This window comes from Nothobranchius furzeri, chromosome 1 (assembly GCF_043380555.1).
Source record: "Nothobranchius furzeri strain GRZ-AD chromosome 1, NfurGRZ-RIMD1, whole genome shotgun sequence".
NCBI classification, from domain to species: domain Eukaryota; kingdom Metazoa; phylum Chordata; class Actinopteri; order Cyprinodontiformes; family Nothobranchiidae; genus Nothobranchius; species Nothobranchius furzeri.
This window is the reverse complement of record NC_091741.1, coordinates 80554761-80626849: the sequence shown is the minus strand read 5'-3', so window position 1 is coordinate 80626849 and position 72089 is coordinate 80554761. Positions and strand designations below refer to the sequence as shown.

At 42.8% G+C, this 72089-nt stretch overlaps 1 protein-coding gene across 1 annotated transcript; it reads right to left on the bottom strand.

Moving 5' to 3' along the window:
- Nucleotides 1–27005: 27005 nt before the first annotated feature.
- On the bottom strand, nucleotides 27006–67186 carry LOC107379234 (cytokine-dependent hematopoietic cell linker). The gene is given in 15 exon segments (XM_070550495.1): nucleotides 27006–27522; nucleotides 27598–27753; nucleotides 52335–52412; nucleotides 52511–52602; nucleotides 52678–52694; nucleotides 52773–52860; nucleotides 52927–52951; nucleotides 56566–56590; nucleotides 56754–57027; nucleotides 57109–57165; nucleotides 59291–59336; nucleotides 59440–59492; nucleotides 61092–61192; nucleotides 62271–62303; nucleotides 67040–67186. Coding segments are annotated over 13 exon segments (1161 nt in total). The 5' UTR covers nucleotides 61189–61192; nucleotides 62271–62303; nucleotides 67040–67186; the 3' UTR covers nucleotides 27006–27369.
- Between the last annotated feature and the right edge of the window lie 4903 nt (nucleotides 67187–72089).

The following is a 72089-nucleotide window of genomic DNA, read 5'->3' as shown; positions in this document are numbered from 1 at the left end:
ATGACAGTGAGGAATGTGATCAGACACTTCGCTGCCCTTCTCGAGGGCCGTCATGTCGAAGTTCACACAGACAACCGGGTAGCGGCAGCCTACATAAATCGCCAAGGGGGAGTTCGATCCCTCCCACTGTTGCGTGTCGCCACAGATTTACTGTGTTGGACACATGTCCACCTGCTGTCCATCAGAGCCATCTACATTCCGGGGGTACTGAATGTAGCGGCAGACATCCTGTCGAGAGGGGGACCCCGCGACTCCGACTGGCGTCTACATCCTGCACTGATATCACAGATCTGGATCAGGTTCGGGGAACCGTCTGTGGATCTGTTCGCGGCTCGCGAAAACGCTCAGTGTCGCCTGTGGTTTTCCCTGAGTCCCCGGGACGGACCCCCGCTCGGGGCGGACGCCTTCTCACACCAGCCCTGGCCTCGAACGTTCCTTTACGCGTTTCCACCAGTCCCTCTGATTCCCCGTCTCCTGGACCGAATTCGGTCGGAACAGCTCTCGGTGATTCTGGTGGCTCCCAGGCGCGTGTCCGCGTCATGGTTTCCGGACCTGCAAGCGCTAGTGTCCGGCTCCCCGTGGAGGCTCCCGTGGAGGGCGGACGCCCTTCTCCAGGCGGATGGGATAATCAAACATCCTCCGGAAATAGGCCAACGGCTGTGGGTCTGGCCGCTGAGCGGTCACGCTTAGAGGCTTCTGGGCTGCCGCATGATGTGGTGGCCACGATTCAGAGTGCGTGGGCGCCCTCTACCATTGCCTCTTACGCTGCTAAATGGGCAGCTTTCCAGAACTGGTGCGCAGAACGGAATGTTCAAGCGCTCTCCTGCCAGCTGGCGGATGTTCTAACGTTTTTGCAGATACTGATGGACAGGGGCCTCGCATTCAGCACTGTTAAGACATATGCTGCAGCTATCTCATCATGTCATCAGGGTTTTGGAGATAGATCTGTTTTCAATCATCCCCTCACAAAACGTTTTCTAAAAGGTGTCAGAAGGAACAGACCTGTGTCCCGCCCGCTTTTTCCCCAATGGGATCTAACGGTGGTTCTGCACGGCTTATCTGAAGCTCCATTTGAACCCTTGGACCAGGTCTCACTCAAGTTCCTGTCGCTTAAAACTGCATTGCTGCTGGCGCTAGCATCAGTTAAGAGAGTGAGTGACCTAACCGCCCTCTCAGTGGCTCCCGCATGCCTCAGGATCCGGGAGGATGGCGGGTCTGCTGTTTTATGCCCCAACCCAGCCTTTGTGCCCAAAAGCATTAATGCTTCCTTCAAATCCAGGTCAATTTCATTGGCTGGACTTTTTCCTCCTCCCCATAATTCTGAGGAGGAGGTGGCTTCTCACCTTCTCTGCCCGGTGCGCGCGCTTGCACGATATGTGTCACGCACTTCAGGGATTCGTCGCTCACAAAACCTGTTTGTGCACTACAGGGAGTCTTCCCTTGGTCAGGCGCTGTCGGCCCAGCGCCTTTCACGCTGGCTGTGTGACGCCATTTCCCTCGCTTACACATCATCAGGGCGGGATCCCCCTGAGGCACTCAGGGCTCACTCGGCCAGAGGGATTTCCTCTTCGATGGCGCTCCTCAGTGGTGTGTCAATGGAAGACATTTGTCAGGCTGCTTCATGGGCTTCACCCTGTTCCTTTACTCGTTATTATTTACGAGATGTGTCTTCAGGTTCCATCACTCGTTCAGTGCTTGGACCCCAGCAGGCTAAATGAATGCTTATGGCACCTCATTGGCCTTGCTGAGATGGATTTTATCCTCTTGTGGATGATGTTTTTTAGTGGGGGCCCCTCTCTTATCGTGCCTGCCTCAGTCTTCAGCCCTGGTCTGAGGCTGAACGTCCCCCACTAGAGGAGATTTGATTGGGTGTGTCCATTGGTTGTGTTAACCAGTGGGGCATAAACCCATCCAGCTGCGCCTTATTCCAATAGCAGCTAGCTTAAGGGCTAAGACTAGACGAAATAGAACGTTGGTTACGTATTGTAACCCCAGATTCTATGAGTCTAGTCGCAGCCCTTAAGCCACTGGCCCCACTGGTTATGATGGGAATAAGAGCCATTGGAGGTGAGCAGTGGGGTCACTGCGGTTATATACCACGAGGGGGCCCACTATTGGTGGGCGTACATTTAAGCTCTTCATGATTGGCTGATGCGGAGATCATCCTTCCAATAGCAGCTAGCTTAAGGGCTGCGACTAGACTCATAGAATCTGGGGTTACAATACGTAACCAACGTTTTTAACCCCAAATTGAACAAGTTTACCTCGCTCTTAAAAAGCAGCTCAGATGACAAAACTGCAACTATGACTCTGATAACAAGCTAACAAATTGAACTAGCTCCTCTAAGATAACCGGCTAGCAGAGCTTCTGACTGACAGTTTATGTGCAGCAGCAAATCAACTATCCTGATTAACAAGGTTATAAAGGCTCATAAATGAAAAATCACTTTGATGTGTGGGGGAACTTTTCCAGGCCCTCTTTAGCAGCTCAGGGTGGGACTGGGAGGAGAGTGCTGTAGCCTTTTAGCTGGAAGCTAACCGGAGCCTGGGGCTAACATCACCACCCGGTGGAACACTAGCGACATGGAGGTAGGTGGGTTGGTTCACCGGCATGTGTCGGAGTCAGCCCGGTTATTATCAGCTGCTTAACGACACTGAGCGGACTCACATTCACGTTTGAAAGCAGCGCTGATTCCAGAAACCTCAGCACAAAGTGTGTTCGCTAATCTGAGCCAGCATGACGAACAAGGGAACGGCGCCGCTAACTCAGTTCGGGTGTTGCGTTCGACCCATCCTAAAGGTCTACGTGGGGGGGGGGGCGTATTACGTGAACGGACCAACGGACCCATCTGATTAGCCACATATCAGAGGGGCTACATTTGATTTGTCAAATAACACTTCCGCGTAAAACAACAGAGCTGGTTTACAAAAAGTTGATGTATAACACGGATGGAAATGTTTGAACCAAACATTTATCGCCGTTTTTGACGTGCTTTGCGATGGGCCTATCGCACGTCCTGTTATCACGATGACGATAATTTTTAGATATATTGTGCAGCCCTAGTCTGCAACATCTTTAGGAGGCAGAACATACAAAGGCACCAGGCCCAGATGGAGTAACTCCTTCCTGCCTCAGGACCTGTGCTGTCCAACTAGCACCTGTCTTCACAATGATATTCAACAGATCGCTGGAGCTGTGTGAGGTTCCATCATGCTTCAAAAGCTCCACTATCATCCCAGTATCTAAGAAATCCTCCCCTACTGAATTGAATGACTACAGTAAGTCATGAAGTCCTTTGAGAGCTTGGTGCTGTCCCATCTTAAAAGCACCACAGGTCACCAGCTGGATCCCCTGCAGTTTGCCTATAGGGCAAATAGGTCAGTGGATGATGCAATTAACATGGGGCTGCACTTCATCCTGGAACATCTTGATCAACCAAGGACCTACGCAAGGATATTGTTTGTGGATTTTAGCTCTGCTTTTAACACCGTTATACCAGAAATCCTCACCTCAAAGCTCTCTCAGCTCACTGTTTCCCCTGCTATGTGTCAGTGGATTTCCAGCTTCCTGACAAATAGGAGCCAGCACGTGCGGTTGAACAACGTTACATCTGGCACAAGGTTGATCAGCACCGGTACACCACAGGGGTGCGTCCTTTCTCCACTGCTCTTTTCTTTGTACACCAATGACTGCACCTCTAAGGACACAGCTGTTAAAATCCTGAAATTTGCAGATGACACCACTGTCATTGGGCTCATCTGGGATGGTGATGAGTCTGCTTATCAGCGAGAAGTTGAGAGGCTGGTGGTCTGGTGTAGTCAGCACAATCTTGAGCTTAACACCCTTAAAGCCGGGCGTACACCGTGCGACTTTTTCACTCGTAGCACTCGGCTTCAGCTCAAACTGTACGACTTCCTCGCAGGGCAGATCTCACGAGTCATGTGCTCCCACTGTACGACCCAGTTCTCGGATGCGGTCTGACTGCTCACACTGTACGTCTGGTAGCAACACGTCGGCTCTAAAAATATGCTAAAAATAGCAGTTTTTACTCAACACGTCAGACTTTTTTGTCTTGTTTTGCCTGGGAGTGCTGCAGGAGGACACACAGGGATTTATGGGGGTTGGATGAGGAAAACGAAATAATGAAAGTAAATCTGTGTTTTGTGATCAGTTTAATTTGACATGAACACGACAAACACGCTTTCTTGACAATCTTTGTGAGTTAAAAAAACGTGTAGAAACAAAAACGAACAGCGTGTGTTATTAGGGAAATAGCGGGGAGCGGTGTTGATGCAGGATTGCGCATGCGCTGTGAGCGGTTCTGATACTTTTTGGGTCGCAGCCGCTCGCAGCGCCTCTTCAACAGTGCAATACCCTCATGAGGGACGAGCAAAATATTAAACACGCCAGAAGTCCATGCAAGCTCTGATCGGTAGCTGGTCACGTGGTGTTAATCGCCTCTCGTAACCCCCTGTACACTACACGACGCTCGGCGCAAAACTCGCCCCGATCTCGTGGATTCTCGCACGACTGGAAAATCGGCTCAAAACAGTGAAAAAGTCGCACAGTGTACGCCCGGCTTACGACTGTGGAGATGGTCGTGGATTTTAGGAAGCTTCCCACAGTGCTGTCCCCCCTCACAATATCCAACAGTCCTGTGATAATGGTGGCCTCGTTTAAGTTCTTGCACTATCATTTCCAGGAATCTGAAGTGGGAGACAAACATCAACTCCATCCTCAAAAAGGCTCAGCAGGGGATGTATTTCTTACGGCAACTAAGGAAGTACGGCCTACCACAAGAGCTGCTGATCATCTTCTACACTGCTGCAGTCGAATCCATACTTTGCTCATCCATCACTGTCTGGTTTGGGTCAGCCACAAAAATGGACAAATGCAGACTACAGCGTATTATTAAAACAGCAGGAAAAATCATTGGTGCCCAACTGCCCTCTGTCCAGGAACTGTACATCAGCAGGACCAGGAAAATGGCAGTGAATATTGTCCAAGATGCCACACATCCTGCATCTACTCTCTTCCATCTCCTCCCATCTGGCAGACGAGATCGCTGTACACAAAAACTACCAGACACAAGAACAGTTTCTTTCCTTCAGCCATTTCTCTCCTGAATCTGTAGATTCTTTTACCATCCTTTTATTATAGGTTTTAATGCTTATTCAGTATGCTTATGGGTATGTGTGTGTGTGTGTGTGTGTGTGTGTGTGTGTATACATATGTATATGTGTGTGTACGTGTATGCATATATGTATATGTGTGTGTGTGTGTGTGTGTGTGTGTGTGGGTATACATGTTCTTATGTGTTTTTTATGTATTTTTATTCTCATTTATTGTAGTTGTTGTATGTTTTAGAGAGCGAACATCTACCGAAGCTAAATTCCTTGTAAATGTAATTTTACTTGGCCAATAAATCTGAAATCTGAATCTGAGAAAAGAACAAAAATAATGCAAGAAAAGGGAGAGAGAAAATAAATAGGAAAGATGGAAATCAGTAGATCCCAGGAAAGGTGGAATAAGAACAGAATAAGGAGAGGATGATGAAGGTCAAGCATAAGCCATTTTGAACAGGTGAGTTTTCAGCTGCATTTTAAAGGAGACCACTGAGTCCACTGATCTCAGGCTCAGGGGGAGAGAGTTCCAGAGTCTGGGGGCCACAAAAGCAGATGATCTGTCACCTTTGGTCTTTAGCCTGGTGCTGTACAACCAGTAGGCTTTGGTTACTGGACCTCAGGGACCTGCTGGGGGTGCAGGGACTGAGAAGATCACCAATGTGTGTTTAACCGTCTAATCTGTGATCAGAAACAGCAGAAACTGTCATGGCTCGAGGTAAGTGTCTAACCCAAGACATGCAGAATCAGCACACGTAGACCAAAGCAGTAAAGTAAAATGTCTTTATTATAAAAACGGGAACTGAAACCGCACAGGGAAGTCCTGTGGGATGAGCAATACGGCTCGAGTCTCTGAGGTGCTCAGGTTGATCAGTAGAGGAGGGGAAGCCGGGGAGGACGCTGGGCAGAGGATGAGAGATCCAGGAGGGGTGAGGTAGCAAAGGGAAAGCCAAACAGGAACGGCGGAGGAGGATGGGACGTGATGAGTATGTTCCAGAAAACGAAGACAGCGAGGGTGAGTAGATGATGAGATGATCCTGAGCGAGACAAAAACAGGCGTAAGGGATAATCCAATTCCAAATCCAAAATACAATCCAAGGTCATAAATCCACTAGTCGAAGGCGAGTCAAAACACGAATTAACAAGATCAAAGTTCAGAGTCGAGTGGCTGGTGCTACCTAAACTGGTGCAATCATCCGGCAAAGTGATGTGTCTCCATCCTCCTTTTGAACCCGCGTCCCTGATTGGGAAATCTCCTGCAGCTGCCGCTCCCCCTGCTCCTCACCTGTGGAGAATTAGCTCAGAGTCTGGTGAGAGGAGAAGGTGTGACTCACCTCTGCCCAGGAACATGACAGTGCCCCCCCCCCCCCCCTCAACGGACGCCCCCCAGCGTCCTAGCACCGGATCTGGAGGCCTCGAAGTCCGAGATGAGAGAGGGGTCCTCGATGTTGGACCGGGGAATCCAGGAGCGTTCCTCCGGGCCGTACCCCTCCCAGTCCACCAAATATTGAAGACCCCGACCACGGGGGCGAGAGTCGAGGATGCGCCGCACCTTGTATACCAGCCCCCCTTTGTAGAGCTGAGCAGGAGGAGGCGGAGCCGGAACCGGGCACAGAGGGCTGGAAACGACAGGTTTGATCAGGGAGACATGGAACACAGGATGGATCCGAAGAGACGACGGGAGTTCCAACCGCACGGTCGTCGGACCAGGGACCGCCGCGACCTTGAAGGGACCAAGGAACCTAGGAGAGAACTTCCTGGTGGTCGCCCTCAGCGGGACATCCTTGGACGACAACCAGACCATTTGACCGGGAGAGTAGGTGGGAGCAGGATGACGGTGTCGGTCAGCCAGTCGCTGATTCCTTTCCGCGGTCCGCTGAAGAGCCGACCTCGTGGTGATCCAAGTGCGGCGGGCCCGACGAAGGAACTGAGGAGTGGTGATGGTGGCATCTGTATGAAGGGGGAACAGAGAGGGCTGATATCCGAGGGAGGACTCGAAGGGAGACTGACCCGTGGCGGAGGAGACATGGCTATTATGGGCATATTCGACCCAAGCCAAATGCTCACTCCAGGTGGATGGGTTGGTGGCGCAGACGCAGCGAAGCATGGCACCCAACTCTTGGTTCATCCGCTCGCATTGTCCGTTGGTCTGCGGATGAAACCCCGAGGTCAGAGCCACCTGGGCTCCCAAGGCGGTGGCAAACTCCCTCCAGACACGAGACACGAACTGGGGGCCTCGGTCAGAGAGGATCTCTGTTGGGATCCCATGCAGACGAAAGACATGTTTAATTAAAAGCTGGGCCGTGACGGCAGATGTAGGGAGAGCCTTTAACGGCACCAGATGACAGGCTTTGGAGAACCTGTCCACAACAGTTAAAATGACACTAAAACCATGCGAAGGTGGCAACCCACAAACAAAGTCCAAGGCAATATGGGACCAAGGACGGCACGGCACTGGTAGGGAACAGAGTAAGCCTGCTGGAGACTGATTGGTACCTTTTTGTTGGGCACAGACGTGGCAGGCCGACACATACTCCTTCACGTCTCTGTAGAGGGAGGGCCACCAGAAAGATCGCCTGATCAGAGCCACAGTACGTCCTACTCCAGGGTGGATTGAGAACCTCCCGGTGTGAGCCCAGTGAATAACCTTTCCTCGTAGTGCCTGGGGAACAAACAGTCTGTTGGAGGGTCCGTTACCTGGGCCAGGATCCACCTTAAGGCCCTCCAGGACCTGGTCTCTTATGGGCCATGTTACTCCAGCAACGATGCAGGAGGCAGGCAAGATGGTGCTAGGAGCCGTCTCATCTTCAGAGGAGTGCTGGCGAGACAGAGCGTCAGGCTTTGTGTTCTTTGATCCTGGTCTATAGGACAAAACAAAATTAAAGCGGGAGAAGAACAAAGACCACCTATACTGTCGAGGGTTCAGTCTCTTTGCCTCCTTGAGATAGATCAGGTTTTTATGATCAGTCCAAATGATAAATGGTAGTTCAGCCCCCTCCAGCCAATGTCTCCACTCCTCCAAAGCCAGTTTTACTGCCAGTAACTCCCTGTCCCCCACGTCATACCTGCTCTCGGTGGGTGTCAAGCGCCGTGAGAAGAAGGCACACGGATGAAGTTTGTGGTCTTCTGGGGATACCTGAGAGAGGACTGCGCCAACCCCGGTGTCAGAGGCGTCCACCTCCACAGTGAACTGCTGCGTGGGGTCTGTTCTGGAGAGGACTGGGGCCTCGGTGAACCTCCTCTTCAGAGTCCTAAATGCAGCTTCGGCTTCTGGAGACCAGGAAAAGGGCTTAACAACAGAGGTTAGAGCCGTCAGAGGGGCTGCGGTCTGGCTGTAATTGCGGATAAACCGTCTGTAAAAGTTTGCAAAGCCAAGAAACCGCTGCAGTTGTTTCCTGTTGGCAGGGGTAGGCCACTCAGTCACTGCTTGGACCTTGTCTGGGTCCGCCCTCAGCCGTCCACTTTCTAAAACAAAACCAAGAAACTTAACTACTGAAACATGAAATTCACATTTCTCGGCTTTTACAAATAGTCTGTTCTCCAACAGCCGTTGGAGTACCATCCGAACATGTTTCTGGTGTTGATCAATGGACCTAGAAAAAATCAAAATATCATCAAGATATACAGATACAAAGTCATTAATGTAGTCCCCCAACACTGAGTTCACGAGTCTCTGAAACACCGCTGGAGCATTAGTGAGGCCAAAGGGCATCACCAAATATTCAAAGTGCCCCAGGGGTGTCTTAAAAGCTGTCTTCCATTCGTCACCTTGGCGGACTCTGACCAGGTGATATGCATTGCGGAGATCCAACCGCGTAAAAACAGTGGCATCTTGCACAGGTTCAAAGGTTGATGAGAGTAGAGGGAGCGGGTACTTGTCCTTCACCGTTATTTGATTTAAACCCCTGTAATCAATACAAGGGCGAAGCGACCCGTCCTTCTTGGCCACGAAGAAAAACCCAGCTCCCAGAGGCGAGGTGGATGGCCTGATTATGCCATTGGCCAGGGCCTCTGTAATGTATTTCCTCATACTGTCCTGTTCAGGTTTGGACAGACTAGAGGCGGCTGGTTGGGAGCGGAGCTCCTGGCAACAGGTCTATTCCAATGTCAAATGGACGGTGAGGTGGCAACGTGGCTGCTTGATCTCTACTGAACACTTGCTGCAAGTCATGGTACTCACTTGGTACCTGGGTGAGATCGGGCGGCTCCACAAGAGTCTTTTCAGAGTCCTTGGATCCAGAGGAAGCAGAGGTCAGGCAGGTAAGATGACACTCCGGACTCCAGGTCTCCACACGGCTTGATCTCCAGTCCAAACACGGGTTGTGTACCCTAAGCCAGGAATGGCCTAGAACTACTTGGTTATGCGGGGAGGGAAACACAAATAATGAGATCATCTCCGTGTGGTTACCTGAGACCTGGAGCTGGAGTGGTTGGGTCCGGTGGGTGATTGTGGCCAGGGGCCTCCCATCCAGGGAGGACACTGTTAAAGGTTCCGGCAGTGGAACAGTAGACAGTCCCCAATCCCGCACCAGTTGAGGGTCCACCAAAGACTGTTCACATCCTGAGTCTACTAGAGCAGTCGTCCGGTGGCGACGACTGTTAACAGTCAAAGCACAGTCAATAAGAAAACGGGAGGTCTCTTTACCTGAATGACTGCCCACCAGAACTCCCGGAACTACTGGTGGGCACGCCCTTTTGACGCCGCAGGGCAAGTGTGCACCATGTGTCCTGGTTTTCCACAGTAAAGGCACAACCCTTTACTGTAACAATGTTGGCGCTCCTCTGGAGTAAGGTGGGTACGTCCCACCTGCATGGGCTCCTCGGGTGAGTCCAGAGGAGGAGACCTATGGGATGGACGATGTGCTACAGGTGGTGACAGATCCCTGAATGGTGTCTTCTGAAGCTCCCTGTGTCTCTTGTCGATAGAGATGCATAATGAGATCAGTCCGTCCAGGGTTGATGGCTCGGGGCACAGAGCCAGCTGGTTCCTTACCCGATCGTTCAGCGCTTCGATGAATGCTGCTTTAAGGGCATCGTCTCCCCATGATGTCATTGCAGCCAAGGTCCTAAACTCCAGAGACATGTCAGCCACTGACCTTCTTCCCTGCGAGAGGTGCAACAGTCTTTTTCTGATGTCAGTGGTGGTCTCTGAACTGCAAAAAGTCAGTTTAAAATCCTCCAGAAAGTCTGGGTAAGAACCAGACAGGAAATTAGGATTTCTGCTCTTAGCCTCCGCCCATCGAAGCGCCTTGCCTCTAAGTAGTCCAACAATAAACGAGATCTTCATTGAGTCAGTAGGAAAAGACCTCGGGGAGTCTTCAAACGCTAGGCGGCACTGTAGCAGAAACCCAAAGCAATCCTCGAATTCACCGGAGAAGGTCGGACATTGCCGAGGAGGAGCCGAACGGAAGTGGGTGATTACCGGAGAGCCGAGCGCCTCCGGTCCAGGTGAAACCACACCTCCCGAGGCGTGTGCGTGTGGTTCTGTTCCGAACGCCGGAGCGGCGGCTGTCGCTGGAGCGGGGACGGAACCCGAGGCTGTAGAGGAGAGCTGCTCCTGAAGCTGCTGCAGGACGGTCTCCAAACGTTGATAACGTTGGTTGGTGATATTCAGCTGCTCCATGAGGACGGGAAGTGTCTGCTCTTGTTGGGACATCCGGGTAGCCAGATCCGCGAGTGCTGACTCCGCTGGATTAGATGTGTGGCCGGATGATTCTGTCATGGCTCGAGGTAAGTGTCTAACCCAAGACATGCAGAATCAGCACACCTAGTCCAAAGCAGTAAAGTAAAATGTCTTTATTATAAAAACGGGAACTGAAACCGCACAGGGAAGTCCTGTGGGATGAGCAATACGGCTCGAGTCTCTGAGGTGCTCAGGTTGATCAGTAGAGGAGGGGAAGCCGGGGAGGACGCTGGGCAGAGGATGAGAGATCCAGGAGGGGTGAGGTAGCAAAGGGAAAGCCAAACAGGAACGGCGGAGGAGGATGGGACGTGATGAGTATGTTCCAGAAAACGAAGACAGCGAGGGTGAGTAGATGATGAGATGATCCTGAGCGAGACAAAAACAGGCGTAAGGGATAATCCAATTCCAAATCCAAAATACAATCCAAGGTTATAAATCCACTAGTCGAAGGCGAGTCAAAACACAAATTAACAAGATCAAAGTTCAGAGTCGAGTGGCTGGTGCTACCTAAACTGGTGCAATCATCCGGCAAAGTGATGTGTCTCCATCCTCCTTTTGAACCCGCGTCCCTGATTGGGAAATCTCCTGCAGCTGCCGCTCCCCCTGCTCCTCACCTGTGGAGAATTAGCTCAGAGTCTGGTGAGAGGAGAAGGTGTGACTCACCTCTGCCCAGGAACATGACAGAAACGTGCTTTGACTAATGACTATTTTGATTTGCATGATTCGTTTCCACGTAAAATCTAACATCAACAGTCAGCAACACTAGTGAATAGTTAGAGTGCACTTTTATTAAGATTTATACTTTTATAGATGAGTGTTGTTAAAACGTTTCTCTAATATTGATCATATATAGACTCTAATGTGCTGTGTTGTCTGCTACAGACTGACCTGAAGATGGATGCTCTACACAAACACTAACAACTTCCTGTTTAGTTTGTGTCTGATGGCTGAACCAAAGTCAGATCCAGCGTGGCAGCAAGTCATGGAGCCAAACCAAGGAAAGGAGGGTGTGATATTAGCAGGAGGCTGGTGAGCTGGGAGCTGAAAAAGGTAAAAACCCAACCTGAAGGTTCCCCATCTCCAGACTAACACAGAAGCTGCTGCTGAGTCAAGAGCACTAAAGGGCTTCATTTATATTTTACATGATGTTATGAAATTATGAGTTAAAAAAGACTGAACAAACTTTAGATGTTGCTGGTGTGTTTTAGCAGGTTGCTATTGTTTTTTAAAATATATATTATTACATCATTGTTATGCATTTTCTAAATGGAATTTCTTTCTATTCTAAAGTTGCATTTATTTTTACTTACATGTAAATGTGTACACCAAAACATCTGCTTAATAAATACTTTGAAACATTATCAACTGATATCTCTTTTTTTGTTTGTTTTGCATATTTAATACCTGGTCAGTTTATTTGTATTTTTTATTCATCTTGGTAAATGTTTTATTTTACCACTGTGCAGTGCACAAAATTACGATTCAACAGTTGGTTAAATTCAGTGTTGAAAAACAGATAAGGTTTAAAAATCTTGTGCATCCACATTTGTTGTTAGTGGTAATTAAGCATTTAGGTAAGGTGCCAAACATCCAGATATCGGCCATGAAATCGGCCCCAAAAAAACGGCAGTACTTTTTAGGTAACGGCTGTCCACGACCGCCTCATGTATTGGCAATAGAAAAACCAATATCGTTCGACCTCTACTGGGAAACACAGGGGTCGTCGCAGGTCTATATTCCATCCTGTCCACAATCACATTCTTCCTGCTAAGAATAAACATTGTGGATAGGAGAAACTGAATTATTCCTAGGATAAATTCACATTTAAGATAGCTCTTTTTCAGCTGTACTCTTGTTTCAGATAAGTAAAATTAAAACTCTTTTCCTGCTGTCTGTAATTTTATTTTGGGTATCCAAACATACATTTATACTACTAATTAAAATTTAGATAGGCAGAACTACAATCTTCCCAGGAACAAACAACTTCTTGGTATCTGTTTTGATATTGTTGGTGTATTATTTCATTCCTCTTATTCATATTGCTGTTTTAGAGTGCCTGAAATTGTAATCAACAAGTTTCAGTAAGATTTGAGTTTTTCCTATCCACAATGTTAGGAGGAGGCAGTGTAATGCAAAGGTTAAGACACTGTCTACAGAATGCTTCATCAGTGTGCCACAGGTTAACGTCTGGTCTCCAAACCAGAAAACATAGTGCTCGTGACCTTGCCCCTCGGAGGTACAGTCATAACAGGATCTGTGCTTCAAGTCAAGACTCCAGACAAAGGACAGAACTCTTAACCTTAAAAATCAATATTATTATTTCTTGTACAATGATTTCTTCACTTTAAAGGTTAATTACAATTACATTATGAATGTTTTATCTAAAGTGATTTAATAATGTCTTGAAAAGAATCTTATTCTTTCTCATCTCAGCTGTAGACAACTGGAGAGCCTGGTTGGCTGACAGTGGTGGGAGTGTTATTGTCTGAGTGGACCTGTTGATCTCAAACCATGCACAGCTTAGCTGCTACTTACCAAATGGAGAGGTTTATGGTGGTTCTTTCATCCTGGACAAAGGATTCAAAGCTAGCTGAACTTGCAGCCATTTTCCTCTGTTTTTCTCTATTTCTGGTTCAGTGACGTCAATTTGGTGATGCACATTTGCAGTCCAGGGCCCTCATTTATAAAGCTTGCTTACGCACACAATGGGGTTGGAAAACTGTGTAAGCAATTTTCCATGCAAACTTTGGGATTTATAAAAGAAAACTTAGCAGAAAAATGTATGCAACTTTAAGTTGACCTTGCATACGCACATTTTGGACATGGAGAGCACCTGCAGTGCTGCTGCTGAGAAGGATAAAATTATGAATTCCAGCAGCGTTATCACTTGTACTGCTTCGTGGGCACACAGAACAAGCCCCCCCCATACACACACAAGCGCGTGCACACACACACACACACACACACACACACACACACACACACACACACACACACACACACACACACACACACACACACACACACACACACACACACACACACACACACACACAGCCTGAAGCACAGAATACGGAATGCTGAATATCAGCAGGGGGGCAGACTGAGACAGAATGTCACACATCTGTGACAGTGTGAGTGTCCTGTCACTGTGACCCGATTGATCATATGCCCTGGCTACATAGCCAAGGGAGATGTCCCTTTGGTTAACTGGTTAGCGCATGTGACTCTCACCCGGGAGTCTGGGGATTGAATCCAGGTTGGACGTTTTTTTATGTCCACCACAGATCTCTTATAAGAACTCACAGCATTAACGGCTTCAGCAACGCTGTGCCACTCGGTGGATTTTCAATCAATCAATCAATCAATCAATCAATCAATCAATCAATCAATCAATCAATCAATCAATCAATCAATCAATCAATCAATCAAAGCTTTATTTGTATAGCGCCTTCCGCAACCCTATCGGGAAGCCCAAGGCGCTGAACATAGTACATGACAAAGTTAAATATGGTGAATAAATCGAAAATAAAAGCAGTTCAAATTACAAATTACAAAAAAGGTAAAACATTCTAGTAGAAGACAAATGGATAAAACAAGGGATAGAGTGAATCAATGAAAACAGGGAAATAAAATCAACATAAAAGAGGGCCAAATTCAAACACGTTCAGGAAACGCCAAGCGGAGGAGGTGGGTTTTTAGGCGACTCTTAAAGACTGGCAGAGATGGGGACAGCCTAACTGAGGGTGGCAACTGGTTCCATAGTGACAGTGGTAGGACTGAGAAAGCCCGGTCCCCGCGAGTACAACACCTAGAACGAGGGACAGCGAGCAGGCCTTGGTCAGAGGAGCGCAGAGCGCGTGATGGGGAATGTCTGTTCAGGAGTGTGGCCAGATAGGGAGGAGCATTACTCTGGAAGAAATTGTAGACAAAGATGAGGAGTTTGAAGTGTGAAACGATAACAAGCCAGTGCAGGGAGGCCAGAACCGGACTGATGTGGTCCCGTTTCCTGGTCCCAGTCAGGAACCTGGCTGCGCTGTTCTGCACAACCTGTAGGTGACACAGTGATGACTGACACAACCCTGCATATAGAGAGTTGCAGTAATCAAGCCTAGAAATAACAAAGGCATGCAGTACCCGCTCCAGGTGGGCTCTCGACAGCATATGCTTGATTTTTTCAAGGCGTCTCAGGTGAAAGAAACTGGACCAGATCACAGAGTTGATGTGAGCATCAAATTTAAGTCCAGCATCAACTTTCACCCCCAAACTGGTGACGACTGGTTTTGAGTAGGGAGAAAGAGGGCCAAGATCAACATAACGATCCACATTCCTGCTGTTGGGGTGAAAAACAATGAGCTCTGTCTTTCCCTCATTCAGATGCAGAACGCTGGCCATTAGCCAAGACTTCACCTCGTTAATACAGGACACAAAGGACTGGATAGAGTGTCCTTTCTCCTGACACAATGGAGAGTAAATCTGGCAATCGTCAGCATAGAGATGTAATGATAGGCCATGTTTATGAATGATTGACCCCCAGAGGAAGCAGATAAATGGTAAACAAAAGAGGACCAAGGATCAATCCTTGTGGCACCCCCCAGCGGAGCCCCTCCCAAGAAGAAAAAACATCACCCAGTTTAACACCGAATGTCCTGTTGTGGAGATACAATCTAAACCAATCCAGAGCTGACCCTTTGATCCCAACCCATCGTTCCAAGCGATCGAGTAGAATTGCGTGGTCAACTGTGTTGAAGGCAGCTGTAAGGTCTAACAACAGAAGCACCACAGATGTACCCTGATCTAGTGATAGATAGATGTCATTTAAGACCCTCAGTAGAGCCGACTCTGTGCTATGGCCAGATCTGAACCCTGATTGGAAAACCTCAAACAGATCAGAGTCAGCTAAATGTGAGACCAGCTGCTGATAAACGACATTCTCAAGCAGTTTTGATGTAAAAAGCAGGGTAGAGATAGGCCTGTAATTTGTGATCACAGTGACATCTGCACCAGGTTTCTTCAGGGTCGGCCGAACAACTGCTGCTTTCAAAGCAGCTGGGACCAGACCTGTGCTGAGGCTCCCATTGATAATCTGACCAAGTGAAGCGCCAAGACACGGAAAGGCAGCCTTCCAGAGACGAGGCGGCAGAACGTCAAGTGGAGAGCCAGATGGCTTCTGCCTTGCAACAAGCTTACTCAGCTCAGAATATGAAACAGTATTGAGGGAGCTCAGGGTGGGTGGTGATGGAGGAACTGGAACAGGGTCAACAGAGTTACCAGAAATAGCTCTCAGAAAGAACAAAACATGGTGTCAGGAGTGTGATTGTGAAAGTGAAGGCTGACAGAGATACCAGGCAACAGTTCCTGTCAAGATGGAAAGTTTGCCACCAGAAGGACTGAAGCTGGTGGAAAATGTTGACAGCAACTGGAGGTGTTTTAAGCAGCAGTTTGAGCTGTATATGGCTGCCATGGGGCTAGTCTCCAAACCAGATGCAAGAAAGATTGCATTGCTACTCACTGTAGCTGGCCCTCAAGCCATTGATGTCTTCAACACCTTTGAATTTGAAGTAGCAGCAGACAGAACCAAGTATAACAAGGTGACTGAGAAGTTTGATGGACACTGTTCGACAAGGTAATTGATTAGTTTGATGGACACTGTTCGCCACAGAAAAATACTTCCGCTCTTGGATACAGCAACAACAAGAGACATTTGATTGCTTTGTGACTGATTTGAAGCTAAAAGCACAGTCATGTGATTTTGGAGAGTTAAAAGATTCTATGGTTCGGGATCAGATCTTGTATGGAATCTATGATAAACGGACTAGAGAACGACTGCTCAGAGATGCCAAACTAACTCTGGATGAAGCGGAGAGACTGTGTCATGCCATTGAGCTAGCTCTGCAGCATGCAAAGACCTTTGAAACAAGTGTCACAGCAGTATATGACAGTGCTAAAGTGGCTGTGGTAAAGAAAATGAAGAAAAACGTGCCTCAAAATCTCAGCAAAGATGGCATGTACACCTGTAAGCAGTGTGGTGGCAGACATTAACCTCCACAGTGTCCTGCTTATGGCAAAATATGCTTGAAATGTAATGGGAAGAATCATTTTGCCAAACAATGTCTCTCTAAAGTCCAACCAAAATCAGTGAGACTAGTTGAAGAGACTGATTTAAGTGAAACTTTCTTTGTGGACTTGGTGTCATGTGAAGATATAAGGACTGTGCACAGTCAGCCAGATGAGTTACCAGTCCCCAGAAGACATGTGGTGTGTTTCCCTTCCAATAAATTGGGCTTTGGTAACACTAAGGATTGATACAGGTGCACAAGTTAATCTGATCAGCATGACAGAGATTTGAGGCATGAAGAATAAGCCCAAGATACTCCAGAACAAAGTACTATTAAAGGACTATAATGGAAAGGACATTGAAAGCAGAGGTCAGACAGATGCTTGCTGTGTGGACAGTGGACAGGAAGCTTGTGCGTCCTTTTATGGCTCTTCTTGGAGTAACGCTGGGATCCCCCCGATCGCCATTATAGCAAATTCCCAAATGGAAAACCCCTTCTGATCGCCTCTGGACAAGGACGGAGCTTTTGCTGTCTCATCGGCCCGACCTGGCAAACCGGGCCCGGCAGCGCCGAACCCGGCCCAGCCCAGCGGCTCCAAGCCTGACGTGGTTCTACCGGCCCGACCCAGTGGCACCTGGCCTGGCGTGGTTCCATCCACCTGGCATGGCAGCGCCATACCCGGCGTGGTAACGCCAGCCGAGCCCAGCGGCACCGAGCTTGACGTGGTTCTACCGGCCCTACCCAGTGGCACCGGGCCCGGCGTGGTTCGATCCGCCTGGCCCGGCAGCGCCGAACCCAGCGTGGTTACGCCGGCCCAGCCCAGCGCACCGAGCCTGACGTGGTTCTACCGGCCCGGCCCAGCGGTACCGGGCCTGACACGGTTCCATCGGCCCAGCCCAGTTCCGCCGACGGGGCCTAACAACACCGACTCCGGCGGGGTCCTGCTGAGCCAGGCCCAACAACATTCATCGCGTCGCGGTGAGCACGGAACCAGAGGACGACGGTTGCAGGTGAGAGGAAGAGATGCCAGGAGGAAGAGCCGGTGGACGAAGTAAAGAAATGGCCACAGAAGACCTGGAGGAGATCAAACGATCTCTGAACTTTATGTCAGGTGAACTGTCAAAAGTAACATCGCAGCAGGATCGATTATTGAGACTGATAGAGGAGGTGAAGGAGCTTAAAATACTGTTAACTGAAAAAGATAAGAATATTTCAGCCTTGGAGCAAAGAGTTGATGAACTTGAACAATATACAAGACGAGAGGATTTGGTGATAATGGGACTAGAAACCCGACACAGAAGCTACGCAAAAGCAGTAGCAAATCATGACTCAGCAGAAGAGGCTTCAGACAAAGAACTTGAGACACTAGAGCAGCAAGTTGTTACTTTTCTGCACAGCAAGAACATAACTATTCAAAGAGATGCTATTTCAATATGTCATGCACTGCCAAAAAAATTTGAGAAAGCTAAACCAACTATTATTGTAAGGTTCACCAGCAGAAAACAAAGAAACAGCATTCTGTTACAAGCAAACAAGCTTAGAGGCACCAATGTGTACATAAATGAACATTTAACCAAAAAAAAAGGGACAATAGCTAGAGAGGCACGGATGCTAAAAAAAGCAGAAAAAAATTGTAGCTACATGGACAAGGAACGGGAGTGTATGGATCAGAGAACAAGAAGGGTCACAGGCTAAGATAATAAAGGAGCTGGGAGAACTGGAAAAATTTAATAAACAGTAAAAGTTGGAAGAGGGATGTAGAATAAAGGAAAATCTAATATAGCATCACATGATACAAGTAAACCACAACACAAGCATATGGACATAACAACAAATACATATGAGGAACTAGAATACAAGATATCTGACCCTGGAAAGGAACTAGACAATAATTTGTACATACATATGAATAATAAATGTGAATATTATAGTGAACAAGAACTACGTGATTCAGTTTTGACAGAAGGAACACTCTCGATCATTCACTTCAATAGTAGAAGTTTTTATTGCAATTACTCTAAAATATTGGATTATTTAACACAAAATAAAAAACCATTTCAAATCATTGCTATAACAGAAACATGGTTAAAAGAAGGAGATGAGGAGGAGGTACAAATAGAGGGGTATGAAATGTACTTTATGAATCGGAATAATAAAAGAGGAGGTGGTGTTGCACTGTATGTATGTCACAATTTAAAAAGTAAAGTCATTCATAACATGTCAACAGCCATCCAAGATGTCATGGAAATGATCACTATTGAAATAATCTCTGAAAAGACAAAAAACATAATAATAAGTTGTATCTATAGAGCACCTGGATCTTGTGTAGAAACATGTACAAATACAATTACTGAGATGTTGAGTGGAATCTGTAACAAGGATGTATTTCTCTGTGGGGACTTTAATGTTGACCTGGAAAATGTAAACAATTCAAAGACAGCAAACGACTTCATAAATTCAATGTATCTACTGGGTCTGTTTCCACTGATAACCAAACCAACAAGAATTGACGCACATAGCTCAACAATTATAGATAATATATTTACTAATGCTTCAGAGGGGATAGAGAGAAGTGGAATAGTGACGACTGATATCAGTGATCATCTGCCAATTTTCACAGTCTATAAAAATCACCAGATCAAAAATCAACAAAAAATGGAAAAACTTATAAGGGACAGGTCACAAAACGCTATAGACGCACTAAAAAGAGATCTGGAACAACAAAACTGGGAAGAAGTATATGTTGACGATGTAAACATGGCTTACAATTATTTTATAGGAATATTATGTAGTCAATATGACAAAAACTGTAAAACAAAAACTCAAACACAAAGAGGGAGGATGAACAAACCATGGATGACAAAAGGGCTGCTGAACGCCTGTAAGAAAAAAAATACATTATATAGATGTTTTTTAAAACTAAGAACAAGTGAAGCAGAAAGGAAATACAAAAAATATTAGAATAAATTAGTTTCTATAATCAAAAGACAAAAAAAGGAATATTATAGCAATTTATTTGAAGAAAACAAAAATAATATTAGAGCAACTTGGGGAATAATAAATAATGTCATAAAAAGAAATCAAATAGCTTCAACTGTTCCAAATTATTTTGAAAACGGACAGTCTGAAATTAGTGAAACCAGTAAAATAGTAAATGAATTTAACAATTTTTTTACTAATGTGGGACCTGACCTGGCAAAAAACATTCCAAAAAGAACAAATTATAGTATAGGTGAGAATATCAAAAGCAATGAAAACAGTCTATATTTAAGTCCAGTAACTAGTGATGAAATAAGAAATATTATCAATAAATGCATCAATAAAAGAAGTACTGACTGTGACGGTTTAGACATAACATTAATAAAAAATATAATAGAAAGTATTATTCATCCATTGACTTACATATGTAATTTATCTTTTGCAACAGGGACATTTCATAACAGGATGAAAATTGCAAAAGTCATACCACTTCATAAAAGTGGAGACAAACATATCTTTTCCAACTACAGACCAATATCTTTATTGTCACAATTCTCAAAAATATTAGAAAAATTATATATTGCCAGGTTGGACCGATTCCTGATCAATGAAGAGATATTAAATGACAGTCAGTATGGTTTTAGAACAAATCATTCAACATCCATGGCATTAATGGAATTAACAGAAGAAATATCGGAAGCCCTTGACAAAAAAAATCATCTCATAAGTATCTTTATTGATTTAAAAAAAGCATTCGATACAGTGGATCATACAATTCTTATTAAAAAACTTTGTAAATATGGCATCAAAGGGATGGCCCTAAAATGGATAACTAGTTATCTTACCGATAGGCAGCAATATGTTCAAATAAACAACACAAAATCACATATAAATAACATTAATTGTGGTGTACCACAAGGGTCGGTATTGGGCCCTAAACTATTTATCATTTATATAAATGACATTGTTGAGGCATCCAATATATTAAAATGCACCTTATTTGCAGATGATACAACTTTTTACTATTCAGGAGATAATGTTGAGCAGATGATAGAAGTGATACAAGCAGAGATGAAAAAAATTAAACTATGGTTTGATGGAAACAAAATATCATTAAACAGTGATGAATCCTGTTTTATGATATTTAGTAATACAAATTCAAATGATGAAATTTTATTAAATATAGATGAGATTAATATTAAAAGAGTTCAAGAAGTCAAGTATCTGGGAGTCATCATTGATGAAAAACTGTCATGGAAACTACATATAAACAGTGTCAAAACTAAAATATCTAAAACGATTGCACTGTTACATAGAGCAAAAGGGTTGCTTGATAATAATTCATTATATTTGTTATATAACTCACTGATCATACCATACCTGAACTACTGCATTGAAATCTGGGGAACAACATATAAAACTTACATAAATTCCATTTACATCTTACAGAAAAAAGCAATAAGAATAATGACAAGGAGCAACTACAGAGATCCGTCCAATCCATTATTTATTAAATTAAAAACACTAAAATTCTATGATCTGGTGGACTACAATATTTTAAAATTTATGTATAATGCAAACAAAAGGAACGTACCTGCAGGATTAATTAAACGATTTTCAAAAAGACATAGCAAATATGATTTAAAGGGACATGAATTATTTAATATACCTAGACATCGGATACTCGTAAAGGAACATTGTGTCTCCATATATGGAGTTAAATTGTGGAATAAATTGAATACTGAACTCAAGAATGCAAAAACAATATTGACTTTCAAAAAAGAGAAAAAAAAATAAAACGATTAACTTATATAGATCCGTTACATAAATGTGTGAGGGGAGGGGGGTGGGGGGGATTAAAGGAACAAAATATTAACCTAGTATGTGCTTGTATGTGTATATATGTATGTATATAGATCTGTAACTTAATGCTTCTTTCTGTGTAACTTGTTTTCTTTTTCTATTTTTTTCTCAAATTCATGGGTTGAGATTTTGTCGGCCAACAAGTCCAGGAACTATATTGTTCAATTTCCTTAAGAGTCATATGATTATTTCATTTGTATTAATGCTATTTTAGTTAAAAGGGGCAGACAACATAAGTTTTTCTTCTTTCTGTCCCCTTTTTCATTTTGGCTTGCAGCAATTTAGTTCTGATTGTATTTTTATTTTAATGTCAATAAATGAAAATAAAAGATTTAAAAAAAAAAAGCCTGGGGCAGTGCAGACTTGGAGTAACAATGAAATGCAAAGAGTGTGATGTTCTGTTTACTGTTGTTCCAGAAGGACGTGAATCACTGCTAGGTGGTGCTACATCCAAGAAATTGAATCTAGTGAAAAGAGTGTTTCTCATCAACTGTGAAGAAGCAGTGGGGATACACCCAGGGAGTGTTGACTCCATTGTGCAGCATTATGAAGATGTGTTCAAAGGCCTGGGATGCCTACCATACACATACAGCATTCAGTTGAAAGAAGATGCGACACCGGTTATCCATGCACCAAGGAGAGTCCCTGCTCTGCTGAAAGACCATTTAAGAAAGGAATTGGACAGGATGTCACAGTTAAAGGCCATCACCAAGGTGGAGGAACCAACTGAGTGGGTGAACTCAATGGTGTGTGGACAAGAGGAACGTCACTAATGACATGAGAGTATGTATGGACCCTGGTGATTTGAACCGAAGCATAAAGCGTTAGCACTACCAGATACCAATGCGAGAAGAGATTGTATGTCACATGGCTGGAGCCAGATAGTTATGTGACAGTGTGAGCGTCCTGTCACAATGTCCTGATTGATCATGCACCCTGGCTACTTGGCCAAGGGGATGTCCCTTTGGCTGACTGGTTAGAGCGTATGACTCTCACCCGGGAGTCTGGGGATCGAATCCCGCCCGGGCCCTCGTTTCTCCACCTTGCCACATTTGGCGTTGTTGGCAGGATCCATGTAGTACTGTCAAGTAGGTCCATGGATGTGAAGTTTGTGGCACCCTGCGCGGGAGCACGAGGACGTGCTTGTGGAAAGAGGGGGGAAGATGTGACAGTGTGAGCATCCTGTCACAATGTCCTGATTGATCATGCGCCCTGGCTACTTGGCCAAGGGGATGTCCCTTTGGCTGACTGGTTAGAGCGTATGACTCTCACCTGGGAGTCTGGGGATCGAATCCCGCCCGGGCCCTCGTTTCTCCACCTTGTCACATTTAGATGCAGCACAAGGGTTCTGGCAAATACAGCTGGATGAGAAAAGTTCAAAATATTGTACTTTTAATACACCTTTTGGCCAATACAGATTCCTCAGGATGCCATTTGGCATCATTTCAGCATCTGAGATTTTTCATCATGCCATGGAAAACATGCTGGAGGGGCTGGAGGGTGTTCGTTGTTATGTTGATGATGCTATCATCAGGGGTTCTACCCTGCAGGAACATAACCGAAGACTATCTAATGTGCTGCACCGGGTGAGGGTCAATGGTTTGAAGCTTAGTTGCGCCAAGTGTCATTTTGGTGTGAAATAACTTTTCTAGGAGACAAGCTGTCTGCTGACGGAATTATGCCAGATGAAAGAAAAATAGAAGCCATTGCAACCATGCCACGTTCGACAGACAGGAGAGGTGTGCTCTGCTCAGAGTCTTGAGGATGACGAACTTTGTTGGAAAATTCATACCCAACTTGTCAGTGAGGACATCAGCTCTGCGGGAGTTGCTTCGTGATTCTGTAGACTTCATGTGGACAGAGAAGCTTGAGAAGGAATGGAAGGGTTTAAAGATCACACTGACAACTCACCCAGTACTTGCATATATTTCACAACATACCCTATAGGTTAGAAATTGTAAGTCGCTTTGGAAAAAAGCATCTGCTAAGTAAATAAATAAATAAATATTTTGATCCAACTAAAAGTCTGAAGATCTCAACAGATGCCTCGAAGGATGGACTTGGGGCTGTCTTACTTCAAGCTGATGAGAGCTGGAAGCCAGTTGCTTATGCTTCTAGATCTATGTCCAAGGCTGAAGTTAAATATGCACAGATTGAGAAAGAGCGTCTTGCATTGGACTGGAGATTTTTCACTGCTATGTTTATGGTCTTCCTACCTTTACAGTTGAGACAGATCATCGCCCTCTGGTGTCCATCATCAAGAAAAATCTGAATGAGATGTTGTCACGGATTCAACGGCTTGTCATGAAATTGCAGAAGTACAACTTTGATTTAATATATACGCCAGGCAAGCATTTAGCTTTAGCTGATGCTCTGTCTCGAGCATTGCTGATGGGTCACATGAGCTCCACTGAAAGGGAGGTGGAGGACCATGTCAATATGGTGATGGCATCTCTGCCAGTGTCTGATGGAAAGATAAAGAATTTTGAAGAAACGACTGCAGACAAGGAGCTTCAAACAGTGATGACAAATATTCAAGATGGATGGCCCAAAGGATCCTGCTCTAAGTTCTATCATGTCAGATCAGAGCTCAGTGTGGCCAATGGACTATTGTTGAGAGGCAGTAGGATTGTGATACCACAAAGTCTGAGACATGATATACTCGAAAGAATACATGAGGGACATTTGGGGATAGAAAAGTGTAAACGGCGGGCTAGGGATTCTGTGTATTGGCCTGGTATCAATATCAATATATCATTGAAAACATGGTAGGAAAGTGTGACACATGCAAAACGTTTCAAAGTAGACAAGCAAGGGAACGGATGATGATTCCTGATCTTCCTACTACACCGTGGGAGAAGTTGGGAACAGATCTTTTTCACTTACACGGAAAAGATTATCTGTTAATCATAGACTATTGTTCTAACTTTCCTGAGATTGCATTGCTTACAAGTACAACTGCCAGCAATGTCATCACACATGTGAAGTCCGTTTTTGCTAGACATGGAATACCAGAAACTGTCGTCAGTGACAATGGTCCTTGTTACAACTGCAAAGAATGGCAGAACTTTGCTAGAGAGTATGGGTTTCATCATGTCACATCAAGTCCTCAAAATCCACAGGCAAATGGCAAGGCTGAAAAAGGAGTGCACATCATCAAGCAGCTTCTAAAGAAGGCTACAGACAGTAACTCGGGTCCTTATTTGGCTCTGTTGAGCTATAGGACTGCTCCTCTGGACTGTGGTTTATCCAAGGCTGAACTGTTGATTAATCGAAAGCTACGCACAACTCTACCCTGCTATGAAGCAATCAAGCCGAATGAAGAGATTATGAAAGAACTTGTGGCTAAGAAATAGAAACAAAAACAGCAATATGACAAGACAACGCGACCACTTGGACTGCTTGCTAAGGATGATGTTGTGAGAATCCAGGATCAGAATGTATGGGGCAGAAAAGCCATTGTTCTTCAGGACGCTGGCCCAAGATCCTATGATGTAAAGACTGAAGAAGGTCAGGTGCTCAGATGGAATCGTCGCCACCTGCTGAAGAGCAAAGAGACGTTTCAGGAAGGACAATGTGAGGAAGCTATAAATGCTGATGTACCCCATGTAGACATTAACTGATGTACATTTAGATGGACATGAGAAAAACACTGTTGATGTTTCTCCAGAACCTGTATTGAGGAGGTCACAGCGTACAATCAAACAGCCAGTTAGACTTAGTTATGCATAGCGTTGTTCTTGTCATTAATTATAGTTAAGCCTATTGTTCATACTTCAAAGGAAAGGGGATGTGCTGATATGTTGTAGAAAGTCACTGTTTTACAAGAGTGACCAGCAGAGGTCACTGTTTTTTAAAGAGCACATTAGGGTAGCACAAGGAAGAAGACCACAGGTGGTGATGATATAATAAAGAAATGTTTGTTTGAGCTAGGGGCTCAGAGACACGGAATGGTCTACTGTGTGATCCTTCACTAACCCGGGGGGCGCTTTGGCTCTGCGCTAATGCCGCAAAGCATCATGGGAGTTGTAGTCTTTGAGGTAAAATTGGCCAGGGGGTCAGTTTTAATATATTTTTTATATTTATCTCGCGGGCCACATAAAAACGCTCTGCGGGCCACATCTGGCCCACGGGCCTTGTGTCTGACACACACATGCTCTAATGATTCAATGTTGGAAACAAGTAAGGAGGCTGATGAAAATGTTTCTATGAATATTTCAGAATGAAGACCATATTATTATTATTATTATTATTATTATTATTTATTATTATTTTTATTATTAATATCATTAATAAATAATAAGGGGGCAGCCCCCTTATTAATCTTCACCGGAGGATTCGTTGTTCGGCGTGTGAAGTGTACTGTTACGTTTCTAAGCGTTTTGATTAACCATGGCAATGTTATTAGCAAAAAATAGCATAAAATACCTCACTGGTTTATTTATTTGTGCAACTTGAATAGCAATGTGCATCCCCACCAATGTTACATCTAAATGACCGGCTTGGCTGTGGGAAATGTGATATATCTTGATTTTGAGATGATCAACCGCGACCAGTCAGCAGCTCACCACAGCAACAATATGGTGCAGCCAAAAGACACAAATAAAAATACTTCTGTGCTTGTACGTCACACACAATCACTTTGATTTCAGCCTCATTTGCCATCGTTTCCTGTAAAAGGCCTCCTAAAACACTTAAGCTGTGCGTGAACTGTGTTTTATAGGTCAGAAAATTAATTTGGCTAAGTACTTTTGTTAGGATTTTACATAAAGTTTTATATTAAGCCCAGAAGCTTTATAGAAAATTTAAAAACTATGGTTAAATGGGATGTTGATGGTCAAGAGTAAATAAGTAAAAAGGGTTTTGTGTTGGGGCTGTGCGGTGGTGCAGTGGTAAGAGCTGTTGCCTGGCTGCGAGAAGATCCTGGGTTCGCTTACCGGCCTGAGATCTTTCTGCATGGAGTTTGCATGTTCTCCCTGTGCATGCGTGGGTTCTCCCCGGGTACTCCGGCTTCCTCCCACAGTCCAAAAACATGACTGTTAGGTTAACTGGTCTGTCTAAAGTGTGTGTGTGTGTGTGTGTGTGTGTGTGTGTGTGTGTGTGCATTATTGTTGCCCTGCGATGGACTGGCTCTCTGTCCAGGGTGTACCCCGCCTGAATGTTCATTGATTGACCGCTGGAGATAGCCCCCCCACGTGGACAAGCGGGTTCAGAAAATGGATGGATGGGTTTTGGGTTGCACAAAAAAAAACAAAGTTATTGTTTGTTGGTGGACCAATACATCAATCAACAACATATCAAGTATGAAGTTTTATTTAATCAATCAGAAGTTATTTTAATTTTTAATTTAGCGAAGACAAAAATAAACATTTGTGCTTCAATCCAGAAATAAAATACATTAGCGACACATCTGGTCTTGAACTTTATCATAATGGTTTATATTTTAATTATTTGATTCTACTATATTGTAAGAATAATTAATATTAAAATATTCAATCAGATTAGCAAGATTATATCTAGGCATAGCTTTGTTTGATTGCAGCTGGAGATTATATCCATCGTTTTAGATGTTTGGTTTTGCAAAAATTATGCCTTGTGATTAAAAAAATTTCAGCAAAATGTGAGAATTAGGTTTCAACAAATTGTTGGAAAGTGCCAACATTACGCTAGAAGCTGGTCAAGATCCTTTTTTGTTATTGGACATGTCAACACACAGTTCTCTGGGTATTTGTTGGTCAATGTATTTCTCCCGCTGATGAGTGTTATTGGAAATATGGAGTGGAATTTGATGATCTCCGCTACAGAGTCAAACAACTGAGGAGAAAAAAAGATGTGTTACAATTGATGGAAGTATTAGGAGGGGGTTTGTCAAATTGTACGTATACTTGCATCTTTTGATCGTTGTCCTGTTCCAAGTGCATACTTCTGGGTGGCCTCAATAAATCGAATTTTTACATTGTAAACTTTCTTCTCGTGATAAACAACCAGCACCAGGGGCTCACTGTTGGTGTTGATGGAGCAGTCTCGAACTAAGAAGGCCCCGTCCTGATAGCAGAAATGGAAAAAGACAGAAAGATTTTAGTGAATTATTTAGAATTAGATTATTAGAAAAGTGTCTTGTAACTTTTACCAAGGACTACATGGATCTGATGCAGACCCATTGGAAGTTATTGTTTACATCCAGGTAACTGCGCAGATCCACACTAGCTGGAGGGTAAGAACCCCGTCGTCAGCCATTATTCAGATCTATATCTTCGTGATTTAAGATAACAAAATAAAACCTAGGGATTTAGATATTACTACTTTAGATAATCTAACACATTTTTGTGTACCTGAACAAGGAAACATCTCAAAGCTAACAGTGCTTAGCACAATGCTGCCAAATTTGTTTGAAATAGCAGCTGAACCTAGAGAGTAACCAGATCTCTTCTATGTTTTTCGGGTTAATGCTGAACGATCGTTGTGCCACCGTTCTTCTTTGGAGATTAACAAAATGCTCTGTTTATTCTGACGAGCAGTGTAACAGAAACGCAAGCGAAAAACATTAGCGGATTCCCACTCCAATTACACAACACTTTTAGTGTAATTATTATATCAAGACTGTTACCATGGGTCACACACAGAACTATGAAATTGTCATTTTCATACACATTTATTTCTCAGGACTGATCAGCCCCCTGCTGCTGGATCCACGCGGTCAGTAAGTTCTCCTCGGCTCTTCATCCCCGTGGTCATGCATGATCACATAAAAGAAAAGTGTAGCGTAGCTCAAGGCCTGTAGTTCACCAAAATGACCGTAGGTTGATTTCTTCATAAAGGGCAGGCCAATCTGACACCGGAGGTGTTGACATGAGTATCTATGAACTTGAACAGTATCTTTAACTTATCCACAAGACATCAAGACACCTGCCATCATTAGAGGCAAAAATATAGTTTATAAAATCAATGTAATACTATTTTTCTACTACTAATGAGGACACAAAACAAATTATCGGGGGAGGTGCCGGCTTCATGACCTCCAGCCCGGGGGTGGGAGGCCTGGGTGTGGGCACGGGATGTCATGTTTCAGTGGGTCAATGTTTAAGTTAACAATAAAAAAGGAGATTTTTTCTTTCTCTTTCATTTTTTTAAAATAATTGGATGAACACATGTACTTCCTATAGGGAGCCTAAGTGAGTGAGTGAGTGATGTTTATTTGACATGGACACAGCAATTACATTGGACGAACCAGATGCATTGTTTAGTGTGTTAGCACACGTGCTAATTTGCAACACTTGTCCATAGAACCTTTCTAAAAAGTAGAGTACATTTAAATAAAATACAAAGAGATCAACAATAAATCAAAGAGAAACCAGATTAAAATTGCAAGCAATTTTCAATAAAAAAGAATAAAAAGAATAAAACAAGGCAATTTGAGCAGCAATGCAAGACTTTAAAACTATTCATGTAGACATTGTTGTTTAGACTTTAACCATTTTTTGAGTTCTTTGTTAAAAACGTTACTGTACGTTTCTAGTTTTAGGTCAACAGGTAGAGAGTTCCAAAGTTTGGCCCCCTTTACAGAAAGAGCAGACTGACCAAAAGAAGTCTTGCACCGCGGGACGAGACAATCGCCGCAGGTGGAGACTCGAGTGATTGTTCTATGAGAGCTCTGACGTCTGATGGCCACAGTAGAGAATAGTTTAGACAAGTTATCATTTAGACAATTGAAAAAGAATCTTAGAGTGCTAAAATTAATAAAATTTTCAAAAGTGAGAAGATTATGTTTCCTTAAAATGTGACAATGATGTCATTTCAATGGTTTCTGGTCCATAATTTTTATTGCTTGCTTGTATATTAAGACTATAGGTTTTAGAGTGGTGGATGAAGCCTGTGACCATGATGTAATGCAATATGATAAGTGGGGAAAGATCAGTGCATGCATGTACAGTTTAGCAGTTTGGTGTGACAGGTTCCTTCTGATAAAACGGAAACAGTTTAAATTTGTTTTAACCTTATTACAGACGTGCTTAACCTGACTCTCAAATTTTAGGTGTTTGTCTAGGATGATCCCAAGGTACTTCACATCACTCCTTACTTCAATGATTTCCTCTTTAATCCTAACCTGAAATAGTTCCTGATCAGGCCTGTTTCTCATGGAGAAGCATATGGGCACAGTTTTTTTAACATTAAGAGTTAGGTGGGATGACTCTAGCCATTCTGAGATGTCTGATAAAGCCTGCGTCAGGCGCTCTCCTGCCAGGCCAGGTGTTTTTGTGGACACATAAATGACGGTGTCATCAGCATACATCTGGCAGTTGACGCCTGAGCAGCTCATCGGAAGGTCATTAATGTACATTGTAAACAGCAATGGACCAAGCACGGATCCTTGTGGTACACCCATGTTGTTTGCAAGCAAACTTGACTTGACCTCATTAACCCTAACACACTGCTGTCTACCCTCCAGGTATGAACGGAACCATTTCAAAGCTTCAGGTGATATTTTAAATTGCATTAGTTTATTAAGTAAGATGCTGTGGTTTACTGTGTCAAAAGCCTTTTTTAGATCCAGAAACACTGCCCCTACAACACATCCTTTATCCATAGAAGTTTTGATCTTTTCAAGCAGATAAAAATTTGCAGATTCTGTGGAGTATTTCTGACTAAAGCCAAACTGCTGTGAATAAAGCAGTTGGTTGGACTCTAAGTGATCCATTAGTTGCTCAGCTACAATCTTTTCTAGGATATTTGAGACTATCGGGAGGATGGCAATAGGCCTGTAGTTACTTGCTAAGTCCTTTTCTCCCGATTTGTAGACTGGAGCAATTATTGCAGTTTTCCAGCTTTCTGGGAAACTCTTTGTTTGAATTGATAAGTTTACTAAATATGTGATTGGCTCCAACATATAACTGTGATGTTTCTTAATAAATGTAGTATTTAAGTCATGCTCATCTACTTCTGGACCATGGGTGCCTGGAAATAAGAAAAAATGTGTCACGTTGAAGGTTAGGACCCAAGATGCAGATTACCCCAGATGACACGAGGCAGGAGCAGTTTAAAAGTAAATCCTTTTATTTTAGATGAGGAACGAAAAATCCAAAAAGGGCAGGAAGCCCAAAAACCAAAGTCCTGAACAACAGAAGAACAAAAGCTCACTTAGAGCACAAAACCTGGAGACAAGGCGCAAAGCTCACATAGAGCATAAAACAATGCTGACACAAACAATGGCCCGACAAGACAATGAGACACAGACAGGGCTTAAATACACTGGGACATGATGGGAGGCAGATGGGCTGCAGGTGTGTGGGGAGAGGATCCAGGTGAAAGCAATTAACTAATCAGGGAGGAAACTAAAATGACCTAACAGTAGAAAACCTAAAGACAAGATGAGCAGGCAAAATAAACTAATAGTCTAGGGGGAAGGGAAACTACAAAAACCTGTGGGAAAACATACTAAAGAGACTAATAAAATGAGAAGCTGAACCTATAAAAACTGCAGAGGGGTGACTGGGGAAGACTGAAGGAACACAGGACCTGGGAGGGATGATCTAGAGGGCTGCAAAACAGGAGACACATGAGGAACACAAAGAGACACATAAAAAGAGGCAGAGAAGGACACAAGAAGGCGCTAGAAGACACAAAAGGACAACCTAGAGAGGGATGGAGAACACAAGGAGACACATGAGGGGAGACGTAGACGCAGACCATAACAAAATGAATGCAATGGGGCTATAAAAGCTATTTTCTAATGTCATTTGATATGTGCCATGGATTTTACATGATGTCCGTGAATTAAAAAAAACACATTTTGATGCCAAGAGCGAGCTTATTTTCAAACAAGTTATTTTAGGTTTTGCGTGTAAATACATGTAGGACTACAAATGTTTGTCTCACTAAATAGATGTCATCAAACACTGTCAAGAAAATGGTTGTGAGTTTGGGTTAGGATGCAAAGAAGGAGCATCCATGTGGTGGAAACCACTATAAAACTAGCCATGTGGTAAAATAGCAGCAACGCTGGGGAGAAGAGATTCTTCATGGTGTTACAAATTAATTCTGAAATTTGCCATGTTTTATCCAGTTACAATTACCCCAACTAATGTTAGGTTTAATTTATTCCTCATTCATTGATCTCTCATGAATTAACCACTAATTAATCTAGGTTTACTATTGATCACTTATTATTCAAGGTCTATTGCTGTAAGTCTGCATAAAAGGTATGAAACGGATAAACATTCACTCAGTGGAAAAGTTACAGAAAGGTGTGCAGAGCAGGGCTATTCAATTGTGGCCCTCGGGGGCCAGTTATTCAGAAGGTTTTAGTGGTTTCTCTGGTCCAACACACTAGATTCAGTGGGTGAATCACCTGTGCAGCAGCTCATCAGGTGCTTCAGAAGCCTGTTAATCACTTGCTTATTGAAATCAGGTGTGGTGAAGCAGCGTTTAAACGAAAATGTGCTGGATGCCGGCCCTCGAGGCCTGGAATTGAATAGCCCTGGTGTCAAGGCCGGACTAACCATATGGGCAACTGGGCAATTGCCCAGGGCCCACAAACTCTAAAGGGCCCAGGGCAGCAAGGGCACGAGCAAAATACTGTATCTGTAATCTCCCGCTTTATATAGGGTGACCATACGTCCGGTTTTCCCCGGACATGTCCACTTTTCACTCTCTGTCCAGGGCGTCCGGACTGTGGGTTCTTGATGAAAATGTCTGGCTTTTCATCCAGGAGCAGGGATCAAATTATAGGGGAGCTGTATATCCTACACATCCAGGGGAGCCGGAAAAAAAGTTTTCTACCTATATTACATCATTTATGGACTTTTTTGCGCAGAGAGCACAGAGAGCGGCATAGCGCTGATCGTTGTTGCGCAGCGCTCCAGGCTGCTGCGTCCAGCGCACGGTCCATTCTCAAAGTGGCGCAACCAAAAAACTATAATTAGCACACGATCGTTCATGTCCGCACATGTTCTCTACTGTCTGTCTTATTTGTGCCTGAAGCGCGCTCTGCTACTGCGGAGCTCATCACCTGTGCTGCGGTGATTTCACCGCACTGACGCAGCATCGAAATGCGCTCTCCACATGCGGTCAGGAGATCCCTTTGATCTCCTCAAAAGTAACTGATGAGGTGAAAAAGTAAGAATCCAGGCAGCAGTTTTTCTGGAGAGTTTAGAGGAGATGCAGGAAGATGAGAGACAGACAGGACAGGAAGTAGTTAAATAAAAACAAGAAAACAAAACAAAAGGTAAAATGTAGGTAGATTTATCTCCACTACACGTTTTTACCGGTATAAAACAACAAGTTACACACATGTAATAATTATACATCTGATACAATTCAGATCACCTTCAACACTCAGTCACACACCCAGGGCCGTTTCAAGACATTTTGGGGGCCAAGGCACCCCCCCCCCATAACTGGGCTCCCTAGAAGCCTCTGTGTAATCTACCCTGTCCAGTAGTGTTAGTTATACAGTGTTCGTAAAAGCCCCTCAGACATTACTGACATGTTCTAATATTATCAGATGAAAAACTACATTATCAGACATGCTGTCTCATCTGCTGCTTTTCTAAACTTGCAAAAAGTAACAAAACCATTTGAAAGCCACTATTTGTGTGTGACAACTTATTTTTTCATTGACCCTATCGTCTAATCTCACAGCTGAAACATGCATCTTTAATAATCTGTGCACAGGAAGCTTACAGATGCTGTAGTAAAACAAAAGGTATTAATAATTTCTTATTAATAAAACCTTGTTGCAGCACTAAAGCAGAACGATGAGATTTTGCAATACATATGCTAAATATTTACATATGAATTGTTTTAGAGCCCTTTTGTTGGCAGAATCTGGTATTATTTTAATTCTTACAACAAAATGGGCCCCAGCATTGTGTGGCGTTGCCATAGTGTGACGTCATAGGCACCGATCCCCTGTCCTCTTGTTTGGAAATGGAAATATGATCACCCTATATTCAACAAACTGTCCACCCGGGCTTTTGCGCTGCACAGAGACGCTTCGCTGCCTATGACTTTGAACGTCAGTTGAGAGTCAGTCTCATGCAGACTGACCAATGAAGAGAGGGCCTCAAGTTAAGACCCTCTCCTCATTGGTCAGTCCAAACGAGGTGGGTCAAAGGTTACCCTGAGCGGGTTATGTGATGTCAGGCATTCAAGTATTGAGTATATTTACTGCATATTACAGTAAAATATTCTGTATGTGACCACATTATGGTGATCCTTGGGTCGTGATGATGGGGCCCTTGAATATTGTTGCCCAGGGTACAACAAAGTGTTAATCTGGCCCTGCCTGGTGTAGAGTTTCAGTCAAGGTTAAGTTGCTTATCACACAGGAACCAAGCTGGTCAAGGCCAGATTCTCAGGCATAAAGAATAGGGAGTGCAGGTCTCCTACGCATTCCTGTAGAAGGAAGTGAGGAGGGTGAGAAAGGAATGTGATGTGAAACTACATAAATGTCTGCCTCTGGGTTTCTCCTTAGAACTGCAGAATGGTGTCAGGCTGTACTTCTTCATGGGTCCTTGAAATAAATTCTGTGGGTCATCTTTTCTCCAGTCTTGGACAAATTAGAAGAATCTGGTTTGGCTTTTTAGCACAACAGTAGTCGTCATTTTAATTACAAACGTGAACAAACAAATGAATCTCTAAATATGTGATAGACATGTGATAAAACTCACTTTTCATTTAAATTGAAGTTCAACATGTGTTTTAGGGTATTAGGCTAAGCGGATTAGAAAATAGCTTTTATAGCTCTATTCACTTACATAAATTTTTTCATTGTTCAAACTGGCCGCGGATTAGAAAATAGCTTTTATAGCTCTATTCACTTACATAAATTTTTTCATTGTTCAAACTGGCCGCTCCATGTGGCCGCAGCTCTTGAGACAGAACTATCTTCAGCGCCTCGGCACAGTGCTTCTGGGATGCAGTGTGGCGCTCAGTATGTAGCCACTCCCATTTACTATAATGGCTTCTATTCAAAATGACGGCGCGGGTGCAGCACGGGCGTGACACGGCGTGCCTCGCTCCGGTGTGCCCTAGGCTTTAGTCTCCTCCACTTGCCGTCGGCTCATGGGCCCTCCAAATGAAAAGGGTGGGGGGTGGGTGGGGGGGGGGGGGGGGTTCCATACGAGAAATAAACATTCCTCTCTGCAATAGAATAAATCTATTGTGTTTTTTCAGCCTTATATTTTACATAAGGCTTATGCATTGCCACATACTAGTCATTTAACGTATCTTATTTTAATTTTCCTAATACTGTCGGCTTTGGAAAGGATCAAAACACAAAAGTGTAAAACTCCACAGACTCAGAAATCAAAAAACTTGACTGTTAGATTTATACTGACTGAGTTTGTGTATTCTGTTGTTTTTGAGATTGCAAAATAAATCTTATTTGCATTACTTGGAAACCCTAGTGAGTTATTGAGACAGTTCTTTGGTGTGTAATATAGAAATAAGTTTGCATAAAAAAGGCAGAGAATGAAGGGTTTAATCTTAAGAACATTTGGATTTTTTTTTGTGAGGGAGATTTCTCAGCCATTACTTCGGCTATCGGCCATTGTTAAAAGTTTTATATCAGTATTGGTATCGGCCCCAAAAAAAGCATATCGGTTGGGCCCTAGTCTAAAGTTTATAAGACACTGTCCAAAAGAGACGATAGAATATCAATCCCTATTGAAAAATGGGAGGTGGATCTATCAGTCAGCTATGACCAGAACTTCTGGTCCCAAACTTGTTTAAAAACTTTTGAAATGATCAGACATCCCAATTTACAATTAATTCAGTACAAAATCCTACACAGAGTACTAGAGCTGAAACAACTAATCGATTTAATCGATTATTAAAATAGTTAACAACTTTTTTAGTCATCGATTAGTTCTTTAATAATCATATTTTACCGCATAAAGTCTATTTTTTACCGCAACCTGACATCGGTTACAATCAGTTAAATTTTCCACCAGTGTGTGGCAGTCATGAGCCACTGATCTACCAGTGGAGCCGTAGAAGAAGAAATGAGCCAATAAGTGCCCTCGGTTTTCATGACATATCACGTTACTGACGCTCATCTTGCTGTGAGAGATGGCGGAACAAGAAGAAATACGGAAGAAAAATAGAAGCGACAAAACAAGAGAAACCCCAGACAAAAACCTCACGAGTATGGGAGCACTTCACTCTAGATGCCTTGAAAAGACGGGTGACCTGCAAAATATGCAAAAACCATCTAGCATGGCACGGAAGCACGACGTCCCTAAGTGAACATTTGAGACGAAAACATGTGGGGGCTGATGCAGCAGAGGAAAGTCCGGTAAGTAACAGAAAATAAACAAGCTAACGCAGATCAAATTTGGGAGCTGAGCTCGTTATAGTGGATGTTAAACATGTTTTTTTTTGCCGCGTCAGTCTACAGTGTTCTACTTCTGATTGACTAGATGCAATCGTGAATCTCCTCCGTGTTGTGTATCATGCGCTTGCCAAATTTAGCACGTCTGTTTATAAGAATGTTCTTGTTAAGAGAAAAACGGCACAAACCCATAACTATGTTCCTCATTCAAAAAAGAACAACTCCGCGGAGAAAAATATACAGACGAGCTGTGTCCAGGTGAATATAACGCGGCATAGTTGTACGCTTTCAATTTTTAAATACAGGAGAAATTCAGAAAGTCTTCTTTTTTTACTATTAAAAGGCTGTTTTACTGTCTAACGCTGTAAAACACCTCACAACACATTTTTGTCAGAATAAATGATCACTGTATATTGTTAATTAATTCAAATAATGTAATATTGATTTAGTGTTGTAGTGTGTGTGCTGCTTTATTTTATATGTGTACTTATTTCAGTCTATTTGTGTTTCTTATGCAGAAAAAAAACAAGCAACAATGGACAACTACATGGGGAACAAGACGCTCACCCCCCAGCAATTCATACCACTTACAAACTCTATTCTAGATTCTACATTATTTTTTATGGAATTTACCTCTTATATTTTGATGCCAAAAAATTATTCTGGACTGATATTTTGCACTGTTTAGCTCATTTTACACCGCTGACTGTGTTCATGTGCAATAAAATAGATTGCAGTCAACTGCACAATTCTCTTATGTTTATCTTTTTCTTAACTGAAATGTATTCATCACTTGTATAGGTTAAATAGCTAAACAATAACAAACCGATTAATCGATTAATCGAAAAAAAATAATCGACAGATTAATCGATTATGAAAATAATCGTTAGTTGCAGCCCTACAGAGTACACTATATAGGTCACCGGATGTTCAGGATGGGGTTTGTGTCGTCTGACACCTGTACACATTACACAAACAACATTCCTGACAATTAAATTCATGCACTGTGGTCCTGTCCACCTGTCCAGGAATTCTGGGGTAGAGTATGTGAAGACCTGTCAAAGTGTCTGAAATGTCATATCCCAACTTCCCCCTCTCTTTGTTTGCTGGGAAACCTGGACAATGTCCTGCTTGAAACATCTTTGGTTCACGTGGTTCTGACTGCCATATGCATCGCTAAGAAAACTATCCTCATGAATTGGAAAAATAGAGATACTCTTTGCATTAACCAGTATAGAAATATGTTGTTAGATCATATTGCACTTGAAACAGCCTCTGCTTCCACTTCAAGTCAATCTCTTTGGGCTCATTTGATCGGTTCCATCACGTAGTGATTATGGGGGGTCACTGATAGTGTCCTGCGGGGTGATGTGGGTGATGGGGTGGAGGGTCTGAGTTTGGGGTATCCGGACATTTCCTGAGGGTGGGTTCACTGGGGGCGTCTGGGGCTGGGGGGCTGCTGACCCCCTCTGGAGGTGCTTGGGTTGCCTCGGGGGGTGGACTACTGGCGGTTGTGAGTGGGGCCCCTTGGGGGTCTTGGCGGCGGCCATGGGTTGCTGCCTGGCAGCTGCATTACCCCTGGGTAGGTCAGGGTGGGGGCCTGGGGGTTCGGGGTGTGGGGTTGGCCAGCCCCGTGTGGGGATCTGGGCGGGGCCTTGGGGGTTGGGTCCTGACATGTATGCTGTCGGGAAGAAGGCGGGAACATACAGCAGTGCCTGCCCTAGGCTCAGGGGCCTCGGGTAGACCTTGGCTCCTCTGCTGTCCATCATGGGGAGGGGGCTGTCCAGGAGGGGGTGGACCCTACCTTACCTGGATGTCCTATGTCTTATATATTCTGGAAGCTGTGCAAATGCAGCGACAGGAGTAGATATTCTGCTGGGGTGGGGCTGCGTTGGTTCACTCGGACTCCGTGGAGCTCTGCAGTGCTGCTGCTTTGGGCCTTGGCAAGATGGGCTGTGGTCTCCATGCCCTGGGTAGCATTTTGACAATGGAGGTGCCTATTGGGGCCAGTGGGGGAGCTGGGTCCCTGGAGGGCTTAGGCCAACCAGCCATTCCTCCCCATCCCCACACATTTTTCTCCTCCTGCTCCTTCGCATCATCACACAAACATGCACATAGGACTTTGGGGAGTGGACAGGTCAGGGGGTGCGGGTATGGACCCCATTTCCGCGTTCCTGTGGCAGCCTGCCCCCCAATTTATTTTTCACATTAAACACTTCCACCAACGACATTCCACACAAACACACACTTAGGGCCTTGGGAGTAAGCACATACAACGGCATTTGGCAAGGGAATCTTTCAGCCTCATCCCATGTGCCGGTGCCCACTTCCAATTTTAAACTGCACTTGGACACAGAGGGATGTGGGGGGAAGAGGGGTGGTGTGGTGGCATCAGCTGGCATAGACCAGATGATGCCTGCCCTTCCCGCTCACCACAGCCATTAATACACCTCATCAACACACACCAAAACTGTATTGGAGCAGGCAGAGGGTGACTAGGGGGTCTTAGCACACCTCTGTTGTCGCTTGGCTTCCCAGGGCTGGAGGCAGATCTGGCCGTCTGGCTGGGGTCTGGGTGGTGGGTCGCTTCGCTCAGCTTTGGGCGGGGGAGCCTGCTCATCAGCATCCCAGCAGAAAGGGTTGAGCTCTGGGAACCGGTGATGGTTATACCCTTTGTGCAGCAGTACCAGGACCAGAGTGAATAGGGTGTGTATGGGGAGTATGAGTGGGTGTCTGGCGTGCATTTTTGTTAGTCTTAGGTTGTATGTGTATGTGTGAGCATGAGGGAGGGAGTGTGTGACTGTGTTTGTGTATGACTGTATATGTCAGGTGGAGCCTTTGACTCCTCCCCTCTCCTGGGACTTCTTTTGCTGCTATACATATTTGCCTCCCCTCCCCCATCACACTTGGTGTGGTGCCTTGGTCTGCCTGAGTGTTCACGGCTCCTGGGTCAGGGGGTTTAAGATTTTTAGCGTCTGCCTGATTAAGCCCGGTGGCTGCCTGGTGGGATCTGGGTCCCTTGGCTCTGTTGGGTTCCCGGCGGGGCTGGTCGCCCCTGTGTCCCGGGTCGCTGGGTTCTGGGCTTGGCCGGCTTGGGGGGTGGGAGGCTGCGGGCGAGTCTGTGGGCTTGCCGCTATATCCCCCGGGACTCTGCCGGCTGCTGGTTGTGGCCACCCGGGGCAACCCTCTGCGCCTCCCAAGGGGGGCAGGGGCTTTTCTGGTCACAGTCTCCCTGGGGTCCCTGCACTCCGGGGCAGCTCCTGAATCTCTGAGACTTGGAGCTCCTTCCATCTCCTATGCATCTTTGGGGGCAGATCTGTGGCTTCTCACACTCTATTGAACGCTCCTATAGAGAAACCTTACATATAAAAGCGCTGGGACGCACACAGGTGCTCACATGGTGCTCTCATAAGTATGGACTTGGGCATGTTCAACACATGTCGGCTGTGGTTGGAACTTAATGCACTGTGATTTATTATCGTGATTGTTCGGTAAAACAATGTTGATTTTATATTTCCTCATCAGGTTGACGCAGTGATAGCTTGCTCCTGTTGTATTGCGGTGTGTCCCTTTTTTTCTTTCTCTCCTTCTGCAGGTCTAGAAGCAGACTCATTGTTCATCATTGATTGTTTGTTTTTGTGTTGTCTATTATTGTTGTTGTTGTTGTTGTCCTGGGAGATTTTAACGAAGCCAATCTGAGCGATGAGCTTCCCAAATATAAGCAGTACATTAAATGCCGACCAGACAGGAGAAAACACTGGATCACTGTTACAGTTTGGTAACAGGAGCCTATCATGCAGTGTGCCCCATGCTACGCTCCTGCTTTCTGACCATCCATCTGATCCCAGCATACAATCAAAGGCTGAAGCTCTCCAAACCTTTGAAGTCAATAAAACAGTGGAGCAAAGAGGCTTTGGATGAGCTCCACACAAGCTTAGAAACCACAGACTGAGATGTAATGAGGGCTGCCTCTGACAGTTTAGATGAATACACAGATACCATCACCTCCTACATTTACCTCCACTAGGACAGCATCGTACCATCACGCACCAGGGTGAGTTATAACAATGACAAAGCTTGGTTTAACCCAAAACTCAGACCTCTGTGGTTAAAGAGAGAAGCTTTTAAAAGTGGGGACAAGGACTTCTATAGAGCTCCGGGAGTTGACGTCACTTCTCCCGGCATGCAACAGTTCAAATCGAAACAGCGCCTTATTGGCATGCAGAAGCCCGCAGCTAGACTATTTGTTATTGCCAGAAAACTCAATCAAACGGGAAATTTGGTAGATTCCTGTTGTGCCCCAGGATGCAGAACAGACACGAACAACATAAGGAATGAGCCATCTACAGGATTCCCCAAGATCCGGAGCGCCGCAAACGTTGGATCATTGTAATAAAACGTGCTAGTGACCGGGCTAAAATGAAACTGTGAAATCCCAAGAGTAAAGGTTTTTGCTTATGCAGCGACCACTTCATATCAGGTAGTCAAACCAACGTTTCCTCAACTGTATTATGGTATTTATTTTAAATGCTTTTATTACGATTCTTAGTGGGCTTCCTAAACTTATTACTCATAGTAACAAGTAAATGTCACGTAAAACGTTGCCTCGTGATTTCTGCCTTCTGCCGTTTACGTGTTTTATGATCACAGCAATTAACCGGCTAAGCTGTATTTAATTTTTAAGCAATGGTTGATCAATTGTCAGATCACACATAAAAAGCACTTTGGATTGCTATTATCTGTCTCACTGAGACAGATCTCAGACAGATCCTGAGACGCTCCTGCCTGACATATTTATTTTATTCACGGAAAAAAAATCTAACTAGTGATTTCTCTTGGCATTCAGTTTATACATTCAAACAGCACAGCACTCTAAACTACTTACTGTACGTGTAAATCTGTTATTTGTCCATCCATCCATTTTCATCCGCTTATCCGGAGTCGGGATGTGCGGGGGCAGTAGCGTCGAGAGGCCCAGACTTCCCTCGCCCCAGCCACTTGGGCCAGCTCCTCTGGGGAAATCCCAAGGGTTTCCCTGGCCAGGTCCGGTAGAAGTCCGCTCCGACAGCTTCTGGCGTTTTTAAAAAGTATCTCAGGGGCACGGTAAGGGTTGGAGCAGTGGCGGTTCTACATCGAATTACTCCCCGGGCGAGGCCCCCTTTGAGCGACCCCCCTCCCGCCCCCCCACCACCACCACACCACCCCACCTGCACGAACACACGCATGTTTTCTACAAACAGGCATGTTTATTAGAACGACTATTGAACATTCATTTTTCTAAGTTGCACATATTTACATTAATTACTATGAAGTTGTCAGAATGTAAAGCACTATACATTATATACTGTATCAAAATATATAGAATCAAATATACAAAAACAAACAATAACTAAATATTAAGAATATATGAACATAATAGATAATAAATATTCTAAATAGCAAAAATATTTCACACATAACAAACTAAAGATAATCACTACAGCATTGCACTTAGAACAGAAAACACAAACTAAAATTAAAACCTAACCTTGATGCAAAGTCATCAATAATGTCATCACATGAAATCTGCTCCCCTACTGAGTGATTGGTACTAATCAGAGCCAGGTTAGTGAGCCGCCCCTGAAACATAGGTGACCTCAGGTATGACTTGATCAAGTTTTGAAAAGCTCCTCTCAGCTTGAGCCACAGTGACTGGCAGAGCAGTCCAAAAGTTGGGTAGATCTCCAATAGATCTCATGATCCATAATATTTTAGAATTGCCTCTGAAATTGTAATTTAAACTGACATAAAATAACTGTAGACTACCAAAAATGCCAACTTTTACAGAACAAATCATGTAAAAATAATCAGTGCAGCCATCTGCAATAAATAAACAGGATAGTTAGTGGTGACTGGGGTGTTTTCTTCTGCTTGTAGAGTTGTTTTATTTATTATTATGTGAACATGATCAACATGTGTTTGTTGTTGTTCAGGCAGGCCACAGGCTGCAGTGAGCATTTAACAAATCCTAGTTTGAATCAGTAAAAAACGATTGAAGGAATTTTTTCAAACCATTTGAATATTCGTTTCAATATTTCAGCCCTATTAGCTCTGTTAGCAATTAGTTGACAGCATTTAACCGTTAAACATGCAACATGCAACATGAGAGCATACCTTTATCTTTCTCCTCTTTTTTCTTTTTTTTTTCCCCCTGAATGCAGGCACCTGGTGGTTTTAGCCTTTTTATGTTCATCTCTTCTGTTTGGCTCCTGACTCAGTAAGTTTCCTTTAGTCAGGACTAAACTATTTGACCTTGATGGGGGGGTGACCACAAAATCGTTTTGTTTTTCCTTTTTTTATTCGGCCATTTCACACAATTCAGAGAAACCTGAAAGAATGATAGGCCTGTGTTTATGATATTATGAATGAAATGTGGAAGAACGTTAAGATGTGATTGACTTTAGCCATGTTGATACAGTTGATTCAGCCCCTACACGCTCATTTCATTTGGGAAAGTCGCAGAGGTGAATTCTCCCGCCGCACCCCTCCCCTTCCTGTTCTTCATACACACACGTTCTCAGTCAGCAGGAGCGCCTGCAGCTGCAGGGGGCGCCAACTTGCTGTTTCCAATCCAGACACTGTCATATGAAAGATAATAGAAAACCTCGGTGCGGCGCAGATTTCCTTTTTTTTTTTTTTTTTTACTCAGCGCTTGTGCGCCCCTTTTGTGTCATGAAAAAATGCCGCTCTGGGCAATTGCCCTGTCTGCCCGTGCCTAAAACCGCTACTGGGTTGGAGATGTTTAGTCTATTTAATTTCTGACTATATAAAACGATTTCTTCGGTTTTAAAGTGTGAAGTAAACTCCGACGAAGTAAAATCCAAGCCGATCCCGTTCATGTTCATGTTTACGATCCGTGTTTGTTTACCTTTTTTTCCTGCCAATATGGCGTCTACTAACTGAGAATCACATGGGGTCCGGAGCTCTATAGAGATGCTAAGTGCATGTCTCTAGTGAGGAGTTGAAAATGCTCATAGACACTGGAGCCAGCTTGTCAGCACAGTGCTTTAGAGTGGCAGGAGATACACCCTCAGGGCCAGGGGCTTTCTGTGCATTTAAGGCACTTACACAGACACTAGCATCAGCTTCATTCTGCCTGGACCAGGTTGGGAGTGTTCTCATTCAGTGCGTTTACATGCAGCCAGTAACCCTTTTAAAACCCGAATATTCACAATAACCCGGTTCCGCAGGTCCTTGTAAACACCGCCAAAAACCCGAATATGCTCATACTACATATCCGGGGTACACCTGGGGTAACCCTTTTCTAACCCGAATGTTTGGTCGTGTAAACGCATATCGGGATATCCCCATCAAAGCGTGTGTTCTGCGCATGCTCTGTTCGCAAGGAATCTTGGTCTTTTGAGTAGCGAGACGTCTTGTATGCGCCAGAACACTGGAAGTAAACAACAAGTTGGGAGCAACATGGCGAGTCGCGGCACAGCATCATACTTTTGGAGTGACGAAGAAACTAAAGCACAAACAAATGCGGTCGTTATCTCTTCCAAATTGGGAAACATGTTGTTGTTTTCACGGATACCAGAACAAAAAGAACCGGAAATGAGACATATTGCGTCTGGACGTAGTCCATATGTCTTGACGCTACCCCAACGTCCGCATTTAAATCAGGTTATGCAAATTAGGGGTAACTCTTTCTATTTATGCTTGTAAACGGGTTATTCTGATCAACTCAGAAACCCGAATACCGACCTTAACCCGATCATAACCCGGATATTGGCTGCATGTAAACGTAGCTTTGGAATTTCTCATGCGCAACTGGATGTCTTTTCAGCTTTCTTCCCAATGCTAAGTATATGCCTGGAGATGAACTGGTCCAACACGCCCACTGCTGACTGATTGGCCAGCTCAAAATGACGCCTACCTCTTGGGAGAGCCTCCGATTGGCAGATAGAATCAGCCCGCGGGGGCTTCCCATACGTATGCACAATTCTTTATCATTCTGAATACTGTGGAGTTAACAAGCCTCTGACTGAAGCTGTTTTTCTGTCTCTCACTGCTGTGAGGAGGCACACACACATAATGCTGCCAGGCACAGCAAGCAGGATGCAAAATCAGTCTGGGAGTCTTCAAGAGCAAGACTGCTCAGGCCGTTGTTGTTTAATAATGGAGAAACTGCAGACTTCTCCATGCTCTTTTGCCCCACCCACATGCTCAAACATGCGCTCATAACACCACAGACCACAGACCAACAATGTGTTCAATCACGTCCGCATTCCTAAGGCAGTGTTGTATGAACACAGCCAGGCTGAGGCAGACAGAGCAGAGTGGAGTACATGCTAGTAAGTAAGTTAGACTAGTGAACTAGACCAAATTCTTGCTTTGCAAAGTTTGGTCTAGGAACACACCACTGGAACCTCTGCAGCCCCTAACAGCATTCTGACTGGCCAATCACAGCTCTCTAGAGGGGTTTCAAACACATAAAGAGCTGTGATTGGTCCATAATAGTGGGCCAATCATAGTGCTCTATCTGCTTAGTGAACAAATCACAGAGCTTTATCTGCTTTGTTGGCCAATCAGGGCACTCCATATGCCTGGTGGGTGGGATGATGCAACAGAGTGAAACAAGATGGCGACAGCTCGTTTGAAATGGTTTTTACATCAATTTTGGACTATTAGACTTTGGGCTTCATTAGAATCAGGAGCAGATAGATGTATTTAAGTGCTTTTATTTTTTTTTTTTAGTCCTTCTTCAACTGCGGACCGCCTCATTTACCGAAAGCTGTTGCGGTGAGTATGTCACATTCATTGTCCAGTTGCATGCGGAGATCATTTGAAAGACAACGGTAGAACCCGCCCCACAACCGAGAGCCGTCAATGGAGCGTTACCAGACTAAATAAAACTTTTATTTAGTCTGGCTTGCCAGGCTAGTAAGTATAGTGGCATTCGTCTTGAACTGCTTCCTGACATCTGCCTCATGAATGTAAAAGGCTGTAGTGGAGGTGTGTGATGTGGGGTCCTCATGGGTGTGGTGTGGGGAGGAGGGTGTTCTTGGGTGAGTTCCACAGTGATGGTCATATGGTGTGTTCCAGTTGTCCTCTGAACTCATTTTCCCTAGATAAGTTAGCTGGAAATGATGCAATGAACTCAGAACTCCGAGATGCACGCTCGTAGGTTTCAGAGGACCCAGATCTCCAATTTAAAGATGGCTGCGCCCAAGGCTACCAGGAAGTAGTAATCGTCTTTATTTTTTTCTCATTTATATGTTCTGGTTTATTTAACTTTTGCTATTCAACAGCACCGGTAAGTTGTTTATTGTTGTTATCAATAGTTATGTTGTTGCAAAATTTAACAAATTTAAAAAAATTGTGTTTATGGTTTTCACTTTTCCTGGTGTTAACATTTTTTCATTTGATTTGTAATGTTTTTCAGGTTGTATGTGGCAACTGCCACTATTCTTTAGATGCTTGAAATACTTCGATATATACTTATTTTGGTTTGGGACTCAACAACACTGGTGGCATTCATTTTTTCCAAGTTGGAAGCTGGAATGCAAAACGAGCTTGTTACATCATTTCCTGCTTGGAAATTCTGAGTTCCAAGGACAACTGGAACACACAAATAGCTCAGGATTGGAGGGATGGCTGACTTTAATAACACTCTTGTTGGAGACGTGAGACCTGCTTGGAGGTTCATTGAAACGACAATAGAAGTTGTTTAAACTGTTGGCCAGAGGCAGATTATCAGTGGAGGCGGGGGATTTAAGTTTGTAGCTGGAGATTTTCCGGAAGCTATTCCATGACGTGCTTCAAGACGTCTACCCTAGTTTCTGTCCACAAGAAGCCAAGGATCAGTGAACTCAATGAGTGCAGTAGTGATGTGTCAGTCCCGAACGAACCGGCTCTAAGAGCCGGCTCTTTGAAGTGAACGACAGGAGCTGGCTTGTCATTGGGAGCCGTCCACCCCAACCCCCCCCCCCCCCGCTCTTGCTTTGGTGAAAGTTACAGGCAATTGGTCAACATGTCCAGACTGTCCACACACAGAGCAGTAGGGGCGGGTAAGACAGAGGATCAGAATCAGACTCACAGCAGAGCACATGCGGGTGGAGGGAGATGAGAGGGAATGAGGAGCAGGAAAAAGGTGAGCGAGAGGGAGGAGAGTGCGATGAAGACAGTGAGAAAATGAGCGCCAGCAGTCGAAAAGTGGAGATTTCTTAAAGTGTTCAGTTATTAAATCCATAGAAATGATAAATATTTGATATTTAGCATTTTTTTTACATTAGTAGATCATTTTACATATAGTTTTGCATAATTTTGGTTATAAAGGTACTCTACGCAACAGAAAATCCGAGGAGCCACTTGGGAGCCAAAAGAGCCGGCTCTTTTTGGTGAGCTGAGCCAAAAGAACCGGCTCTCTAAAAAGAGCCGCAATTCCCATCACTAGAGTGCAGACCTGTGGCTCTGACATCACGGTCATGAAGTCATTTGAGCACCTGTTTCCCCCCTACCTCAAGACTCTCACAGCCCCCCACCTGGACCCCTGCAGTTTGCCTATAGAGCCAACAGGTCTGTAGATGATGTCATCAGTATGGCTCTACACTTGCTGCATGTGGACTCCACGGCTACCTACACAATGATCCTGCTCGAGGACTTCAGCTCTGCCTTCAACACAATCCTCCCAGACCTCCTCCAAGACAAACTGTCCCAGATAAATGGGCCTGACCCCATCTGCAGGTGGATCTCTGACTTCCTGACGAACAGGAAGCAGCAAGTGAGGCTGGGGAAGTATGTCTCAGGCCTGCGGACCATCTGCACCAGTTCCCCTCAGGTTTGTGCTCACTCCTCACTGCTCTTCTCCCTGTACACCAACGGCTGCACCTCCAACCACAAGTCTGTCAAGCTTATTAATTTTGCAGATGACACCACCGTCATTGGACTCATCTCAGTCGGGGACGAGTCTGCCTACAGAATGGAGCTCGAACAGCTGGTGCCCTAGTGCAGTCCCAACAACCAAATGGTTGCTAAATGGACAGAACACAGCAGAGGTTGTTGTGGACACTGCCCCCCCTCCCCCCATAACCCTGTCTGAAACTCCCATCATGATGGTGAACTCATGTCGCTTCTTGAGGGAGTCAGTCACCGGACGGAGTGCTCTCTAACACCTCCTGCAAGGACTCCAGAAAGGCTGGGTAGTCTGAACTGTAGTTTGGTGCATAAACACAGACAACAGTGAGGACCCATCCTCCCACATGAGTGTGGAGGGAGGCTACCCTGACCAGGGTAACGTACAGGCACCACGATGGGGGCAACAAGTATGCCCAACCTTTCCTGCCAGTAGAGTTTCCAACCCCCCTCAAGGAAACTGGTTCGGGAGCCAGAATCTTGCGTCAAGGTGAGTCAGACTATATCTAGTCAGAACCTCTCAACCTTGCACACCAACTCAGGCTCCTTTCCCACCAGAGAGGTGACATTCCACATACCAAGAGCCAGTTTCAGACCACCAACTTCCCTGCCTTCCGCTACCACTCATCACACATTGCACCCATTTTTTGGCCACCTTTGGGCCCCTTAGTACTAACTGATCATCTCTGCAGCGCCACAGCCTACCTGAGTATTGTTGCTGACCATGCCTATCTCTTTATGACCACAGTGTACCTATCTTCTGATGGCTATTTCCAGCAGGATACTGCCATAAAGCTCGAATCATCTCTGACTGGTTTCTTGAACATGACAATGAGTTCACTCTATTCAAATGGCCTCCACAGTCACCAGATTTCTATCCAATAGAGCGCCTTTGGGATGTTCTGGAATGGGAGATTTGCATCATGGATGTACAGTTGACACATCTGCAGTAACTGTGTGATGCTATCACGTCAATGTAGACCAAAATCTCTGAGCAATGCATCCAGCACCTTATTGAGTCTATGCCACGAAGGATCAAGGCAGTTCTGCAGGCAAAAGGGAGTCCACACACGGTATTAGCAAGGTGTACCCAATAGAGGGGCCAGTGAGTGTATATATGAGTCTAACGGTGGGGAGGTCCCACAGGGTTCAATATTAGGACCATTATTGCTTTTGATTTACATTTTGCCACTGGGGGACATCATGAGGGAGTATGGAATTCGATTTCATATGTATGCTGACGATTGCCAACTTAACTTACCCTTGGATTATAGAAGTGACTGTCCCATTATTATCTTAATGCACTGTCTAACTCAGGGGTGGGCAATTAATTTTTACAAGGGACCACATGACAAAACCCGTGTTGCATCAGAGGGCCACATTAACGACATCTTGAACCCAAGTCTGCTTAACTTTCTTAAATTGTAAAATTCACTAAATTATGTATCACAAATAGCTGGTGGTGATCAGAAGAATAAAACTAAAATAAAATCATGTAAATATTTATATTGGGCTATGCTATGTGAAATTGTGGCGCATATTCCAAATAAAACAAAAACAACCACCGAATCAATGTCATTTTATTTTAACATGTTTAACTCAACAAACAAGAAGTTTATAGAAATGCAACAATACAATGACTTGTGTCATGTTTTCTTCAGTGAGAAATAAGTGAAATTTTCAGTGAGAATAATCTAGCCTGTTTTGGTTTTGAACAAGGGCATTGAAATCTGGCTGAATGGCTGAGGTGGCTTTGTGAAGAACAGCTGAGAGGTAGTCATCAGTGACAGAGGACCTGTGTTTGGATTTGTTGAACTTCATCACCGAGAATGTCTGTTCACACACATAGATCCAAAGAGGACTAGCATCCTCTGAGCATGATTCCTCAGTTGTGGAAAGTTCTCTTCTCTGAGGGAGGGATAAAACTCCAGCAGTGAGACTGACCTGAAGTGCTCTGCCAGAAGTGTGTCAGACTGCAGGTCAATGAGTTCCATCTGAACATCACTTGAAGCATTATCCACACTGCAGGTGAAGGGAGAAGAAACCATGTCCATTTCATTTTTAAGAGCTTTGAAATCTTGAAATCGCCTTGAAAACTCTGCATGCAGTACTTCTAACATGGCTGAGTACTTGTGGAGGTGATTGGCATTTGGAATAGCCTCCTTTAGTGTTGGCAAGTGGGTCCGAAAGTTGTCCTTCACTTGGTTTGAGATAAGCTGCAACTTCCTCATGAAAGCCTTTACTGCACTGTACATCTCATGCACAAAAAGTCCCCTGCACTGCAGTTTGACATTTAGTTTGGTTCATTAGTGCAGTCACATCCACAGCAAATCCGAGGTCGCCACCCAATCTTCATCTGAAAGCTCTGGGACGGCATGTCCTTTCTTTACAAAAAAATCTTGACTTGAAAGTCTGCAGTTATTCCACGTAAGAAGATGAGAAGCTGGGCGGTATCACGCACATCACAGCTCTCATCCAAAGCCAGAGAAAAAAATTCAAAGTCTGCAGCTCTGTTCTTCAGCTGAAGCTCCAAGTTCTCAGCGATGTCCTCAACCCGCCTCGTCACAGTACTTCGGGAGAGTGAGACGTTCTCAAACGCGTCCTTTTTCTCTGGGCATATCAGTGTAACTGAGTCCAAAAAGCACTCCTTAATAAACTCTCCATCAGAAAAGGCCTTACTTTTCCTGGCGATTTTGTGAGATATTACATAACTTGTCCGAACGGCAGCCTCTCTGCTGGTGTGAAGTTTGGTGAAAAGTCCTTGTTGGGTTTGCAGTTTTGCTAGCAATGCATCAGACACCCCTGCATGCTCTTTTTCAGACAGGTTTCTGTATTTATCCTCATGTTTGGTCGTGTAGTGGCAATTCAAATTGTAATCTTTTAACACAGCGACCTGTGTACCACAGACCAAGCACACAGCTTTACCTTTAATTTCTGTGAACAAGTACTTGGCAGTCCATGTCCTGTTAAAAACGTGACATTCGTTATCAATTTTTCGCTTCTTAGCGTGTGCTGCCATCTTGAGGCTAATCATTTATGGTCGTTCACCTTCACTCAAAGCTCGCGACACGCAGATACGTCAATGTGGAAGTAGCGTAGCGGTTTTCAGAATAAAAGCAGCACCGTCGTATTGCACTCACTACATATAATTACATAATCTATCTATTAGTAATTTATTATTGACCTCACGCGTGCCTGAAAAGGATACACAAAGGGCTGGATGTGGCCCGCGGGCCGTAACATGCCCAGGTCTGGTCTAACTGAAGTTAAGTCATGGTTGACGGACAATTTTTTTTTTATGTCTGAATGAAAGCAAGACTGAGGCAGTGCTGTTTGGGTTACATCATGATTTAGAGCGATCAATACTGGATTGTAGGGATATGAATGCCTACCTACGTTCTTCGGCAGTCAACTAGGAGTGACATTAGATAACACTTTCACCTTTGACGCGCATGTGGGTGCGGTTGTATCGTCCTCTTTTTACCACTTGCAACGTCTGGCCAAAGTGAAGTCATTTTTAACTAGAAAGGACATTTTTATTTAGTTTCCTATACATTCTTTGTTTTTATCTTTTTTAGTTGAGTCTTGTTCAGCACCTTGGTGACATAATATGTGTCTGTAAAGTGCTTTTGTAAATAAAGGTGATGATGATGAATAATCCCATATTTTAATATTTCGACTTGACTCAGATACAGGTGCTAATCATTAGAATATCATGACAAACTTGACTTCTTTCAGTAATTCCATTGAACAAGTGAAACTTTTATATTAGATTCATTCGTTAAACACAGACTGATATAATTCAAATGTTAATTTCTTTAATTTTGATGATTTTACCTGACAACTAATGAAAATCCCAAATTTGGTGTCTCAGAAAATTAGAATGTCAATTTAGACCAATGCAAAAAAAAAGTAAATAAATAAAAAAGAATTTTAGAAATGTTGGCCAACTGAAAAGTTTGAGCATGCACAGCACTCAATATTTAGTTGGGGCTCCTTTGGCCTGCATCAGTGCAGCATGGCAAGGAGTCGATCACTCTGTGGCACTGCTCAGGTGTTATTAGTGCCCATGTTGCTCTGGCCTTCAGCTCTTCTGAATTGTCGGTTCTAGTGTATTGCATCTTCCTCTTCACAATACCCCATAGATTTTCTGAGGTTAAGATCAGGCAAGTTTGCTGACCAATCAATAACAGGGATACCATGGTCTTTAACTCATTCACTGCCAGCCATGTCCTGATCAGAAAAGCCCTTCGCTGCCAGCGTTTTTCAGCGTTTTTACTGTTTTATCATGAGTCACAGAACGTTGCGCTCTATGATGATGTCAATGCCAAAACTACCAAAACAACCAAAATAAAGTGTAGACTCACTTCTTACATCAGGAAGAATCAGCTCGTTTCGAGCGTTATCCGTTCTTTCATACTCGGTTGTCAAATTGTGATCGCCGGAATCTTTTCTGGTTTGTGCCTCACTTTTTTTCCCAGCAGCAGCCTAAAATGATCTCCTAACACATGGATTTTCTGCTTCCTGATCACATGACGTGTGACGTACACGGATGAAGATCGGCTTTAGAGCTGGGATGTTTGTTCTCACAGTGCAGGGGCTTGTTCCGACGCCCACACAGTAAAAAAATACAAATAACGACCTTAGTGTCATTGGCAGTGAACGATTGGATTTAAAATGATGACTTTTCTCATGAATGGCAGTGAATGCTTTAATTACTAATGGCAAGAACCCAAGGACCAACTGATTAAAAAAAAACTTTTAAAAGCCTAGAGGGCATCAAATCCAAGGGAGATCCAGCAGGTTTTAGAGTTAACAAAACCCGAAAGGCAGTCCAATGTAAGCGGCTCAAACCGACTAAAAGTGGCTGAACAGGGACCAGAAAGAGTCTGACAGGGGACTGACAGAATCTGAGCTCTGATATTGACTATTTAGTCCACAAAAACCTCAGAAATGCTTTGCAAGACATCATATACACGTATGTGTGTGTATATGTATGCATACTTTGGTGCATAAACACAGCCAACAGACAACTCTTCTTTTCTTTCTTTTTCACTTTATAAATTGAAATTGTGTTATCCAACCAGTCCAGAATTTTGTTCAAAGTTAATTTAGAATTATACTGTTTTTTCATTTGTATTAATGTTATTTTAGTTAAAAGGGGCAGATAACATACGTTTTTCTTCTTTCTGTCCCCTTTTCATTGAAATTTTAGTAATTTAGTTTTGTATATTGATTTTAATGTGAATAAATGAAATAAAAAAAGTTGAATATGCAAATGTATTGATTTACAACTTTCACTTTTCGAATAGAATTACTGAAATAAATAACTTTGCCATGGTATTCTAATTTTATGACCAGCACATGTGCATTTTAAACTCAAACTATTTTGAAGTACCTTGTTCACCAGGTGTAAGGCGTGTTCGGCATCTGTGCGAATACAAGCCCCAATGTACCAGTCCTCCTTGCAGTAGGTCTGCCAGCAGAAGTCAGAAATAAGTCAGATTGAGATAATAAAGACAATTCTTTATTCTAATACCAATCTGGATTACTTAGTTTATGCAGCATGTGTACCTTTGGCTTCTCCACAGGTAGAAGCTCAAGCTGGTCCATGTCTTCTTGAGTTTGGGGCCATTCATGGTGATGGCGTCTTGATGGAACTCTTTCTTTAATTAGACCAATTCATTAATATTATTACTGGAGAATTGTAATGATGGAAAAAGTATCTCCAACATATTTACCAAGGTTGTGGTGCACTCTAAACAACACAGAAAAACATGCATATTATGCACATGGAAAAACGTCAGAAAAGGAGCCTGAGAACTGATAATCATACCTTTTGTCTAAATCATGAGTCTCCAAATCCATAGAATGCCTTTGATGTGCCAGAGGGCCTGAAGCCTTTCTAGTTGGAGTCTGTGGACCTGCAAACATATTCCACATGGTATCAAAATGGACATTAAAAAAAATTACATTTCCTCTATTCTTACCTGTTCTTGGTAAACTGATACTTTGCTGGGAAAGAAAAAAAAATCACATTATGCTTTTAAACAAAAGTTAAACCTGATGCAAATTTCTTCATATTTTACTGCAAAAATAACAAACAAAAAATATGTATCTGTACATTTTTTTATGTAGAATTGAGCAGAGACCTTCTGGGCCTTCTGAGGGTCTTTCATAGGGTTTTATTGGGCACTGAGATGCTTTATTATTCATTTCTTTTTAGTCAGTTTATTGCTCTTGAACCCATTCCCAATCTCCTAAAATACTCTCTCTCTGCTCCTCAAAGCTGTTTGAGATAAATGGCAGTTATAGTCTAGCTTCTTCTACTGACTCACTCTTTTGTTGAATTTACAAAAGGTGGCTGAACACATCAACACACCATGTGTAAGGGGTATTAGCTGTAAACTTTTCATACTGGAAATTTGTAAGACGCTTTAGACAAAAGCATAAATATAAATGGATCCACTGACTGATGATGGATCAGATCTTTCAGCCTCTTTGTTGCTTTTGTTTCATTTTTAACTGACATATTTTTCAGATACTGTAATCTGCCGTACATAGAGATTAAATGTTTTCAGTTTCAAAGAGAAGAAAATACTTATTAAGACACATTACACCAACAAACTAGCTTATTTAGCTGCAGTTAGGTGTTTTCTTCCCCTATGTGCTCTGGCTAATCTAATATTCATTGTTGTTTTTTTTATTTTTGTGTAAGTGTGAGATGACCAATGTTATTATTCTAAATCCATCTAAAGATTGGGTTTTCAAGTTGGCTTTAGTCTACAAGACCTCCATGCAAAGTTAATGGCTTTGTTCTAATGTGTAATGCCGTTTGTATGTATTGTCTATGTTTAAATAAATCTAGAATGAACTATTCAAAATGATTTTATACATAAAAAGTATGTGCAAATGTACTATATAAATTATTTTAAGTATAATCGTTGTATTGAAAGATTTAAACCATTTAACAGTTTTCATTAACTGAAACCATCTAGGACCATTTATTCTGATAAGAAGGTGTGTGTTGCTGGGTTTTACCGTGACCTTAAAGGTCAACTTCACTCATAGTTTTACTACATTTGCAGTACTCTCTTAATGGATGAATGCCTTGTAAGCCATTCTCTGGGGGAAAAAAGCCCAGATGCTCCTGTTTGAGGATGGAGAACCCAGCTGGAGGTGAAAGTATCTTTAGATGGCAGGATTTGGAGTCTTATTTCCTGATATTTGGACATTTTGCCTCTGATTGTCTAACAGCAATGCAACTCTATCACTGACTCTGTTTGCTTTGCAACGTTGAGGTTTTATCTCCACAAATAACTCAAGCCTGGAGGAGTTCCACTGTGTGGTTGTGTTGCTAATGCTAATGGTTAACTTCTACTAGCTGAGATGTTCTCTGCTGTTTCCTGGATGCTAAACCAACAACAATTCCCTGTTGTGAATCAAGATGGGTGAGTCTATGAATGTTTTTGGTGACAGTGTGACGTAGATCTGTCAGGCTTTTCTTTAATGAGCGATTTTCCGTCTATTTTCTATCAGAATCTAATGCAGGAAATAAGGGTAAGAGACATGTTCAGCCTGCATGTTAAACTCAGAGTTACTAATAATAAAAAAAAAATTATAATAATAATGAAGTGGTTTCTCAGTGAACCTGCTTTTGCTGCATTACTTGTGCATTAATTGTCCTAGGTCATTTTGCTTCACGGTTCTATCTGACCTTCAATAAACTAGTTAAAACTTACACAGTCACATATATCAGGCGCAGACACCACATAATTCACTGTTTACTCATATAGCATCATGCAGTCATGGTCTACATAGTCTTTTCGTTTTTAATACAATCAGGGATTGCCCTGACAAAGAAGTGAGTTGCCCCCACGTGCACTAGATGATGTCAGCCATGAGGAGGGACTCTTTTGGAAACATCCAAAGAGCTGGGAAGTCCTGTATTTAGGCTTGTACTCAGGCTTGTGTTTACAGTCCCGTGGAGATAGAGCTTTTTCAGTGGCTGGCACTAGGCTCTGGAACAGTCTGCCCATAGAACTGAAGACCACTCAAAGTATGGAGCATTTTAAGTCAAAACTAAAAACTTATTTATCTGACTTGGCTTTTAGTAGTTGAGTTGTGTATCTATTCTCTTTTATCTGTTTTTTTGTAGTTTTATTGTTGTATCTTGTCTTATTTTAAACTGGTGTCTGTGTTTACACTCATCCTTTTATTCATAGTTTTTATCATATCCTTTGTTTTTAATGCCATAATTTTTAATGTTTTACTGGAGCATGTTTGATTTCATGGCATTGTTTTTTTCAGCACTTTGGGTTGCTAGAGCAACCGTAAAGGTGCTATATAAATAAAGTTGACCTTGACCTTGTACTATTTTATTTGCTTTTTTATTTAAATCAAGATAAATCGTTTTAATTGAAGTATTGTATTAAGTATTAAAGTTAAAGTGAGTTGCCAAGGTTGAGATAGTTGAAAAGCTCTGGGCGTCTCTTCCCAGTGAGTAAACAACCAGGAAGGTTTGGACCAGACCGTTTCTGACCGAGCTGCAACCAGCCACGGACCGGATCATGGACTAAAATCCAACAATTTGTTGCCCTATTTTACCATGAAGTTGGTCTTTCTGGTTTAGTTATTGTGAGATCTGTTAGAGAAGATAAGATAGATATCCTAACTTTATTTTCATGGCAGGTAGCTGCTGATGTTTATCTGAGAGATGTCTGAAGTTTAGGGTTCCTCATCTCTTTTCTCCTTTAAAGCAGACGTGGTTTGTAAAGTCAGAGAAGACTTAGAAACTGCACTCAGATATATGATTGTTTCTGTCTCTCCCTACACACAGGCCACTTTGTAAACCTTGGTTTGGCCAGTTCTTTCACCATGGCTCTTGAATGAATTGTTATACCACACCACATCACCCCGCTTCTCCTCCAGCTTCACTGGCTGCCAGTCAACTTCAGGGTTCATTTCAAGATCCTGGTTCTGGTCTATAGGGCCTTACATGGACAAGCACCATTTTACATTGGTGATCTTCTTAGTCCCTGCACCCCCAGCAGGTCCCTGAGGTCCAGTGATCAAAGCCTACTGGTTGTGCAGCACCAGGCTAAAGACCAAAGGTGACAGATCATTTGCTGCTGTGGCCCCCAGACTCTGGACCTCTCTCCCCCAGAGCCTGAGATCAGTGGACTCAGTGGTCTCCTTTAAAAAGCAGCTGAAGACTCACTTGTTCAAACTGGCTTTTGTAGGACCTTCTTCACCACTCTCTCTTTATTCTGCTCTCCCCACCTATTCCACCTTCCTCAGGATCCACTGATTTCCCTCTTTCCTATTCACTCTCTCTCTTTCTTAACATTTTTTATCATAATTGTCTCTTTTTGCTCATTTAAAATACATTTTTAAACATTTTCTAAATGCTTTTTATATTTTTACATTTTTGCGAAGCACCTCATGATTTTTATCTTGAGAGGTGCTATAGAAATGATATTTTCTTCTTCTTACCACTGATCTGGAACAAAGTTTAAATTCACAGACACAATGAAATACCTTTAATGAAGCCATGCAGGACCACTTCATATAATTTCAGTAAAGTATGAACCCATATAATGGTTGGTTAGGAATGTTTGATTACTTACTTTTTCACAGCTCTTTGGTTCTTTGCTGAAACAGGAAGAATGTATGACATGATTAACAGCTGCATCTGCAATCCTGGGATGTAACCAGCAGATGGCAGCACCGCTACACAGTACTGGTTGTGACATTGGGTTTTTGACCAGTTGAGCAAACAGCTACCATATAGAAGAATCAGGAAACATGTACTCACTCATTGCTGCACGGCTCTTGTAGAGCAAATCCACTAAATTTGTTGGGTAACTCTGAGGTAAAAGGTGAACACCTGCCACACATAAACTCATTCCGTAATGTCATAATTAATACAACTATTATTATTAGTAGTAATTACCTTTGTGAGGCCTGGCAAATGAAAAACAAACAGAGAAAAAAGGAATAGTTAATGAGAGATAAATCACTCAGTTTATAGCAATAATCAAAGTATATGTTTACGTGTTCTTTTGTCTCTGCAGGTGTTGGTCTCCTATCTGCACATGTGACATGGGAATAAATGAGATTTGGGCATAGGTCAAACAGCCAAAATGCTCTTAAGTATTCACTGTTCTTACCTAATTTGGTCTTTCGTCGCCCCGGCTTCAGTTCTCTGTTTATAGCAGGACCTGTGACTGAAAATCATAAAAGTGAAAAATAATTATGGAAGTCAGAGCAGTTGGTTCCTTATGAAAACTTTCATTGTTTCCCTAAACTTAAAAAAATCTTGCTTAGTTGATAAAGTTGTTTTCACTCATGCCTTTTTTTATATATATATACTTAAGATATAAAAGTAGTTTATTATATTTAACCTTGTGTCCATAAAAATTTGGGTCAACTATAGGAACCTCTGTCAGTGCGCCCCAGGGCAGCTGTGGCTACATCGTAGCTCATCAACACCAGTGTGTGAATGTGTGTGTGAATGGATGAATGATACACTGTAGTGTAAAGCGCTTTGGAGTCCTTACTCTGAGAGGCGCTATACAAGTGAGGGTCATTTATCATTTATTCCTGGCTGACGAGGGAGGTCTACAGGTTTCTGGGAGCCTGGAACGCTGCTTTTAGAGGAGGAGATGAGGCTGGTCTGAGATCAGAAAGAGCCAGAAGGTCTGGTAGCATCAGACTAGCCATCACTCACCCAGATTCTAGGAACTTAAATGTGAGAATGCTGTTGTGGGACTTCAGTTCAGTTTTAAACACCATTATTCCTCAGCAGCTGATATAGAAACGGGACTGTCTATAGAAACAACTCTGAGTGAAAGACCACAAGTGGGTCGGCACCAAGACATCCAGCACGATGTGCTCTCTATGCTTTTACAGGCTGATTAATGACTTTGTCAAGTTTAGAAACAACACCCCTATGGTGGGACACATCGACAACAAGTCAAACTGATATAACGTGAGCCAGCTGGTGGAGAGAATGAGAAACTAATTTCCTGGGATCGTTCTTGGAGCAGCAACATAGCCTCGCTGGCCAGCAAAGCTCAGCAGCAGCACCTCTACTTCCTCTGTTCTAGAAGAACCAGAGAGCCAGCCCCCATCACTACCACTTTCTACCACGGGACCATCAAGTGTATCCTGGCCAGCGGCATCACAGTGTGGTACAGCAGCGGCACCACATCCTGTCGAATGTCTGCATTGCATGGTGAGCATAGGTGAGAAAATAATTGGTGCCCCTCCCCCCCAGGACATTTAATAAACCTGCCTGAACCAACAAAGCAAAGAGCGTTGTGGGTGACTTCGGTCTCTTGCCCTCCATGCACATTTTAATTTTACATTTTGCAATATTTTACTATTTTTCTGTTTGCACCAGGGCCATGAAGGAACACCATTTCCATTCTTTGTATGTCTTACACAAATGGCAGTCTTGACAATAAGGAGAAATTGGTTAAAAGTGAATTTATCTGCAGGGAGGAAGTAAATGTACTCGAGCTGACAGCTACACAGCCTCTGCAAAACCACAACATCACCTATGTAGGTTATTAAATTACTGCATTTTTAACTAACAGCAAAATGCAGACAATCAAAAATAGATTTGTGGTGAATGGGACATCTAAAAAGTGTTAAAAATAAGAACCCATCATTTTTTTCTTTTTGAATGTAAAAATAGGTCAGTCACAGCAGACACCATTGTATTGTTTCTTTCAGAGTAGAAAGGATCAGATACCTGCCAGGTACAAAAAAGGTTTCACAGCTGAACTTTGCACCGAATCTCTGCTCCAAGACCAGTTTAGTGAAAATACATTTCTTTGACCCTTTTTCAGTGTGTGTGAGGGTATTTCTTTACTTACACACACACACACACACACACACACACACACACACACACACACACACACACACACACACACACACACACACACACACACACACACACACACACACACACACACACACACACACACACATACACTTTAAAGCCTAAACTTGAACCTTTAAAAAAAAAATCAAAAAGTAAAATAAAGATGTGTAAAATGTAACCAGAAAGAGTAAAAAAAAAAGTACAAAATTGCAGTGGTTTTAAAAAGGAAACATTTGAATAACACAAAAGTTTAATAAAAATAAGAATAAACAAATTCTCTAATGACACTTAAAAGTTGAAATGTATCAAGTTCACTTTAATACGTTTAGCGAGGCTGATTCAGATATCTGAATTTGGAGCCTTCCTGCACAGTGTGTCACACTTTTTTCCTTTTGCAGAACAGTGACGTAACTACTTCATCTGATCAGGTCAAGGTTTCAGTCAACCTTCCAGTTTACCTGGAACTCGGACCTCTTGGGTTGGACATCTGGGCGGGGTCCTACGCTGATTGAATGGAAAGCAGAGTTAAGGATGGAACAGAAGCAGAACAATTGTACAAGTAAAATGTTACTTTCATTTAAAAAAAACACAATAAAAATATGCTTACAGTGGAGACTGATGAAACACTCTGGTTCGGATATGGCCTCAAACAATCCCTGTCTGACAAGCAAATGAAACCATGATTACACCAGCAGTGGAAAAGAGACAAGTCTCAGTAGTTTCGGTGTTGACCCACATTTTAAATGCCCTAAGTCTGTATTCTCATGTGAATTCCTGCAGCAGCAGTACACAGAAGCCACAGATTGATCACAGATGGAGAAGAGTTTAAGTGGGAACATTTTAAAGCTACGTTGCTGGAGACATGCAGCTGTGAAGCCTCTGGCTGTGGACCACATTCATGCAGGATAGTAAAGACAGTCTGTCCACACTACCTGGAGTTGCACCTCCACTTCTGGATAATTGTAATCCCTGCAGTCTGACTCAGCCAACAGATGGCCCAGGAGCATGTCATGCTCACTCAGCAAGAGCTCTCGCTTTCATTCTCACCATAGAGTAAAGATGTTTATTCTGGTGTTTTTTAATTTTCTTTTTGCATGCACCTTTTTTAGTTTCATCCTAATTATATTTACCAGAGCAAACTCAGCCCTGATGTGTCAAATAAAGTGCAACATAAGGGAACTAGGCCGTTTTGGCTTGCTTTTACCTCCTTGCGGTGCGTTCGTCTTTTTAACACCTTATTCTAAAAGCTGAAGTGTCTCTCCAGCCTTTGTTAGTGTCTACAGGAGTGGTACATCACTAAATTATACAAATCAGCTGTTTTCATGATCTAAAACATGCAGGAAACATGCTGGAGTCTCAACAGAGCGGCCACCAGTCTGAAGCTTCAAGTGGAATATTCTGGCCACAGGCTGCACAGTGGCACAGTGGTTAGCACCTGGGTTCAAATCCTGGGGTCTCTCTGCAAGGAGTTTGCATGTTCTCCCTGTGCATGCATGGGTTCTCTCTGGGTACCCTGGCTTCCTCCCACAGTCAAAAATGTGACTTTCAGGTTGATTGGCCTCTCTAAATTATTCTTAGGTGTGAGTGTGCATACATGGTTGTTTGTGCTGTGTGTCTTTGTGTTGCCCCACAGTGAACTGGCAACTGGTCCTGGGTGTTTGCCCAAAGACTGCTGGAGATAGGCACCAGCCAACCTGTGGCCTTGTGTGGATAACTGGGTATAGAAAATGGATGGATGGATATTCTGGCCACAGGGTGCGATATGAACTGGTTTCATTAATCCTGTAAAGGCTCATTTTAGCACATATTGGCTCAAGAATATTATTTAAAATATGAAAAAAGTTGCAAAGTGGCATTAAAAGTGGTTGTGAAATAATGCTATATTTATTGACCTTTTCCTTTTATATATTTTTTTGATTTTAGGAGAAAGTAGACTCATGTAAATTTATGTTTAGGTGTGTCAGAGATCTGCTTTTGTTGTTCCCCATTTTGCAACCTTTATCAGTTTATTAGGTGCTTTTAAATTAAAACTGAGGGTGATAATTACAGAATCAGACGTCCTCGTTCACATTATCCTCAACTCACATTTAAATAAAGCCAAAAAAAATCCATAAGGAGGGGTTAATGTATTTTTAAAACTAAATTAATCAAACATCAAAATGTTTTAAAAGGCGAAGATCTAACTGACAGCAGATTTGCTAAATCACATTGCTTACACAGGAAGTAAAATCAGAATGATAGAGAAGCGTGTGTCACTACCTGCATACGCTTGGTCTTCGATTATAGGCCTCGCAGGCAGAATGTGCACTCTGAGCACTTCCTCCTGGTCATCCACCACATCATACTCAGGCTCCATTATACTGTTGAAATAGTCACATGTCATAGTTGGCTTTCGTTTTTGCTCCGTGAAGAGACAGTTACATCTTTTCATCTCTACAAGAGTCTGTCACACAGTTAATCTGCTTTTTCTTCCTCTTCATGTCATCCGATCTACAGACAATTATTTTAAGATGTTCATATCGTCCCAGAAATGTCACATATTCCAAAGGGGAAGGGAAATTATTTCACATTTCTGAAAACATTTTCTTATTGTTAATGATGTCCAATCACAGAATTCAAATGTTTCACACGTCTTGTGGTTTGTAAAGGACTCATATTTAATTTGAGCAATTATGCAACATTCAGGTCAAAGCTGACTCAATCAGGAATTATATATATATATATATATATATATATATATATATATATATATATATATATATACACACACACACACACAATCACACTTCATTTTATTAATTATATAGTTTTAGAGAAAGTGGGTCTGTTTTTTAAAAACCTAGAGCTGCATTGTGTCCAGTTCACTTTACATAAATTAATTTAAATTAAACCCAAACATCTCAAAGAAGTACACTTTGGGTCTAGTTCACTATTCTATTGGTCTAACTAACAAAATTGATTGTGCACAAATATAGTGAACTATTAGGTAACCATAATCTTTTTACCTGAAGATTTTGATGTGTATGGCTGAAATGTTAAATTCATGAGTTAAATTAATATTTATTTGTGGGAAAAGCCAAATAGTTTATCAGGATTTCAATAGAGCATAATCATAGATCTAAATGTAACACATTTGTCTGCTCATTTCCTTTAAATAACAACATGTTTTTAATAGTGCACCTTTTATGAAATATAATTAAGAAGAATAATTAAAATTTGTCAATCCCAAAAAATAAATAAATTAACAAAAACAAACAAAATGTTCATTTAAAAAACACCTTTTTTGTTGTTGAAAAACGTATACAAAGACTCCATGTGATCTCGGCTTATATGAATAGATAAATATTTCATTCTGAACTAAATTCTGCAACTTCCGATTCCCAAAGTTTTCCCCTGAGAAAGTTGGTGTGAAAGCAGAGCACGAGCACCATAACTCACCATTATCTCAGCAAACTCCTTCTCTGCAGCTAACTAGGGGGTGAAGCAGAAATAAAAAACATCATTAGTCGCGGCTGCGCTAAAGAATGTGTCCTTCCGACACAGTTTACTTTTGGATTTGTCTTCCTTAGCAGTTGGACATTCAGAGGAATGAGCTCTTTATTTAAAACAAATCAGCGCTGTGGTTCTCTGCTGCTTTCCCCTGGATTCAGACACTGACTTTTTCATATTTAAGAAAGTCTAAATGACATTTTTTGAATCATTAGCAGAGGAAAAACAACTGATTTAAGATTGTGAAATTGTTTTATTCTACAGTAAAAGGAATGTGATGTTTAATTTAAATGTGTTATTTGGGAGTGTGAGAAAAGCATAGAAATTCCAAAATGAGTAATTTAAGAATAAAGCAAGTTAATCCAGTTGATCTTTTATCACCTAAAACCAAAACGAATTAGGATTATTTTTTTGACTAAAGAACATCAGCTGATGAAAATGTGATTGTTGTTCAATCTTTCCTCTGTAAACACAAAACAACTTGTAACTTTAAGCTCACTGTTCTCTTTAACCTGATTGCTTTGATTAGTTTAAGATTATATAAAGATTCTGAATGTGGGTTTTATTAAGATGGAAGTCGAAAACATCACAATTATAACAAGTAAAGACTTGAAGTATCTGGCTTTACGTGTACCATACCATACCAAGTTTATTTGTATAGCGCATTTAAACACGGCATGAGAGCCGACCAAAGTGCTGAACAAAAATACATAATAAAAACAATCAAATATAAAAACTAAATCCATTAAAATCGAGTAAGTCAAATAGAAAAGAAAATGTAATGAGACTCTCATAAATGTACTATTACATAATAGTCAAATTTATCCTATTTCTCTTGTATGTACATCAGTTAAAGATGTAATCTGAGTACAGATCAGGACTACAGTCCACCATCTGCACTAGGAAAAGGAATCCAGATGGGTTAACATGTAAACACATCAGGAAAGAGTGAAAATAAATAAAATAATTCTGCTAAAAAGTAATATAATTATCTCTGATATCTCACAGGTTTCTGATGAGTTAGACTCCTCATTTATGACCGGAAGCATTCATTTCAAACATGATTGACTTTTACATCAATAACAAACAAAAAGTGTCAATAAGAACAATCACGGTCAACATCTTGCTTTGGAATTCATCTTTAAACTGCATGCAAAGCATTTTCTTCTGAAATCATCCATGGTAGTGACCGGAAATACAAACGATGACGTGTGATTTTCAGATGACTTGACTTGTTAAAGGGTTAAAATCGCAGCCTTAGCTCAAATATTTGAGTAAATGCTTTGTATAGTAAATGATCTAAAGTCTTGTCTGATGTGAATATTCTGAAGGTAGGTCAGGATGGAACTACAGACAGGTTTTGGTGTTTAAATCCATTTAGATGTGAAGGAAAATCAAAGAGGAAGCAGCCCAACCTAAAATAGAAGGCAGTGCTGTTCTAGTGACAACCAGGGGACATTTTAAAAGGCCAGCAGAAGTAACAGGCCACCAACTTACAGTCCCAAGGGAAGATGGTCTCAGGCTGTGTGGTACAGAACTCACTCTAGCTACTTTTTCACAGCTTCCTACAGGAAGTGGGGTGAGATGAGGTGTATGAGAAGGAACCTGAATAGATTTCTGGATTTAGCATCGGGGACCAGGCAGAAAAGAAACTCCAGCTCCGTAGAAATGCTGTAGAGTATTTGTTGTGACAACAAGCTTCATCATCACAATTACAGCCAATAAAGGCTTGAAATACCTGGTTTTGCATGTAATGAGTCCATGTCACATATTAGTTTCATCTTTTAAGTTGGATTTCTGACATAAACAAACTTTTGCATGATTTTCAATTTTTTTGAATTTCACCTGTGTACCCCTTTACAAATGGGGTATACAGGTGAAATAAAAATCTCCAACACTTTCTTGTTTGCTTAATCATGACCTTTGACCTTAATCGTGACTTTTGATCTTAACCCGAACAAACAAAAGCTTGCAGTGCTCTAGATGGTGTTTTTTTTAATGTGTTGTTTGTAAGGTGATCTACAGGGTTATATTGTTTGTTTTTGTCACATTTAAAGGCTTCAGATCAATACACAAAATTTAATATCAGACAAAAAAGCTGAATAAATACAAAAGCTAGTTTTCATCTAAATTTTTCTAAAACAGTGGTTCCAAAACTTTTCAGCTTCAGACCCACAAAATAAGCATTTTAAGGACACATGACCCCAGATATCTCAGATTTCTGTGATTCAACCATACAAACATGCTTAAAAGCTGAATAATTCAGGTAATAAAAAAAACACTTCAACTAATATTCACTTCTATCCATTTATGACTATTTAATTTAGTTTTTTGTAACAATTATACTAGAAATAGAGCTTCAGCATGTTTTTCTACTTAATTTCAACCATCTAAAGCCTCCATAGTGGGGTCCTGACTCCAACTTCAGGAACCACTGATCTAAACCAACCTGGACCAAGAATCACTGTTTGAGCCCTATTTCTAATAATTGGGGTGATCTACATAATTTTTTGGGCAAATGTGAGACGGCTCTTGTGTTCTTTTTGGAATTGGAATTCTCACGTAGATGCCTTTTGTCTCCAACATTTTGCTTAATCATGACCTTTGACCTTAACCCAAACAAAGAAAAGCTTGCAGTGACGGTGTTTTGGGTAATTTTGTTCCTAGATTCCTGTAGAGGTAGATGCGATGTGTTGCCATTGAGATCTTTTAGCAAACTTCATGTCAGAAAGTTTCTATTGAGGAGATTTTTTTACAGTTCTGGCAGAAACAGTGAAACCTAACGCAACTTTCCAAACGGTTGATCAAAATTATTTTAACATGAGCTGGAAATTACCTTTTTCACATAGGAACTGGTTGGTTTGGATAGCTTTTTGTTTCCATTAATAAAATAAATCATTTAAAAATAGCATTTTTTATTTACTCATGTAATCTTTTTTCTGGTATTGAAATTTGTTGATCTGAAACATTAAAATGGGACACAAATGCTTGGAGGGTAAATATTTGTATTGCACAGATTTTCAAAGTATTTTAGTTTATTTTCTTTAATGTGGTTTTATTACATTTTTACGTTTGTGTGTTGTATTTTAAAACACTGACTAAATAAAATTCCACATATATTTTAAAACTTTAATCATAAAAGTTGGAGGGAACTCTGAGCAGTATCAAATCTGATCCTTTGATTACTTTTGTTTATGATGATTGGTCATTTTAAGTGTTGATTTTGTTGCTTAATTCAATAATGGCTGTATAATGAAATTAAATTGCTACATCACAGTTTAGATCAATCAGTCAATCAATCAATCAATCAGTCATTTTATATATGAAGCCCCTTTCCACCCCAATCTAGGGGGTCCAAGGTTCTGAAAATAGTGCAAAGAAGCAGCACAATAAAACACCTCTATGATAAAACACAGAGATAAAACATTTAAAAACAAAAAAAAAGAGCTACAAACAATTAAAATAGTGATTAAAAACATTAAAATGTGAATTAAAAACAACTAAGAAACATATCTAAATACAGCTTAAGCCTTGCTTTAAAAGTGGGCAGCGATGTGGACTGTTTGATTTCTTGTGGGAGTTGGTTCCAAAGCCGAGGACCCAGAACTGCAAAGACACGATCACCCCTAGACTTACGCTTTGATCGCGGCACCACCAAAAGTTCACTCTGACCCGAACATAGCAATCTTGCAGGAACGTAACGGGTCAGCAGGGAGGCTAAATAAGGTGGGGCTGATTGAAAAACAAGGACCAGGATTTTTACCAAGATGCAACTCTTCACCGGTAGCCAGTCCAAAGCTGTCAGGGGAGGACTTACGTGCTCCATACAGAAATCTGGCAACAGCATTTTGGACCAGCTGCAGCTGAGTCATTAACCCTCTGGAGGCAGGCGTTGCAGATTTTCAACAGTTAAAACCCATCTGCCTGGTTACTCCACATACGTATTTCATGAGCATGTTTTAACTCAGAAGTACCCCTGAAGGACTTAGTTGTTCGTCCTTTTATCAAAACTTATTTTGAGCCTAAGAGGGTTAAGGACTGGCTCAAGCCAGCATACAGGGAGTTGCAGTACTCTAGCCTAGAGATGATAAAAGCATTGGCTACAGTTTTCAACGCCTGTTTTGTTAAGATTGACTTAATATTAGATAAGCGCCTTAACTGATTAAAAACACGAACAAACAACAGAGTTCACCTGACTATCAAATCAGAGTCTATCTTGACACCCAAGTCTGTAATCGCGGACTTCTCGTAGGGGAGCAACGATGAAAGGTCCAATCCATGGGGCTGGGATCATTTAGAGTAAAAACTATTATTTCAGTTTTCCCTCATTTAAAGACAGGAAGTTGGACCCCATCCATTGGGTATCATCATGCAGGCAATTCATCAGCTGCTGTATGCTACCTCTGGCCCCCTGTTTAACAGGAAAAAACAGCTGACAATCATCAGCATAGAGATGGAAATGAATGTTATGTTTTTTAAACAACATTCCCGGTAGCAGATAGAGGGAGAACAGCAGGGGGCCCAAAACAGAGCCCCGAGGAACCCCCCACCTATCATTTGTTTTTGAGCATTAATCAAAAGAAGTTTCATCTTTAGCAGAACACTGCTTCACCTTTTCAAACGTTTGATCTACTTTTACTCCACACACACGTTCACGTTTCACTTTGCAAAAACTCAGCAGAACAAACGTCAGTTAAAGAAAAATAGAAGTTACCTACTTTTTCTGAAGACAAAAAGCACATCTGCATCAGAGAGTTTCTAGAAAAGTGCCCCTCTTAGGTTTGTGCTTCTGGTAATCACCTGCTCCTTTTGTGCAGACAGAAGCACTCGAGTGTTACCTATCAGAGTTGAGCAGCCCACTGCAGTAACCTAAAACAACTTCCTGTGTGGCGGCTGCCCTGTAGTTTGGTGTCTGTTTTAGACACTGAACAGTGATGTGTGAAGGGCTTCCGCATCTGTGTTCTCATGCTAGTTCGGAGAATGCACAAACCTTTCTTTATCATTATTATTTATTATCTCAGAAATCTCTGCATCAAGACTTTTCTATAAAATATTCCCCGTGTTCGGCTTTTGTCACATGCTCTTTTTCAATTTTTGCGTGGCGTAATTTTCACCCTTTACCCATTTCCAGAACCACCTGTTGACTGTCTTTAAAAGGCAGCACAAGATCATAAGTTCTATAAATTAGGGTTCGTTGTTTCTGCTGATTTGAGCAGGATCATTCAGACATTTCAACATGAAGTACAACGGGAGCCAACGTGACATTTACTTGTTTTATTATCATCTGGTTTCATTTCTCCATCAAACAAGAAGCTGAGCCAAAACTGGAACTTTTTATGATATTTAATTAAATCTTAACCTTTGAAAGAACAACCCTCCCCAGTGCAAGTTTTGTTTTACCGGCTGAAACGAATAATAAAAGCTCTAAAACGTTGCACTTTGCAGTAACTTATCTTTTTGTAACAGATTTAAGAACACATTGAGGTAGCTAACACATATGAGCCACCAATCTGTAATGTGTGATATGGAATAAAAAAAAGAGAGATATGCAAGCCAGAGAGATACATAACAGCTAAAAATATATATTTGCAACATATCTAAGCACCAGTTGTGAAGCTGGGCTTTTATCTGTTTCCCAGCAGGGTGGGCTGATAATAGCCAGAGATAAAGCAGGGAACACTGAAGTGAGGTTCAGCTGAAAAAAAAAAAAAGCCTCGTTATTTAACCCGCTAAACACTGTGGTGCTCACTGATTATTCAGCAAAGACAATAGCACAATTAAAGGTAAATCCTGCCCTATTATACAACTGGATTCATCAATATTAAGCAGTTTTACTGGTCATGAAAACTCCACACTCACTAAAACCTTTGATAAAGTGGTATGCTGAGAGCTACCAGATAGTCTTCATTAGGACAAAAACCAAAAGAAAAGCTTTTTTTTTCTCCAGGAAGACCAGTAAACAGATACTTTTTAAGTACTTTTTAAGCTTATATAATGTCTGGTTGAATGAAAACCCTTGAAGCGAGTCTGAATCTGTAACAAAACAGGCTTTGATACTCTTATCTCCAGCAAGATGGCGCCCATGGGTGGCTGTGCGTCTGCTAGGCTCCTGATCTGTTTTGGTTACTCGTTGTTTTTTATTGTTTTTTCTCTATCTGGTGCGGAGTCCCTACTAACATATGATCGAGACTTACTGTTGTCGATCAGGTCCGCGATGATCAACCTCCAGAACTCCGATACCGGACCGGCTTTCCCACCGCCTCTGGAACCTGGCGTTAACCCAGATCTCGGCCCTCTGTTACCTGTCGGCTTGCCGCTGCCCATGAGGCAATGGAAGAGGAAATGGGGGAAGAGAGCCGGCTTCTTCGTTCAGCTTCGAAAGATCCTGAGAGGCGACGCTCTGCCTGATCGCTGCTCCGCGGCTGTGTTGTGGCGGATCCAACAGAAAATTAACGGAGTTGGGTTGATCTCGCTGCTAAATGGAGCCCCTGATGCGGGACGCTACCTGAAGGCGTGGGAGACAAAGAACCACCGCGGGCGTAGCCTGGAGTCGCTACGTAGCTTAGCCCGCCAGCCGCCCGCGGCACACACATCGCCAGATTCCTCCGCGAAAATGATGTTGATTAACGCGCGCTCCATCGCCAACAAGTCTCACATCCTCAACGATCTGTTCCGGCCCAAAAAATTAAACTTTTTGTGGATTTCTGAGTCGTGGCAGCGCGAAAATGATGTCACTCATCTCCGTGAGCTCTGTCCTCAAGACTGCTCTTTCTTCTCTGCTCCACGGATCACAGGCCGCGGTGGAGGAACAGCTGTTATCTTTAAGAAACACTTTTCGTGCCAAACTATATCCTCAAACTCCTACAGCTCATTCGAGATGATCATGATTAAAATTGGTCGAGTTCAACCAGTTTATGGAATTCTGGTCTATCGCCCACCTGGATGTACTTCATCCTTCCTGTCTGACTTTCAGGACCTCCTATCTTCAACTGTTAAACTAGACAGGATAATCATTGTTGGAGATTTCAACATCCATGCTGAGGATCTATCTAACAGCTCCACTAGGGAGTTCCTAAACATGATGAACTCTTTTAACTTCTCTCAACACGTGTCTGGTCCCACTCACAGAGCAGGCTGCACCCTTGATCTGGTCTTTTCCTACGGACTTCTTATTGATAAACTGCAGATAAATGATGTTGTGTTCAGTGACCATAAGTCAGTTTCTTTTGATATCAACCTAAATTCTGAATCTCTTTTACCAGTCTCTGCAAAGCAAAGACGTATTATCAACAGTTCTGCCATTTTAAATTTCTCCTCCCTCTTTGATTTTGTACCTCCTTCCTCTGATGACGTAGAGCTCCTTACTAACTCATTTAATGATCACTGCCTCAAAATTCTAGATCAGGTCGCCCCTTACAAAACCAGCCGCAGTTCCAGTGCCTCGAGTTCACCCTGGCTGAACAACCAGATTCTTGAACTTAGACGCTCCTATAGAAAAGCGGAACGACGGTGGAAGAGGACAGGTCTGGTTGTTCATCGCAAATATTTTAAAGAACTTCTAGAGTCATACAACGAAGCTGTAGAAAATGCCAGGTCTTCTTTCTTCAGCAACCTCATATGTCAAAATAAGAATAATCCTAAGGTTTTGTTTGATACCATCTCCAGCATCGTGTCTTTTCCTCCGCAGCAGGCTCAGCTATCTTCAGCTGATGACTGTAACAGATTTCTCCACTTTTTTGCCAACAAGGTGCTGAATCTGAGATCCAGCATTCCACCAGCCCTCGCCCCCTCGGGAGGGGAGGTCCCCCAGTGCTCCGAGTCTTTCACCTCCTTCTCCCCAATTACACTAAATGACTTAACCTCAATAATCAGTCAGATGAAACTCTCATCATGCTCATCAGATATCTTAACTCCCTCTGTTTTAGTCGGGTCCCTTGCCTCTATCAGTCATCTCTGTTGACTATAATCAACAGCTCACTGAGCCAAGGCTGTGTTCCATCTGCACCGAAGGTGATCTGCACTTGAATCTGCACCGAAGGGCCTTGAGTGTCTGTTAGTGCCTGTTTTTGTCTTCTTAAACTTTTGCTTTGCACTATCTTCCATTGGGAAAAGAGAAGGAAACTCATCTGTGGGTTATCCTGTTGTCTAGTAGCTCCGGTTTGGGCCAGTTGAAAACAATAAGTGCAATCAGAGGCTGTAAACGAGCTGTTTTGTTCTCCCTGAAAGCACTCATCAGGTGATCTAGGTCTCAAACATTGCAATCAGCTGCTGCATGAACACCTGTTTCTAATTAGTAGCACAGCATAAGTTTGGTGGCAAAACTGAAGCGTCAGCCCTTGTGTCTCAGCCCCTCCGGTGTGAAGACACTCCGGGGTAAAGACATACGTGTCTACCTGCGCGTTTCCACAGAGCAGGTACTCAGAGCAAACAAACACAACCCAGACGCTGCTCCATCAACACCTAGCGAAATGTACCATTATCCTATACCTGCGATCACTAGCATCAGAGGAAGGTCACACACAGCAAACCGTTTTCGCAACCTTCAAAACCTCTGCTCGCTAAAACCACACACCCTGAAGACACCCACCTGTCCATGGGACAGTGGAACTGCCAATCAGCTGTAAACAAAGCTGACTTCATTACTGCATATGCTAACCACTTGTCACTCGATGCACTGGCTCTCACTGAGACCTGGATCAAACCATGTGACAATGCTACCCCATCTGCTCTGTCAGTTAACCACACTTTCACCCACACTTCTCGTGCATCTGGCCGAGGTGGTGGAACGGGCATGTTAATTTCCAATAAATGGATATATAGTCAGTTGCTACCAATCACTAAGTACAACTCCTTTGAATACCATGCCATCCAGGTGACTGTACCGAAAAAATTCTTTTTGGTTGTCATATATCGTTAACCAGGTCAACTCAGAGAATTTCTTGATGAACTCGACACCCTGCTTTCCTCCATTCCTGAGCACGACTGTCCCACAATGGTCCTTGGAGACATGAATATTCACCTGGACAATCCCAGCTCATCAGGCTTCCTGTCACTAATGTCATCATTTGATTTAAAACTAGTACAAAGCCCTCCAACTCACAAAGCTGGAAAAGCACTTGACCTCATTTTCTCCAGAAACTGTGCCATAGACACAATCTCTGTCACACCGCTGCATCTTTCGGATCATTGCTTCATCCATTTCAGCACGACTCTACAAGGGAGGTCCACTGCTTCCTCCCCAATGGTCTCATTCCGCCGCAACCTCCGCAATCTGGCACCCAACTACTTCTCCTCTCTTGTTGCCTCCACTCTTCCATCTCCCAGCGCATTCTCTGCTTATGAAGTGAATGAAGCCACTGAGTCACTCTGCTCCACACTCGGCTCTTGCCTTAATAACTTGTGTCCTTTAGCCACTAGACCTGCTAGAGCCTCTCAGTCGCACCCTTGGCTAAATGATACCCTCCAGGCTCTACGCACCAATCTTAGAGCTGCGGAATGGAAATGGCGCAAAACAAGACATCCTGGTGATCTATTGAAATTTCAGGAATTACTGTCCTCATTCTCTGCCAGCATCACTGATGCAAAGAAAGCTTTCTACACTGACAAAATTCTCAGCTCTACTGACTCTCAGAAACTATTTTCAACATTCAAAACTCTGCTCAACCCTCCGTCTCCACCTCCTGCCAACAATCTATCAGCTGACACCTTTGCCTCATTCTTCACTGACAAAGTGGCAGCGATAAGAAAACAGTTTTCTCAACTGGCCAC